General features: G+C 41.5%; 1 protein-coding gene across 1 annotated transcript; it reads left to right on the forward strand.

Moving 5' to 3' along the window:
• Positions 1–4,477: 4,477 nt before the first annotated feature.
• Positions 4,478–36,435, forward strand: BPNT2 (3'(2'), 5'-bisphosphate nucleotidase 2). Its single transcript, XM_079901556.1, has 5 exons — positions 4,478–5,094; positions 17,816–17,978; positions 19,060–19,155; positions 28,867–29,028; positions 30,548–36,435. The coding sequence occupies exons 1-5, from the start codon at positions 4,708–4,710 to the stop codon at positions 30,817–30,819; spliced, it is 1,080 nt and encodes a 359-aa protein (XP_079757682.1). The 5' UTR covers positions 4,478–4,707; the 3' UTR covers positions 30,820–36,435.
• Positions 36,436–72,089: the final 35,654 nt, after the last annotated feature.

A 72,089-nucleotide genomic window follows, 5' to 3' on the forward strand; every position in this document is an offset into this window, starting at 1 on the left:
CTCAGACTACCTACAGAAGAAAATATAATGTTGGACATTTTACGTTATGAACTGAGCCGATGCTTTGCCAGCACTGGATTTAATAAAGAACACACACAAAAATTAACAAATATTTGACTTCTCAATAGCTCCAAAGCTAATATTTATTTCAGCTTACTTGTATCCTTCTGAAACGGATGTTTTGAAAAGACAAAATGAATGTTGGGTCTTTAATGTATCTGCTAAATTCAATATTTGAAAAAAAATACTTTACACAATAGACAAAATTTTGTTAAAAATCCAGTTTCATAAATATTTACTGAGTTCATACATGCAAAGGTCTGAGTTAGGTCAACAGATATAAAGATATGTAAGATACCTACCTGGCTTCATGTTGATCATATGGATTATAATTTCAAAGGGTAGAAATTATATCCAGTTTTCTATTGTACATACCTACAACATTGCCTCTATTTTAAATAAGTTTTAACTATTATTGTTGCTAAGATCAGGGCTGCAGTAAGGGTTATAATGCTAACATATTACTTTATACGAAATGAAAAACTTACTCATTTAGTTGAGTATTTCTAAATCTTGGGGGAAATCAGTTTTAAGAATGGACATAAATCATGTTTCAGAAACTGACCATCCACAATCTTAACATATGCAAGACACTGTCCCAAGAATAGTATGATTTACCAAAGAGAGAACGTCAGTGGCAGAAGCAAACACCATATCACTGGATCTACTAAAAATCAGAATTATTGATTTTATAGGATTGAATCATTTAAGGGAAGAATATACAAATAATACTCTTTTTGGAAGTTTAATACTTAAACGTGAAGAAATGCCATCAGTTTGTTGTTTTGTTTTGCTTTCTCAGAAAAGTAGTAAAGCCACTGTTACCTAGGGTTCACCTGGCCTGAACTTTTAACTAATTTAATTGTCCCCATAAAATGCACTTTTATACAAAAAAAGAAAAATACAAGGAAACTAACTGGCAGAGACTTATCACAAACACGCTAAGTTTCTCCAAGGTAAGTGTGGGGGTCAGGAGGCATTCAGACAAACCAAAATATGCCCATCATTTAAGACGTTAATAACGTTTCATAAACGGGTCTGACTTATTTCACACACGATGCAGAGCAGAAGGTGAGGTGGTACTTGTAGGAAGAAGGTAGTAACAACACCCAGGCGTTCGGGAGAGCTCCTTGTCCGACGTCCTCAGGACTGTAGCAAGTCGGTTAACTGAGAAAACTCAAAGTGGGGAATTACAGAACAGATTAGACATTTTAGGCGCTTAGAAGATGTAAATATATCATCATTTGTCTATCTTTTAGTATAAGGCAGGGCTTTCTCTGCTAGCACTTGTTGCAGTGTCAACTACATGGGTGATGCATCGTCCACGGGATGACCAGATCGGTTTCTTTAAGTCCAGCAATCTGATTTCAGCATCAGTTTGAACTTCCATAATTCTTTTTCTTCACAATCAGTTTTTGCTCCGACACCTAATTTGATGGAAATTTTTGTTTTTGGTGACTCGCCTTAATCAAGATACTTAACGCTTTCAGCTTTATATTTATACTCATGTTTGATTCTCTTATATGATATTTAATTTACGTGTAATTATAATAATAACCACAATGGCAAAATGGGGTTGAAATAAACAAAACTAACTCTTATGGTATATATAAAGTTTTACTAGTGGGAGTGAAAGGGAGCAGGTGCCCCAAGAGCACATACCCTTACTAGGTGTGAGCACATAGAGAGGAGCATGTGTGAAGCCAGTTAAGTGGAAGGTGGTTAAAGAAGTTTCTGCTCTAAGTCAATGTTCGTTGCCATCAGCACTTACACAGAAGAAATATTAGTTAGTCCTCATATTTTTCGACTCCTAGAGAAAAGATTATTTTTGAAAGATCAGTTTGCCTCAGTTCACAAACCTATTATCTTACATTTACTTTCATATAATTTTCATTAGTATGTATGCAGTTTTTCAAGCTTCTAGCAACTTGTTACTGAAACCGCAAGTTTCTTTCAATCAAATTCCTATGAAGTTTCAACAGAGGAATGGATAAAGAAGATGTGGTACATATATATAATGGAATATTACTCAGCCATAAAAAAGAATGAAATAATGCCATTTGCAGCAACATGGATGGACCTAGAGATTGTCATACTAAGTAAGTCAGACAGAGAAAGACAAATATCATATACCGCTTACATGCGGCATGTAGAAAAAAAGGGTACAAATGAACTTATTTACAAAACCGAAATAGAATTCCAGATGTAGAAAATAAACTTATGGTTACCAGGGGGTAAGGGGGGCAGAGGGATAAATTGGAAGATTGGGATTGACATATACACACTACTATATATATAATAGATAATAAGGACCTACTGTATAGCACAGGGAACTCTACTCAATACTCTGTAATGACCTATATGGGAAAAGAATCTAAAAAAGAGTGGATATATGTATAACTGATTCACTTTGCTGTACAACAGAAACTAACACAACATTGTAGATCAACTATACTCCAATAAAAATGTTTTAAAAAATTCCTATGAAGGTTCTAAGACAATATCGCTGTCCCACGTGTAAATTGTTCTTCTTGCCATAAAGTTTCTCTTAAGGATTACATGCTGCCTTTTATCAATATCTATTAGCTATTATCAGTTGTTACCTGAATACTAAAGCACTTGGAACTACGATCTTTAAACTCACTTTCATTCTTTGCATGTGCCTTGTCATCTTCTCTCTCAAGTCTTAATGCCTTTCCTGCAGTATAAATGCCTCAGAGCTTTAAACATCTCTGTGTCTCACGAAGGCTTTGTATAGTGCCACAGTGAGCAGAGCCCAGTATTCCTTTCCACTATCCTTGGAATATACTATTGATTATTTTTACAAACCTCAGCCAGACTTTCCAATAACGCTTTTAATATTTTCATAACTACTATGCAACTCACATCTTTTGCTGATCTCATGGTGCAGTTTGAGGTGATTCGGTTGAGCTGAATGAAGCCTTCACTTCAACCCCGGTTTTTATATTTATCCCTGGATTTGGTAACCATAATTATCCTGTGTGACCTTCACTTTCAGATGTCTTTGGAAAGCAGCATTGCTTAATGGTGAACTTGCTCCCCAAAGCTGACAAAGACAGTGCCAGTTCCTTAAGATTTGGTGCCGTCAACACTCCAGGAACTGTTCCTACATTGATTTGTATTTGTACGTGACTTTGTGCTGTGATTATAAGCGAGGAAACCAAGCAATCAATAGTCTTTGTTTATTGTATCTGTATAACCACAAGCAAATTCTACGGGTGCTCTGAACTCAAAGGAAGTGGTAAGAGTCAGCTGTCTCTAACAACTTGCTCAGCAACGGATGTTCATAATCCATTCTGTATACCTAAAGTTTTTAAGGTCGTTAATATTAAAGCTCATTTAAAACCAATGACTTCTGGCTGTGAACAGTAAAACCGGCTGCATTTTAAGTTGATTTTGTGTAAATATTCTAACACTTAAAATGATACTGCTCACCTTAATATTCACTTTCAAGATGGAGGATAAACTTACTAACGATTATAATACTTATTAAAATTTAGTAAGCACTCATATTATTGCTAAAATCAGTGGCATAGTAGAAGGCAGTTACTTCTGTTAAATGCTTCTGCAAGTACATTTGAAGGGCCTACATTGACCCAGAGGTTACATACTCTAGATTGACGGGCCATCGTGAGACAACCTTTATATTGCAGGCCATTCCTCTGCCCCCTCAGCCTCTGGAAGGTACTGTATGGGTAAGGTGGATGTGGCAGTGAGGCAAGCCCGGAGTGTTTTCTCACATCGTGAAAGCCCAGAATCAAGGTAAGTTCTTCACCTGCCTACAGGATGGTTTATTCTGGGGGGGTAAGGTAAAGGGAAAAATCTATGCAGACAGGCAGATATAAATGCATAAACGTTTAGACTGGGGTGCCGAAAGAATAAAAAGCCAAGTAAAATTCCTCCCATCCCCGCCCAACTCCCGCTCCGCCTGGAAGAGCGCCGAGAGGCGATTTAAAGCTGCAGGCTCTGCCTACACAAGCGCCGACGGAAAAAAAGCATAGGTTTCTCTTAAAATGGATTGCAACGTCCTCCGTTCCTCAATAATCAGTGACGGGACGTCTAGACCGTCCCTATGGCTCTATTTCAGATATACGCTGTCGTTCAAAGAGAGATTTAATTTAAATTTCCACACGGCACTCAGCATCCTTCCGTGCCTGGGAAGTAGCTCCACCGTATCCCGGAGTGATCTGAAAACCCAAACACAGCCGTCCGACCGGAATCACTGAGGCGCCGCCGACCAACACGACCCGGAGCTACCGGCCGGCCGCCCCGCCTCCGGTCGCCCCGCCCAGGGGGTTGGGGCTGGCTCACCCCGCCCCTCACCAGCGCCCCGCCCCCTTGCGTAACCCGGATACACACCCACGCTCCCCTTTCACCTCACGGCAGTTGGCTAACGTGTAAGCCAGGCGCGCGGGCCGGCTGAGTAACTGGGAGCGCGCCGCCCCGGGAATCGGGCGTGCGGAAAGGCGGCGAGGGGATTCTTGGAGCGGCTCGGCCTTTCCCGGGAGCGAGCGATGGGGCGCGCGGGCGCCGGGGAGCGGGCGCCGGTGTAGTCCGCGCGCTGCCCGACCCGGGAGCGCGGGCAGGCCTGTGAGGGCTGCCGCCCCGAGGGCCCGGCCTCCCGCCATGGCCCCCATGGGCATCCGCCTGTCCCCGCTGGGGGTGGCCGTGTTCTGCCTGCTGGGGCTCGGCGTGCTCTACCACCTCTACTCGGGCTTCCTGGCCGGCCGCCTCAGCCTCTTCGGCCTGGGCGGCGAGCCGAGCGGTGGGGCGGCGGGGCCCGCGGCCTCGGCCGACGGGGGCACGGTGGATCTGCGCGAGATGCTGGCCGTGTCGGTGCTGGCGGCCGTGCGCGGCGGCGACGAAGTGCGGCGCGTCCGCGAGAGCAACGTCCTCCACGAGAAGTCCAAGGGGAAGACGCGCGAGGGGGCCGACGACAAGATGACCAGCGGGGACGTGCTGTCCAACCGCAAGATGTTCTACCTGCTCAAGACCGCCTTCCCCAACGTGCAGGTGGGCGTCGCGAGCCGGCGCTGGGGCGGGGGGCGGAGCGGGGGCCGGGGCGCGGGTCCCAGCGCGTCGACTCCTGCAGCAGCCCCAGGCGTTCCGGCTCTGGCTCCGATTTCGCAGATCCGGAGATGGAGACGCAAAGGTTTAGGTGCTCAAGGTCATAACAGAGAGTTCTTGGAAGAGCTGGGTGAGGTCGCGGGGCGTCCGACTCGGGGCGCGTGACCTTCTGGCCCCTCCCCAGGTGTGCGCGCCCGCTTGGCACCTGAGATCTGGAGCTTTGGCTTCTGGGTGGGCCCTGCTCTCCGAAGGCAGAGAAAGTTAACTTCGCTCCCTGCCGCAGGCTCTTCTGTCGAATGAAAGGGTTGGACTAGCACCCCCAAGGCCCTCTAGCCTCCTTTCATCTAATTGCTGGAAGGGTCGTGACTGTAAAATACATGTTTTCTGGCGGACCTGCTAGGAACCAGGTAGACGTCTTGCGGCAGAGCTCTGGGTGTGCAGGACATGTGTGGGCTGGTGCGCCCACGATTTACTTTAGCTGTGGTCTCATCAGGACCCTCTTACTGGCATATATTTGGGGGGCCCTTCAAGGAAGTGTTTCGAAGTATATTTCCCGGCAACTTCAGCCTTCTATCCCTTATTTACTCCAAAGAGGAAGGATTGAAGAACGTTTCTGGGGAAGGAATTGACATTTTCTTAGGGAAATCCAGACATTTTGGATTCGTTATTAATACTTTAAACTTCATCATTTCAGCGCTGTTGAATGAATAAAGCTTTTTAGAATGTATTACAATCCAGAGGAAGAGCTACCATAGTGTGGCGGTACTTTCTATGCTTTAGCTCACCTAACAGTAGATTTTGGCGATGGGGAAGAAAAATCGTTTCCAGTGGAATTTTATTGATTAGATAAACAGTGAAACGTAAACCCCAGCTTCTTTGGAAGGTATCTGACCTTTTACTGTTGTTCTTGTAAGACTTAGGAGTATTGTCATTGTAGAATTACATATCTTGTTTAACCCTCTCTCCAGTCTGTTATATTACTGCTTTTTCTTTTTTTGGTCTTTTTTTTTTACATTTTTTTTTTTTTTGTCTTTTTAAAAATTTTTTTGCAGTGGGAAGGAACTTTGGCTCTTGTATCAGAGCTGCTGGATACCTGATGTAATTGACATGATAGTTCTCAAACAAAACATAGAACACTTCAGGTTTTTCTTTTGCCCTACTGTGCTTTATCGTCACAAATAATACTTATCTTGTGTTGGCTTCTGGGTGTAAGATGTGCTTGTAAAATTTCTTTTTCACTTCTCCGAAGCACATGGTGTTCCCTAAGAGTTTGTGGAAAAAAACGGGAATTTCAGAGAAGTTGATATATACTAGTTATAAACAATAGTGATAGTAACCACTTATTGAGTGTATTTTAGGTGTCCAGATCCTGGCTACACAGGACTTGGCTTGATCCTCACAGCAACTTTAAGAAGTAAATTTGATTTTCCCACTTTCCACGTGGGAGACCTGAGACTCATGACACTCCTCTCCACAGCTTATATGAACTACCTTTAGGAGGCTACTTAAAACTTGTAGTATGATTTTCTGGGGAAAATTTAAAATTGTAGAAGCTTAAAGGCAATAATAGTGAAATATAGCAGAGAGTTGACTTTTTAAAAAATGCCAGTACAAAAATATTCTCAAATATTGGATGTGTATATCCATATGTACACGTGTGTTCAAATGTGAACTCCACCCCACTGCACGTCTATCAAAACTTCTGCCTTGGGTAACTTCCGCAGGATTCTGCATTTGTTTTCTCCCCTCTTAACAAACGCTGGGGGAGTAACTGCCACGGGTGATGAGCTGCATCTCGTTAAAACACAGAAACTAAACTTTTTACAGACGTTGAAGTCTGCTTTATGTAAAATAACTTTTTGTTTTCTTGTGACTGAATGTTTGCATGTACGTCTTTTGCGTGTCTTTTTGTGTTCGTGTTGGATGGTGATTAGTGGAATAGAGGAGGTTATGTTCACTTACACAATGTCACAGTAGGATGGTGTCATGATGAGCTGTCTCCTTTTGTCAGTAAGTTGTTAGACTAGAGGCCAGATGTTACTGCCATCTAGGTAGTGACTCAGCCCTACATTCTTTCCTGTCTCCTTCCCTTCCTCCAACACCTAGAAGTACAGTCTTAAATGTCTAGTTGTTTTTGAAGCTGCACCTGAAATTTTTTGGTGAGGATCTTAAGTCGAATCCCACTCAGTTTATGTCCCCATGGAAAATTAGCATTGAGAAACCACAGATCCTCTCTTCTTTTATCCTGGTGCCCTATGCAAATGGAGAGAGGTCCCTTTCTCCCATGACTTCCCTGTCTGGAGTCAGAGGCTTGAGCTCCCTCTCTTAATTGTTCACTCCTTAGTAAGAGGATATTGCAGGTGTCACTCCCTCTCAACTGGACAATTTTGCCCCCAGGGGACATTTGGCAATGTCTGGAGATTTTTGGTTGTCACAACTGGGGGCAGAATGCTATTGACATCTAGTAGGTAGAGGATAAACATCCCATAATGCACAGAACAGTCCCCCTTAATGAAGAATTATCTGGCCTAATTTCTCAATTGGTGCCGAGGTTGAGAAGCCCTGCTCTAAAGCAGTGCATGTTGGACTTCTCTGGTGTTCCAGTGGTTAAGACTCCCCTCTTCCGGCACTTCTACCGCAGGGAACCCAGCTTTGACCCCAGGTGGGGAACTACTATCCCACATGCTGCCCGGCGTGGCCAAAAATAAAAAAAGGTGCGTATGCTGTCCTAAGAAAACTCAAGTTTGGCCTAGGATCTCTGGATTCCCTTTTGCCTTCAGTCTTTCTCACGTTTGGGATCTTGGGAGAGTTCTCAGGGCAGCCTTTCTCCTCTTCCTAAACACATTGGCAATGCTTGATTTCATGGTGTGAAAATAATAGTAACTGCAGCCATTTGTGTGACACTGCCTCTCATTGTATGCTTGTGGATAATGGTGAAAGTGGAGGCTGGCGATAGTTCTCTGGAGTGGATTTGCACTACAGAACACATTTGGATTCATAGCTTTGCTTTAATGTACAGGGAACTCTCTTTTTAAGGGGCTCCTGTCCTCAATTGGTTAAAAGTTTTTGACAGTGATTTATTTGAAGATAAAGCATGATACTTCAAGCTGGTAGGAGTCTTGGGTCTGTGCCTTTCTTGACCTCAGGGATGAGAGACTCTTCTCTCTCAACAGGAGTACTCACTGGAAAAGTTTGAGAAGTGCTAATATAGTGCAAAGAACACTTGCCTTAACGTCTTGTCCTGTCACCAGGCTAGGTGATCCTGGCCAGTCATTTAACTTCTTTGGGCGACAGTTTCCTCTTCTATAAAATTGAGGTAACTAGTAATTTGATAATTAGTACAGACATAAGCATCACAGACAGAGAAAAACCAAGTTCAAAGGAGCAGGCGGTATAGAGGTGGTAGTATAGTAAATTCAAGTAGCCTGATGAACTTGAAACAGATGCACATGGAAGACTTACTGTGGAAGAAACTAGGAAGGTAGGCAGAGGCTAGATCCTATGCTAATCTCAAAGAAGTTTGAACCTGATCTTTAGTTTAATCCTAGAGTACTAAAAGAAGGCCAGACTTACCTGACTTTTCTTGAAGCCTACACGATGCCATACTTTGTTTGGGCTTTGGGCATTGAGAGGTGAGTGAGACCAGTTAGGAGACTGTTTAACTAGACTTTGGAGAGATGAGGACCCAAACTCAGGCAATGGGAAAGCTATACTCAGCTTGTTTTACTAGCCAACATTTATTTAGTCCTCGGTAAGTGGCAAGCCCCGAATTAAGCTTTTTCTTACCATTAGTAATTTACTCTTGACAACAACGTAGGAGGTTAAGTGCTATTACCTCCATTTTGCAGGTAAATAAATTGAGGCTTGGAGAGGCTAAATAATTTGCCAAGGGTTACACAGGTAGAAAATCATCTTAGGCTCACAGAGATTCACTTAATGGTCTGGGAATTATCTCAGGTCTGTATAATTTTGTATATAAGGCAGCATAGGAGTAGCAAATAAAGTGTACTCTTAACTACAGTTTTTTAAAGGTTGGAAGAGCTCATGGTGTAGATGCTTAGAGAATGGTTTGGAGGGGGTAGACCAGTTAGGAGGCTTTCTCAAGTGAGAGATGATGCATTTTGAATTGGGGGTCATGGTTGTAGAGAGGAGGATATATGTGGAAGGATATGAGAGAATTTCTAGGGATGTGTGTCAAAATGACTTCTGTTTCTGGCTTTCACAGTTGGCGTTTTGCTGGTGGTGAAGGGCAGTGGAGGATGACAAGTGCAAGAGGGCACATTATGAATATGCCGTCTTAGACTTGTTAAGTTAGAGGTGCCTTGGAAAGGTGCAAGGGGCCTTGTTAAAGTGGTAGTTGAATATATGGGTCTTAAGCTCTGAAGAGACATTTGCATTAGAAATATAAATTTGTGAGTCATCAATGTTGTAATATTAATTGAAACCAGTTTTGGACAGGGGTGCTTCGGGAGAGAATACAGTGTGAAAGGGAAGATCAGGGCCTAGGACCAAGAATAACGAAAACTGAAAATCATCATTTAGTAAGAATACTAGCAGCCAGCTTTTATGGAGTGCTTACTCTGTGTTAAGCACTGCGCTGTTTGTTTGTTTTGCCTATTGTATTTCATTGATTCACCCAAAGAACCCTATAGGAAGGTGTATGTATCACCCACTTTTAGCAATAAGGTAACTGCAGCTCAGAAAGATTAAGTGACTAGCCTAGGTAAGTCACATACCCAGTAAAATGAGGAGCTGGAATGTAACTCAGGCAATCTGGTGTAGAACACATACTCTTTATAATGGCTCTGTGTGCAGGTCATTGGTAAATTAGATGAGAGTTCTCTTGGTGTCTTGATGAGAAGGAAGCAAAATTTAAAAAGATGGGAAGTAAGGAAATGGAGACATTAAGTAAAGACAAGTCTTTCGAGAAATTGGGCTCTCAGGAACTTGGCTAGGGTGTTACGTGGGACTAAGAGAAGGTTCTGTGGATTTTTTGTTTCATATGTTTGTTTTTAAAGTGTGAGACACCAGAGCATGTTTATTTATAGGGGTATATTTGAGAGGTAATAGCTGGCAGTAAAAGGCTTCTATATGTAAAAGGAGAAGAGGACAGCTAGAGAGCTATATATATCCATTTAGAAAATAGTTACTGAATGCCTACTGAAAGCACAGTGTGAAGCATTATATCTAAAAACTTATTAGGATATAATGATTTAGGGAGAAATGCAGTAAATGCTACCTTCTTAAGGCACTAACCAAAAGTTTCCTTGACCCCAGAGTAACTGAACTGTCATATGAATGGCACTAATTGTATTTTAGGATCTTGATTTCTTATTCTTCAATTCCTTGGTGAGGACTGAGACAGATAGGCAGTAGTGATGAGAGTAGATTGAGTGGAAGGTCTTACAGGGAAGAAATGAAACTGCGTTGATGAAGAATAATGTTGTCAATCAAGAAGTATTTATGTAGCACCTACTGTGCCAGGCCCTGGTTTGGGCACTGGGGATAGAGCTATAGTAATGAAGGAAACTGGGTCCTTGAACTCACAGAACTTATGTTCGAGTGAGTCAAGATAGATAGTAAACATATAAACACATACGTCAGATACTAATGAGGGCTTTGAAGAGAATAAGATTTTGTGGGGAGAGGGGTGGGGTGGGGTGGGGCCCTGCTCTGGCCATGGTGGTCAGGGAAGGCCACTCTGGGGCCCTGTTTTGGGGCTGAGAACTGAATGACGAGAAGCAGGCAGACCATCATGCAGAGGTTTGGGGAGAGTGTAGATGAACCGAAGAGTACAGGTGCAAAGGCCCTGAGGCCAGAGGGTCAGACGAGGGCAAGTGAGTCTGGAGTGTAGTAAATAAGGGCGCAAATAGAGAAAGGTTACTGGAGCCAGATCATCCTGGACTTAACCTTGTAGGTGATGGTAAGGAGTCTGGATTTTATCTCAATGTAATGAGAAACCATTGGAAGGTTTTAAGCAGGGAGTGACATGATGTGATTTAGGAAGATGTCAGGTTGCTGGGTTGAGAAGTGAAGCTTCAGAAAGGCAGTAATTGATCTCTTTTATTCACTATTATATTCCCTTGCCCAAAGCAGTTTAGAATATGTAGTCATTAAATTGTTGTTGAATGAATGAATGAATCAGTGAATGCACGATTGGAGGCAGAGCAATCAAAGGCTATTTTTGGAATCCGAGTGAGAGACAGAGGGTGGTTCAAACTAGGATATATTTCTTGGTATACATAGTGACAGATATTTAGAATCGAGAGCTAGAACTTCCAGGGCTTACTGGCTGGTGGAATGTGGAAAATAATTGAGGAAGACTTACTGGTTTTGACTTTAACAACTGTTGGTAAGGCTGTCTACAATGGTGGGAGTGTTTATTAAATTTGTAGGTGTGACGTGCTAGTAGCAGGTAACAAATAGCTGTTGTGCAAAAACAGATCAGGTAATTGTGCTGATGTTCTTATTCTCTTACTCTGTTTCTCCCTTACCTGACTCTCAGTGAAAATCTCTTCAAATAAAGTTCTGTAACTTGTTAGCACATACTCAGTTGAAAGAATATGAAGAAGCTGATGAACTCCAAACAAAAATCTTAATCATTAAGGCACAGTGATAGGGCTTTCCTGGTGGTCCAGTGGTTAAGAATCCACCTTCCAAGGCATGGGACGCGGGTTCGATCCCTGGTCAGGGACTAAGATCCCACATGCCACAGGGAAACTAAGCCCACGCACTGCAGCTACCGAGCCTGCACGCCACAGCTAGAGAAGCCCGTGTGCTGCAACTACAGAGCCTGTGTGCTCTGGAGCCCGCACGCCACAACTAGAGAGAAACCCATGCATAGCAACAAAGAGCCCATGTGCCGCAATGAAAGATCCTGTGTGCCACAACTAAGACCCGACACAGCCAAAAATAAATTAATTAATTAAAAAAAAAAGGCACAGTCGTTGCTACTCAGACTTGGCACTACCGTTTTTGTAAAACTGGAGTGATCAAGACCCAGGAACTGCTTCTCTTTTCTTGGCGTCACATCCATTATTTGTTTTAAGTTTATTCTGGTTTTTGCATGTTCTTACTGCTGCATTCATTCACTGAGGTGGCCTAGCATTGTCATTAAGAGCATGGGCTCTCTACCCAAAATACTTTAGAGTGATATTTGCAAGATGGTAGTATAGGAATTCTCTATTGTCATTCCCTTATGGAACATTGATTTTGGCAGTCACCCACAGACAAGAGTTTCTTTGTGGGAGTCTGGGAGTCCAGCAGAGAAGTTTCAGCACATTACTGAGACAAAAAAATCCAAAAATAGATGCATCGAAGAGGGTAAAAGGAACATTTTCAGTTTTCTTACGTTGCCCCTCTGTCAAGGTAACACAGCTCAGTGCCAGGAGAGAGAGAGACCCCTTCAGCCTGTGATTTCACCCACAGGAGTGTGTGAGTGAGTGCCTGGCTTTTCTAGCCATGCAAGACACTGGCCAAAAGGCCTACTTTTTTTTCACCTCACCTAGATTACTGAGGTGATCTGCAAGTCTGAGGGGTTGGGAGAAACTGTGGGAGCACCTAAGTCAGGACGCAACTCATCAAACGGATGCTACTAACCTCTTTGCAAATGCCGTCAGGAAGCCTGCCCATGAGCCACTGGGGACTCCTTACCTGCAAACCCCCCCAAATGGCCTGTGAACACCCCCAACAATACATGCCTCACCTACACCACCCACCCGCTTTGGCCTGATTTTGGCACATGCTTCCACAGACCATGAGATTAAGCCTTTGCAGATGGCTAGTGAACAAATGCAGAAAGTCACCATGACTCTGGGATGGGGAAAAGGCTCACAGACTTGAGCATTTCAGGACACCACCCTAGAGAAAACAAATGAGAAGCTCTCGGCACTTGGCCTGGCTATAGGGGATTGAGATAAAGCAAACTATAACAAGGGATGAAGAAGGTCAATCTGTAATGATAAAAGGGTCATTTCATTAGGAGGATATAACAGTTGTAAATACCTGTGCACACAACATCGGAGCATCTGAATATATTAAGAAAATATAGATCTGAAGCTAGAAAGAGAGCAATGCACAATAGTAGGGACTTCAGTACCCCACTTTCAGTTACAGATCATCCAGACAGATCATCAAGAAAGAAATAATAGACTTGCGCCATAGATTGAATGGACCTATCATACATATACAGAACATTTCAGCAGCAGCAGAATCATACACGTTCTTCTCAAACTCACATAGGATATTCTCCAGGATAGATCACATATTAGGCCAGAAAACAAGTCTTAACAAATTGAAGAATATTGAAATCATATCAAGCATCTTTTGTGACCACAATGATGTAAAACTAGAAGTCAGTAACAGAAGGAAAGCTGGAAAATTTACGAATATGTGAAAACTAAACAACACTCAGAAAAAGTCAAAAGGGGAATGAAAAAAAATATCTTGAAGTAAACAAAAATGGAAGCACAACATACCAAAGCTTATGGGATGCAGCAAAAGCAGTTCCAAGGGGGAAATTTATACAAAAAAAGAAAAAAGCCTACATTAAGAAAAAAGAAAAATCTCAAATAACCTAACTCACACCTCAAGGAACTAGGAAAAGAAGAACAAACTAAGCCCAAAATTAGCAGCAGGAAGGAAATAATAAAGATCAGAGCAGAAATAAGAGACTAGAAAAGCAATAGAAAATATGAACCGAGATCTGGTTTTTTGAAAAGGTAAAATTGACAAACCTTTAGCAAGACTTAGATAAGAGAATACTCAAATACATAAAATCAGTAATGAAAGCATAGACATTACACCTGATACTGCAAAATACAAAGGATCATAACAGACTACTATGAACAGTTATATGCCAACAAATTGGATAACCTAGAAGAAATGGATGAATACCTTAAAACAAAAACCTACCAAGACTGAACTAGGAAAAAATAGAATATCTGAACAGATCTGTAATTAGTAAGATTAAATCATTAGTAAAAAGTCTCCCAACAAAGAAAATCCAAGGACCAGATGACTTCTTCAGTGAATTCAACCAAACATTTAATGAAGAATTAATTCCAGTCCTTCCCAAATTCTTCCAAAAAATTGAAGAAGTAGCAACACTCCCAGCATTACCCTGATACCAAAGTCATACAAAGACACTACAAGAAAAGAGCATTACAGGCCAACATCCCTGATGAATATACATGTAAAAATTCTCAACAAAATACTAGCAAACTGAATTCAACAGCACATTTGAAGGATTAAACAGCATGATCAAGTAGAATTTACCCCTGGGATATAAGGACAGTTTAACATATGCAAATCAATCAAGGTGATATACCACTTGAACAGAATGAAAGATAAAAATCGTATGATTCAACATACTTCCATGATAAAAACTCTCAACAAATTAAGTATAGGAGGACTATACCTCAACATAATAAAGGCCATATATGACAGGACCACAGCTAATGTACTCAGTGGTGAAAAGCTTTTAGTTTTCCCTCTAAGATCAGAAACAAGACAAAGATGCTCACTTTTACGACATCCATTCAACATAGTACTGCAAGTCCTGGCCAGAGCAATTAGGTAAGTAAAACAAATAAAATGCATCCAAATCAGAAAGGAAGAAGTAAAATTGTCTCTGCAGATGAGCCAATCTAACATATAGAACACCCTTAAGACTCCACCAAAATACTTTTGAAGTAATAAACAAATTCAGTAAAGTTGTAGGATACAAAATCAACATGCAAAAATCAGTTATATTTCTGTACACTAACAACAGTGAACTATCTGAAAGAGAAATTAAGAAAACAATCCCGTTTACAATAACATCAAAAACAATAAAATATGAATAAATTTAACCAAGGCAGTGAAAGACCTGTATACTGAAAACTGAAAGACATTGATGAAAGAAATTGAAGAAGATACAAATAAATGGAAAGAGATTGCTTGTTCTTGGATTGGGAAAATTAATATTGTTAAAATATCTGTACTCCCCAAAGCAGTCTTCAGATTCAGTGCAATCCTTATCAAAATTCCAATGGCATTTTTCAGAGAACTAGAACAAACAATCCTAAAATTCATACGGAACCACAAAAGACCTGAGTAGGCAAGCAAGAACAAAGCTGGAGGCATCACACTTTCTGATTTCAAATTATATTACAAAGCTATAGTAATCAAAACAATATGATAGTGGCATAAAACATACACATAGACCAATGGAATTTAATATAGAGTTCAGAAATAATCCAGTGCATATACGTCCAGCTAATCTTTGACAAGGTGCCAAGAACACACCATGGGGAAAAGATAGACTCTTCAATAAATGGTGCTGGGAATGCTGGTTATCCATATGCAAAAGAATGAAACTGAACCTTTATCTTACACCACGCAACAAAAATTAACTCAAAATACACTGAGGATTTAAGTGTGACACCTAAAACCTAAAATTCCTTAGCATGGTCTTAGCAATGATTTTTTTTGGAAAAGGCACCAAAAAGCATGGAAAACAAAAGCAAAGATAAACAAGTGGGACAACATCAAACTAAAAAGCTTTTTGCACAGGAAAGGAGACAGTCAAGTAAATGAAAAGGCAACCTATGGAATGGCAGAAAGTATTTGCAAACCATATATATGATAAGGGGTTAATGTCTAAAACATGTAAGGAAGTCACTCAGCTCAGTAGCAAAAAATAAATAATTCAATTAAAAAATGGGCAAAGGACCCAAATAGACATTTTGCCGAAGAAGACATGTAATTAGCCATCTGATACATGAAAAGGTGCTCAACGTCACTAATCATTAGGAAAATACAAATCAAAACCACAATGAGACATGAATTCACACCTGTTAGGATTGCTTTTATCAAATAGACAAGAGATAAGTGTTGGCAAGGATGTGGAGAAAAGGGAGCTCTTACCTTTCGTACTGTTGGTGGGAATGTAAATTGGTACAGCCATTATGGAAAACAGTGTGGAGGTTCTTCAAAAAAAATTTAAAATAGAACTGCTATATGATCCAGCAGTCTCATTTCTGGATATATATCTGAATGAAATGAAATCAGTATCTGGAGGAAATACCTGTACTCGCAAGTGCATTGTAACAATATTCGTCATAGTTAAGATATGGAAACAACGGATAGATACGTGTCCATCTATGCATGAATGAATAAAGAAAATGTGATGCACACACACACCTAAAGTGGAATACTATTCAACTTTCAAAAAGAAGGACGTCTTGCCATTTGGGACAACATAGATGAACCTGAAGGGAACTCTGCTAAGTGAAATAAACCAGACAGAGAAAGTAAAATATTGTATCACATTTATATGTAACCGCAATGAGAAGCGCACGCACCGCAGTGAAGAGTAGCCCCTGCTCGCCACAACTAGAGAAAGCCCGTGCACAGCAATGAAGACCCAACGCAGCCAAATTTAAATAAATAAATAAATTTATTTTTTAATAAAGCAACTTTCGGGCTTCCCTGGTGGTGCAGTGGTTGAGAGTCCTGCCTGCCGATGCAGGGGACACGGGTTCATGCCCCGGTCCGGGAAGTTTCCACATGCCGCGGAGCAGCTAGGCCCGTGAGCTATGGCCGCTGAGCCTGCGCATCCAGAGCCTGTGCTCCGCAACGGGAGAGGCCACGGCAGTCAGAGGCCCGCGTACCGCAAAAAAAAAAAAAAAAAAAAGCAACTTTCAATTATAACTAAGATGAATAAGTTCTGAGGATCTAATGTGCAGCAAGGTGACTGTGGTTTATATTACTGAATTATATACATGAAATTTGCTTCAAGAGTAGATCTTAAGTGTTTTCACCACAAAAGAAAAAAGTGAATACATGATGTGGTAGATACGTCAATTTACTTAATTGTGGTACTTACTCCACAATGTATGTGTATATCACCTCATCATGTTGTACACTTTAAATACATTCAGCTTTGTCAATTATACCTCAGTGAAGCTGGGGGAAAAAGCCAAAATATGTCAAGGAAAGTCACCCCACCATGATATTTATATATGTATATATATATATATATATATACACACACATACATATATATATATCTCATATATGTATCATGATATATCATATATATATTTTTTTCCTTTTCCCCAAAATGGATTGTTCTGTTTCCAAGAAGGGGTTAAAAAAAGTGTAGGGATTTTGATTGAAGTTGCTTTAAATCTGCAGTTTACAGATGGGAGAATTGACATCTTTATCATTGTTTTTAAGTCATATTGTTTTTAAGGCATAATTTTAAGTCTATTGTCACTTTTCTCTTTCTGACTCTTATAGTTACTTGTGTTCAGTGTTCCATAATATTGTCAGTCCATTTTCACATGTTTAGATCTGTTATTTTTCCTAAATATTATCAAGTTTTAAATAGCTTGTTTCCTTGATGTTTAGTTTCTTTTTATATTTCTCTATGTTTAGATTCTCTGTCCTGCTTACACAACAAGCTAATTTCGAATATTAGATTGGAAAGCACTGGAAGACAATGTCGCTGGAATTTCTTACATATTTTCATTTTTCATTGGCATTCCTTGAAATAAAAATATTTATCTACTTTCAATTTATGGGATTTTGTCTGAATTGTTTTTCTCTATTCTGTTTTTTCCAGGTAGTGATTTTTTTCTAACTTTAAAACTTTTCTAACTGTCAATTCTTTTTAATGCAGATAAATACTGAGGAACACGTGGACGCAGCTGATCAGGAGGTTATCTTATGGGATCGTAAGATTCCTGAGGACATCCTAACGGAAATAGCCACTCCTCAGGAAGTGCCAGCGGAGAGTGTTACTGTCTGGATTGACCCACTTGATGCTACACAGGAATATACGGGTAATTTTAAATTAAAGTTGATCTCAGACTTCATGTTGCCATTATGTATCGGAGAACCAGAACAAGGGCAGGTGGTGTATTCCTGGTGGTAAGTACTTTACCAGCCTGACACAACTTTTCCAATTAGATTTTAAGATGGAGAGCTGGATTAAAGCACTGTGGTGTGCATCTTCTGGAGTGGATCAATTATTCTCAACCTTTTTTTTCCCTCAGATCACTGTATTACGGCATCCTCCTCTCACTGTGTCACTGATTCTTTAGTGAAGGGAAGTTTCTAGCAGTCACAGCAACAAAATAGTTCCTATCGGACCCCAGTTTATTGAAGTGTTGATTTACATATTGATTTACTTATTGAGGTGCTCGTTATTGAGGTATTTATTTATATAGCCAGAATACAATATTCACTTGTGATTTTTGGAATTTAGGTTTTATTCCATATGCATCTGTTCTTGGAATTCAAGATAGTAAATCCTAGGCACCCAGGGAGCAAGTAAACAGCAAAACAGAATTACTTCTCCCACCTCCTATTGCTGTTCTTTTCACCTAGTCCTAGCTCCTGTTTCACTTCTGTGGATCTTCTCTCAGTCCCTATTTCTTACACAGAGATATATAATGTTCTGTGTTTGCTTTGTTCTCCTGGTGCGTAAAAGTTGATTGCTTGTATATCTGTTCTTCTAAACGGTACGTTCTCTGAATCTGGAGGCTTCTGCTTTTTCACCTTCGCAGTCTAGCGCTTAAGTACGGAACTTGGCCCAAAACAGACACTCAGTAGAGAACTATTTGGAGAACAGGGAGAAGACACTAGGTGTGTATATCTGATAGTAACTGAAACTATAAAACAATATTTTGCAGAAATAGTAGAAATATGGAATATTGAGGGGTTTGTTTGTAAAGAGTTTTTCCTAGAGTGCAATTGATTTGATGATATAATAATGATGATATTTAGTGAGCACATCCCTTGCACAGGGACTATTCTAAATGCTTTTTAAAATTCTAAATGCTTTAAAAATTGAATTTTTAAATTCAATCCTAAAATTATTTTAATAATAATTTTTATTATTGGATTTTTTTTTTCTTGTAGAGGATCTTCGAAAGTATGTTACTACTATGGTGTGTGTGGCTGTAAATGGTAAACCTGTGCTAGGAGTAATACACAAGCCATTTTCTGAATATACAGGTAAGAAATATGCTAGCGCTTCCAAGAGTTAACGTTATTAAACCATTTGTCTGTAGTATTTACTGTCCTGTTGGAATCTCAGCTGTGGCTCAGTAATCGTTCAAGTCAGTCCCCTACCCTACCTCACCCCCTCCCTGGATACAGTGAGGATTTTATTGTTGGTACTAATAATATATGACAAAGCAGAGCTTTCTAAACCTTGTTCAGAGAACAGAAACTGTGTTAAATGAAGATGAACGATTCTTAGTGTGTCGGGGAATACAACTGGGCATGGACTCCCCAGCAGCTGAGCTCCTCTCTGCTTCTATCATGCTGTTGCTGGGGATAAGGTCCAGGGCTCTTACACATTGGATTCTGTGTACATTCTGAGATCCACGTGAAGTGGACTTAGCCCAACCTGTTGTCATATCAGGAAATGAGCTTCATATTGCGGTGGTTAAGGGCAGTGCCAGTCTCAGCATTACAGTTGGGTCGTATCACTGTGAAAGTCTTAATAATCAGGCCAATCCCTCTGTAGGTCTGGACGCCCTTCCGAGCTCCTTTAGACCCTTGCTTCCCCACTTTCTTGATGTAGTAATGTTTGTTAGCTTCCTGCAGGTGACAGGTCAGATCCATGACAGTCGTGTTGGGAGGGGGAATATGGAAGGCCATGCCAAAGAGCTTGCCATTCAGCTCAGGAATGACCTTGCCCAAAGCCTTGTCAGAGCTAATGAATCCTGGGATGACATTTTGGGATCTTTGCCAGAGAGGCTAGTCATGGTCTTCCAGATATCAGTGATGGTGTGCACTCTGGGTTACAAGTCCACGATGACACCATGAATTTTCAGGGTGGTGAAGTGGAGGGAAACAATTAGTGGTATAAGCAGTATTGCTGACAGTCTGAAGGGAATCCTCATACTTTTAATTGGTAACTCCCGTCAAAAACTTGAGGCTAGGATTATGGCCCTTTTGACTCCAGTGTTCTCTAAGATGATGAAGTTCTTTTTTTTTTTTTTGCGGTACACGGGCCTCTCACTGTTGTGGCCTCTCCCGTTGCGGAGCACAGGCTCCGGACACGCAGGCTCAGTGGCCATGGCTCACGGGCCCAGCTGCTCCACAGCATGTGGGATCTTCCCGGACCAGGGCACGAACCCATGTCCCCTGCATCGGCAGGCGGACTCTCAACCACTGCGCCACCAGGGAAGCCCGATGATGAAGTTCTTGATGGGGACAGTATCTACTTTGCCAGTATTGAAAGCAGCCCTGATGACCAGTTATAGTAGGCTGAATAATGTCTCCTTCAAATTCACATCTATCCCTGTATTAGTTTTCTAGAGCTGCCATAAACAGTGTGTCTTTAAACAGCAGATATATAGTCTGTCACAGGTTTGGAGGCTAGAAGTCCAAAATCAAGGTGTGGGCAGAGCCATGCTCTCTGAAACCTACAGGGAAAAATCCTTCCATATCTTTCTCTTAGCTTCTGGTAGTTTGCTAGCAATCCCCGGGGTTTCTTGGTATAAATCCAGTCTCTGCCTCTGTCATCGGTGTGTGTTGTGTCTCCCTGCGTGTCTGTGTCTGTGTGTCTTTTCTTATAAAGACACAGTCATGGTAGATTAAGAGCCTACCCTACTCCAGCATGACTTCATCTTAACTAATTACATCTGCTAGTAACTTATGATCCTGTTTTCAAATAGAGGCAGGTTCTGATGTGCTGGGGGTCAGGACTTCAGCATATCTTTCGGGGGAAAACAGTTCAACTCATAACAACCCAGAACTTCAGAATGTGACCTTTCTTGGAAATAAGGTCCTGGCAGATGTAATTAAGGTAGATATCAGCATGAGCTCATCCTGCATTAGGGTGGGCCCTTAAGCCAATGCGAGCATCCTTAGAAGAAACAGAGAGCACGCAGACATACCAGGGGTAAGACGATGTGTTAGGAGGCAGGGCCTGGAGTGATGCGTGCAAGCCGGGGGACACCAAAGACTGCTGGCAGCCACAAGAAGCTAGGAGAGAGGCGCAGAACAGACTCTCCCTTCGAGCTTCCAGAAGGAACAAACCCTGCCACCTTCGGGATTTTGGACTTGCTGGCCTCCAGACTGTGAGAAAATAAATTTCTCTCATTGTAAGCCACCAAGTTTGTGGTAATGTGTTATGGCAGCCCTAGGAAACTAACACAGTGGGCATCCGTATAGTTTTATCGTTTACTCCAGCCTCATCCATCGTGTCTCGTTGGTGTGGCTGACACTGCATAAAAATGCTGTCTGTCAAGTGGAGAGAAATAGAGACAAAGTTAATTTTTTATTACTCTAGATTATTTGCTTTGCACAATAACCTTGTACTCGAATTCTAGCTGCTCTGAGATAGGCTAAACATATATGTGAGGATTGGCTCTGCATTTCAAAACGAAATCTGCTTTGTGTATCTGACCTTTTAACTCCTTTTCATAATTCAGGTCGTTTTTTTCAGTTGACAGTTTGATGAGCTACAGCAGCTTCATGCCATCACTGTGGTAGCGCCTTAAGATTAATTACATAATTGCTTAATGGTTTATGGATTGCCTTCACATATTTCATTTCATCCTTACCAAGTTAGTTATTATACAGGTTAGACTTCTAGCTGAAGCTGTGTAATAATCTGCACCAAAATACAGGAGATTGAACAAAACAGTTTATTTCTCTCTTCTCCAGCAGCCTGTATGTCAGCAGACCATGGCAGCTCCCTGGTACCAAATTCTCACACAAATTCTCTTGCTGTTTTGCTGTACTAAAGTTAGTTGCCCTCATCTGCATGACTGAGGATGGCTTACTGCTTCATCCACTTTGCAGCAGTGGAGAGGGCTAGAAGGCAGACGCGGAAGATGTTTCCCACTAAGGGTTGGACCTGTAAGTTGTACACATCACTTCAGCTCACATCCATTGACCAAAACATAGCTGGAATCCAGCCACAAGGGAGGTGAAGAAATGTAGTCTTTATTTTCAGTGGCTATCCAAGCTGAAATTCAGGGGCTCTGTCCCTCAGGGAACACAGGGAGAGTGGATATTGGCGTGTAATGTAGCAGTACTGCTACACTTTGTCCAGCTCCTGAGGGAGGGACACGGTTACTACTAGCATCGCACTTACAGGTGAGAAAATGAGACTCAGAAATTTGATATGTTCCTCAAGATCATCCAGCTAAAGCAGAGGAGTCCACCCCAGGAATTCCATGCAAATGGTGTATCACACCGCTTTCGGAATAATAACTCCATGAGTCCTCACGTGTGTGGTGTTTACAAGTTTATGTTCTCGCATTTGAACCTTTCGATAACTCTGGGGGACAAAGAAAAATGTTGTCTTTCTTGTAGATGAGAAAAGGACCTTAGGCAGCTCTCATCGAGAAAACCATACAGTAAAATGTTACTGTAAGAGCCATCCACTCCTTATTAGTATCTTACATTTGTTTAGTATTTTCACAGTTAGTGAAGTGTATTGACATAAATTCATTTCAGTCTCAAAGTAACTCTGGAAAGAATATAAAATAGGAAGTAGGTGACTTTCTTTTAATAAAAAAGAGAAAACAGGCACATAAAGGTTGTGTACAGGGCTTAAGTCTTTGAGATCCTCTCATTCTTCTGACAGCGTCCCTCATGCCTGTTTCTGTCAGTTAGGACTGCCTTTAGCTGCGTATAAAATAAATCGTCTTTGCAGTGGTTAGACAAGTAAGGGCTTTATTTTTCTCACCTAATTAAGACGGCCCAGGGTAGGAGTGATTCGGTGGCTTCTGATCCTCTTAAATGCCTGACTCCTCTTTCTGCTCTTTCTTCTTAGAAGGTGGCATTTTGTTTGCTTGCTCACAAAAATGGGCGATTCCGGTTACCATGGCTCTATTCTAGGCAGGAAGAAAGGGCAAAGAAGAGGGACAAAAGATCTATCTTAGATATTCTATTTGGAAAGACTGACTTTGAAGCCCTCCGCTTCATCTCATTGGCCAAATGTCACGTGGCGTGCTTAGCTGCCAACAGAGCCTGCTGCCCAAAGAGAATTAGAAGTGGGATAGAGAAAATGCAGAGAAAGTTGATATCAGAGAGGCCGATAGGTCCTGGGCTCCACATCTGTTCGTGTTAGGAGGGAGAATGGCGATAATAAAACCTCCATTTTTAAAAACCTTTATTCCATCAGAATATGCGATATACCCCCTCATAGGCTTAGGAACATAAGGTGCTTCTAGTCAGCAAACATTCCAAAAGAATCAATACGCCCTTAATTAGGTGTGGGTTGACCTTCCATTCCTGGATCGAAGGTTTGTTTGGCTTGTGCCCTCTTTGGGACTATTGTTTTCACATCCAGACTGTATATTGATGTTGGCAGAGTACAAACTGTCAAGTATTGTGTATTTACCAGAATTTAGCTACACTTGACCATAATGGGAGCTAGATATTATTGTTGCTGGCAACAGTTAGAACAAAGCTGATCAAAATTCTTCTCAGACTTAATTAGAATTAATTCACTGAGTGAAATACTTAAAGCAAGAGATACTAGAATAGTACGTATTTTAATGAAGTAATATCAAGTAGGTGTAGTGTATCCACTCAGTGGAAATTTGTAGCTATAAAAATAAGTGATAATGTCTGAAGTATGTGTAGAAAAGTACCAACCACTTTCTATTTCCTACTGAACTTTTTGTTAGCATGTCTTATAGACTAAACATATTCTGTTGGCTGCTGTTTTAGCTTATCACTGCTGCCTTATCATCAACATCAATCGCTTATATTTATTTAAGCACCTACTGTATTTTTTTAAAGGGCTTGAAATAATTTTGTCCATATAAATGTTATGACTGAATGTCTTGAGTTTATGTGATCTGAAATATATATTTTTAATATTAAATTAGTAATTCTTATCTAAAATTACTCTTGTACTATCTACTGAGATATAGTCTTATTCTCTTACACAATACTGACCTCTAGAGATACAGCATTGTAAATTCACTTCTTAATAAAACTTTTTGATCATCTCTAAAAAGAATTTAGAGGATTTTTTTGCTTCTCATTTCTTATTTTACTTTTATTACGAATAATTCAAAAACCCAATTATAATGAATTTTCATGTACTCCATCCAGATTTAACAGTTGATAACATTTTTATATATTTGCTTTTATTCATTTATTTATTTATTTGCCTATGTACTTTAGAGAAAATTACAAGGATCATGACATTTTACCCCTATATATTTCAATATGCATGTCTAAAAAGAACATGTTTCTAAACAAGAACAGTACTATTAATATAATAATAAAATTAAGAAATATTCCATAATTGACCCAGTAGTCACATTTCCCCCAGCTGTTCCTAAATTGGATTTTACAACCTGTTACATCAGACCAAAATCCAGTCAAGGACAAGCATTTCTTTTGGTTGTTAGGTTGCTATGTTAAATTCTTCTAATCTAGATCCTAGAACAGCCCCCAGTCCCCTGTATCTCCAGACATTGACTTGTTGAGATCAGGCCCCTTGTCATAGAATGTCCTGCCTTTTGGATTCTTCTCATTATTTTCCCAGGCTGTTGTTTAACTTGTTTATTTTTCATCTTCTTTTTCTTATAAAGTGTAACAGATCTGGAGGCTTGATTGGATTAAGGTTAAATATTTTTCTCAAGAACACATTTTAGGTACTCTTCATGTACTTCCTACTGCATCACATAATGTTACATATGTGTCATCTCACTATTAATGATGTTAATAAGATGGTTAAGGTGTCATGACCAGACTTCTCAGTTATAAAATTATGGTGATTCTCTTGGTATCAGCAGGTAATCTAGAGAGAGATTTTGGCATCATTTGAAATCAGGATTCCATTAAACCTTCCATATAATAGTTTTAAGATCTATTTAAGATGTAAAATGGGATTTTCAATTCTGTTGTTTTTTTCTACGTATGTCAGCTGAAGTTCTGTAGAGAAAGTTCTCCATCAACTTGGGGTTATTTATTTACTGTAAAACATGGTTTCTACTCAAAGACACTGTACTCTTTTCCTTTACCAATTTTTCAAGTTAGGGTTAGGGTAAAAACCACCTCCCGTGCAAACAGATGTTATTCTGGGGCAAGAGTAGGCATTCTCTCTCTCTCTTTAATATCCGTATCTCCTGGATTTTTATATATTCAATGTGACTCAAACTACAGTTATTATTTTTTAAGTTTAATTTGTTCTTCTGTTGTTGCATTTTTTAGTAACACTTTAATATATACTTTTCTCTTTAAATAACCACTATATAGTCATCTTCTTCAGGTATTACCTATTGGTTCTTTCCTAGCAGCAGCAATTAAATTAGCTTAGTTTAGCCTTCTTGACCAACTATCCCCATGTTAGTCAATCATATTTTTTTGATGTTTATCTTTCTACTCCACTATTCAAATCTTCAGATTTAAATGGTGTCCTTCAACTCTCAGTAATCAACTATGAGGTAACATTTCTACACCTTTTTCCTATCTTTGTCTTTCTCTTAAATCCACAGTTACACTTATTCAGTGCTTACCAGCAGTACTTCCGCTGAGAGTTCCTCAGTCATCCTTTGGTTGGATAAAGCCTGTCCTCTAATAGATTACTTTAGAAGAGCTAGCTCATGAATGCCAAATTACCTGAGTTCTTACATGGGAAAAGCTTTTTCTATAGCGTTGACACTTGGAAAGACCACTTGGCTAGTTATAAAATATATGTATTTTAAAACTGTATTTGTTTCCTAGGGAAGTTATAACAAATTACCACAGACTGGGTGGCTTAAAACAATAGAACTATATTCTCACATTTCTGGAGGCCAGAAGTCTGATCTCAAGTGGTTGACAGTGTCACACTCAAGAGAAGACTCCTTCCTTGCCTCTTCCAGCTTCTGGTGGCTCCAGGCATTCCTTGGTCTGCCTTGGTTTGTAGACACTTCCCTCCAATTCATGTCTCCTTCTTCACATTCTCTTTGTCTCTGTATTTCTGCATTTCCTCTTCTTATAAGGATACCAGTCATTAAATTTAGGGTCCACTCTAATCCATTATGACCTCAGCTTTACATCTGCAAAGACCCTATTTCCAAATGAGGTCACATTCTGACAGCTCAGGGTAGACCTGAACTTTGGTAGGACGTTATTCAACCCACTATACACTGTTTTTTCTTGGTTAAATGGTATAAACTCTTGAACTGGTGTGACATCTGTGTAGGCATGTGTTGAATCTTGACAAAAAGGCTTATAACCTGATTTTCTATTCTTTGTAAGTAGCTTGGTCTTTTTGCCTGGAATGCCAAAGAACATTATCTTTAGAGTCTCATAAAAGAACTATGACTTATCTCAGATTCAGAGTTGGCATTCTGGCATTCATGAGACATTCCATATTATGTCTCAATGTGGACATTTAGGTTCTCTTTATTTCAAGGACATTTTCTTGAGTCATAATTTTAAAGATTAGTTCTGTTTCATCTTGTTTTTCTGTTTCATGGACTCCTAATGTATGTATGCTGACTCTTCTTTCATTGGCTTCCATATGGATCACTTTTACTCTGGTCCCTTTTATGTGTTTACTTGTCTCATTTATTTTTTGTTTTTCTTATTGCTTTCTATGCTTTTGGGCATTTCTGTTGTCCCTTGTGTATCCTGTGATTTAGTACTAAGCCTTTAATGATTTTGTCCTTTTGTTTGTTTGTTTGTTTTTGCGGTACGAGGGCCTCTCACTGTCGTGGCCTCTCCCGTTGCGGAGCACAGGCTCCGGACGCGCAGGCCCAGCGGCCATGGCTCACGGGCCCAGCCGCTCCGTGGCACGTGGGATCCTCCCAGACTGGGGCACGAACCCATGTCCCCTGCATTGGCAGGCAGACTCTCAACCACTGCGCCACCAGGGAAGCCCTGTCCTTTTTTTTTTTCTTCAGTTTATTTCCTGTTTTATATGAGTTCCCATTTCATATCTTCCTATTGTTTATTTACCTCTTCTGATTTGTTCTTTTTTATTTGTTCCATAGCATTCTTTTTATTTTTTTGTTGCTTGTTTATTTTTAACTGTGTTGCAATGTTGCATTATAGTCTTAACTCTGCTTTGTAGAAATTTTCAAGTAGCCTGAAATGTTTTAGTCGTCATTCCTTATGTTTTTTTCTTTTTCAATAGACATTGCAGTTCTATATTTCTTATTTCTATTTGATCCAGTTTCTGTGGAATTGGGGGAGGGGTGGTAGCAGGACAGAGGTTTGGGTAATTCTTGATTTACGAGCTTTCTTTAATGTTAGTGTGAGGAAGGCATTGTCTTTATTAGTAGGCCTCTTTTTTTGTTGTTTTCACATTTTTTCTTTCTTGTTTGACCCTTTCTTGTTTCAATAGGGCCCTTACCTTCAACCCCGTCCTTCTTTTTAGTCCTCTTTGCCGTCTTCCAAATTGGCTCTCTTAGAGAAACGTCCTAACAGATGTTGTTCTTCATCCAGTATGCTCTTGAGACTTCACCCTTGTTTCCGTGTCTTCTCCGAGCCTCCTTTACCCACTGCTTTGTTGCCAAGTCTCAGGCCTCCTTTCAGTAGTGCTCATTTTAGATGGGACCTTTCCTTCTGGGGAGGGATTCTGGCTATTGCTGTCTGAGTTTGCCACCACTTCCATGAAGCTCCTGCCATATTCCCTATACAGGGTCAGCTGCGGTACTTACTCTGCTGATCTTTGGTATTTACTCCCCTTCTTTCTGATAAATCTGTGTTTATAGCTATCCTCTGTCTCCTACTTATTCTTTAGGTATTAGTTAACTCTGTTTTTGTTCTCTTTGTTGCTGTGTGTGGTTTTGGAAAGACGTGGGAGAAGAATCTGAGAGACTGCTGTCAGCTTGGGGAACTCAGAGACCTAGACTCTGTTCATTTTTAAAATTTTTTTCTGCAGCCAGGAGTAAGTGGTAACGTAGCTGCCTACATTGCTAGCTGTGGTGGACTATATTTTATCTCACAGTGAGTGACTACTAGAATAGTAATCTCATTGAGATATTTATGAGGAAGTTTGTTTTCTTGTATAGTTTGGTAGTCAGTAAAGAAAACTTCAAAACCAAGAAGAACATTTCAAGCCATCTCTGCAATCTCCTCACCTTAAAAATTTCTGGTCTACTTTGAAATCTAGTGCGTTTTCTTTTTATACTCTCTGGTGTAGCAGGTATGTAAACCTAACTCTCCTACCTCTTTGACTGTTTTATATTTATAAAGCTCATTAGGAAATTGAGCCAATATACAAATAGTTGAAACCATGAATATATCAGACGAAAAGGTAGTATAGAAGAAAAGTCGTTTTTAAATTTTGAATTATGTCGTAGGTTGCCGCAGGTTGTGTTGCCCAGGAATCAGACTTTGGGGTGGAGATTAGAGTGCAGGATGTTTACTAGAGAGTGCTCTCGGGATCAGATTTGTGGAAGGGAGGGAGGGAGGGAGGAGAAGTTGAGTTGCAGCATGGTCCCAGTGAAGACTCAGCAGCTGCCCTACAGGGAGCTCTGGAGCCCGGGCTTTCTTAAGCCGAGGAGTTGATAGTCACTGTTTCTGGTTGGGCAGGATTGCGTAGCCTCTTTTAGTTTTGTTTTAATATGTGACTATTGTAAAAAAAATAAACATATTACTCTTGTACTCAGAAAATGAAAGCTTCCTGTTTTGGAAAAAAGTATGAGTAATTCTTTGGAAGAAGTTTTTTTTCAGTCACTCTTGGTACTTTGAGTTCTGGTTTTAAAAGCTTCAATGCCATTACTGGCTGTTCCATTTTCTTTCCAGCTTGGGCGATGGTAGACCATGGGTCAAATGTGAAAGCCCGCGCTTCTTACAACGAGAAGACCCCGAGGATCGTTGTGTCTCGCTCACATTCAGGAATGGTCAAGCAGGTTGCTCTTCAGACTTTCGGAAACCAGACCACAATCATCCCGGCGGGTGGTGCTGGTATGTTCCTGCTCCCCTGCGGTGCCTGTGCAGTGTTCCCTGTGGGGCCAAGGCCATGTCAGGAGGCACACTTGGTTGTCCCATCCTTGGGAAGAAAGTGAGAATGGACAGTGGGCTTTCAAGACAGGCATGGTCTCCTACTTGGTGATCTCGAGAGTGGGATTCAGTCATACGTGCCTCCTTGGTAGAGACAGTCTCACAATAGAAACAGTCTCACAATGGTGATTTCTGTTCCTCGAATACTACAAAAGCATATTTCTGACATTGATGGTGGTTATATATATGATCTGATGGTGAAATAATTGTGCTATTAGTTTAACTGTAAGAATAGCAAGGAGAGGAAGAAAGATCCAGCACATCACAACGCTTTATTTAGCAGCAGGGTGCCAGGAATCATCAGAAGTGTTACTAGAATGGCCAACCCCTTGGTCACTGTTAACGCCCCTGAACTCCTCAGCTTTCGTGTCTGGGAGGAGCCACAGAGTCTAGTGCCCATCCAGCTTAATGCAGATCCTGTATTGTTGCATTCCCTATGTTCTAGCTCAGGGTCAGCTGACTTTTTCTGAAAGGCCCAATAGTAAATATTAGGCTTTGTGAGTCACATGATCTCTTTTGCATACTATTATTTGATTTTTTTTTAACCGTGCTTTAAAAATACCAAAAAACAAAAAACAAAAAAAAACCATCTATAGCTTGAGGGCTGCACAAAAGCAGGCCGTGGCCCAGACTTAGCTCCTGGGCCATTTGCCCACCTTGTTTTGAGTGTTGTTTAATATGGCAGAAGTGTTGTAATTCAAACAAATAGCAAATTATAGTCGGAAACATTTGTGTTTGAAAACCTTTTCAGCAGAGTAATAAAGGGAAAAGTAGTGCTTTTAACCTTTAAGCCTAATAGTTTTCGTTTACTGCTGACCTATACGTGTCTTTCTTAACATGGCTTTATTGTTTTCTTACAGACTCTCAGTTTGGTTAGGAAAGGTGATATCCAAAATGCCCAGTAGGAATGGGATAAACTAGATTTTAGACCCAGTTTCTTCTGGGTTTGTTTTATTTTTTTTTTAAATTCTGCCTCATTACAAAAAAGACTTAAGATAGTAGCATTATTTTGTGCTTTCTTCTTTCAAATCCAGCCTTCCTGGAGACTCAAGGGAAACCTGTGGGTGTTTAGCTTTAGTTTAGTAGTCCATGGGAGACGATTCATGTTGAAGGTATCACCCTGTAGCAGACAAGCACAAAGTGAATTTAAATTTAAAATATTATAGGCATATATTTGTTTGTATTTGAGAACAGCTTAATAAATTACTTTGCAGTATTTTTTTTGGCTCATTTGGGTTTAATGTCTGCGCTATTACTTAAAAAAAAAAACTTTTTAAAAATAAGTTTAGACTTAGCAGTGGCAAAGATAGTACAGAGATCTCCTGCACACCCTGTGCTGTTATTTTAACAATGTACTCAAAGCAGTAAGCTCCTTTCTTCAAATCTTCCAGACAATAACCTAAGTTCTGTGTTTATCTTGTAGGTTATAAAGTTTTAGCACTCTTGGATGTGCCTGATAAGAGTCAAGAAAAAGCTGATCTATATATCCATGTGACATACATCAAAAAGTGGGATATATGTGCTGGCAACGCCATCTTAAAAGCCCTCGGGGGGCATATGACTACCCTGAGCGGGGAAGAAATCAGTTACACGGGCTCCGACGGCATTGAAGGAGGGCTCCTCGCCAGCATCAGAATGAACCACCAAGCTCTGGTCAGAAAACTCCCCAGTCTAGAGAAGACAGGACATAAATAAGACACGCTGGTCACAGGTCACCGCTCCTCCAGAGCTGAATGGTCAGCCTGGAACGCTGGAGGCTTCAAAGCGTTGGTGGAGACTGCATGGTTAAGGCCATCCCGAACTTTTTAAAGTATTTATGAAGCATCAGAGACTTATTTTCCCTGTAATAGGATGCAAGATCAGGGAGAATGGGTTGCTTCCTGTCTCAAGTATCGTCTTTATTTTTGAGACTATTTTCGTACAGTTGTCATACACAAGGCGCATATATATATATTTGTGAATTAAAATCTATAGTCGAGTCTACATTGTTATGAGTCACCATTTTCACACAATATCATGAATCTTCACTGTTAGTACTTTCATATAGAATTGGGCTGAAGAAAGGATTGATTTTGTGTAGATGTTTAATATTACTTTACAATTATATCTCATTGAAAATAAAATAATTGGGGGTTTTTACCCCTAGTTCAGATGGAAAGCACAAGAAGCTACAAATTCATTAATATGCAACAAATTCTCTATCACTTACTGAATATATTTCTTATGGATTAAAATAGAAAAAGCTTAAATTGTTTTTTTTCTTTGAAATTTTAATAACAGGTTCACCAGCTAGTAGCGAGTATAGATATATGATGGTTGCGTTGTAACTGTAATTTCTGTGTGTGTGTGTTTTGTTTTGTTTTTATAAAGAAAAGTGTGTTTGTACCTATGGGTTCAACATTTCTGCCATCTTGCTGGTAGTTTTCATTTGCCCTGTGGACGGTGCATGGTTCCATCCTTTCCCTCTTGACCAGCATTTAGTCTTTAACTTGTAAGGTTTGGATTAAGGTTTCAGGGTTAGCATTAGAATTTGGTATATTTTCTCATTAGGGATAAAATATGCTGTATAAGGCATTATAAAAATATAAATGATCCTCTTATTAACTGAAAGTTATTTGACACTATGTGAATTGAGCTAGCTTTTATTATTTTCAAAAGCCTTGTTATAGTACTTTTTAAAAAATTTGCCAGGTTTGTGTATAGAGATTCTCTCATTATCAAGAATAAGTTAAGGTTGCTTTTGCCGTGGTTAGTTTTACCATTAATAAATGGATCTAACCTAACCAAACTAAGTATTAACTTTTGAGATAATTTGTATCTTCCCTTCAGATTAAAAAAATGAAGATTGGAGTTACTTTTTGTTGAATTTTTTTCCTATTCAAGTGTGCAGAATCTGGTTGGAAGAAAGGTTGTGACATATTCACTGTGTCACTGTAATTTGAACCTTGCTTTGTAGGATATCTTCCATTGGGATGTCTGATTTCTCTCAATGTGATAGCTGGAAATTTCAGGTAAACAGTAGCATTATTTCACGTGACTTTGCTATGGTTTTATTCCATAACACTGGTAAGGAGAGGCATTTCTTGTGGTTTCATGGTTTCTTTTCTTTATATCTTTCTTCCTTCCTCTCTCTCTCTTTCTCTCTCGCTTTCTTTTTCTTTTTAGATTTTTTAACCCTAAATCAACTTTCCATTTATTTTCCTATCTTGGAGGTAAAGTTGACCAAAAGATGGGCATCCTCACCTGGTGGAATGTGCTCACAACATTAGGTTTGCAAATTACACTGTCCAAGGTCCTTATTCCTCACTGGGGAATTGGACCTAGTGTGATACACACATTACTACCCAGTCTCTAGCAACTGGTCACCAATCTGGTAGGGTAATGGGCCTTGATAGGTAGGGTTTTGATCATGAAAATTCATTCAAAGTTTTGGTAGTTGGAACACTTGATATTTAAACAGGACTTAGGAATTCTGAGCAGAATATTAGAGACTGCATCTTTTTTTGCAACGAGATGAGGAAATCCTTTTTCTCAGGAGGGATGGCAAAGGCATATGCTGTTTCCAGAGTCCTGTAGTACAAACATTTGTTTTCATTGTAATGTGTCAAACTTAGGGAAAAGGGACTAGCATATTAGGAAATGGGACTAGTTCATATTAGCAAGCATGGTGCTTTGGTTTTATTTTTAATTTTGTTAAACCACATGTAGATAATGACTTTGTGAAGGGCTTTGTTGTGTGCAAAAATTAAGATATTGGCCGACAGTTAAATGCATCATGTTTGTGATTTGTTGGGTATAGTATAGTACTAATGATTTTTAAGTGCTTTTATAAAAATTTCATTTTAAAACATTTTGTTTCTTAAAGTCAGTATACATTATAGAACTAATGTAAGTACAAAGAACAGTATTTATATTTATTTATGTAAGACATTATTGTGCCAGGACATACCAGTAAAACACCTTCATGAATAAGTGAGACAGATAATATCTCCCAAGAATGACATAAATACAGTTATTTCTAAAATGTTTACTTTTAGTGATCCTCACCTCCCCAGTTCCTTGTCTCCCTTTCCCTCATCTTGACATTGATAACCTCAGGATCCATCAACTGTCCCCTTCCTCAGCCCCTCTTTGTCTCTACCTTGTTCCCTATCACCCTAGCCTGTTGATTAATGTTCTCCTTTTATTTCTGTTTCTCTTTCTTCACCAGTATACTCTTCCCCAGCACTTAATCCCCGAATTGTCTCATAGACCTACATCTCCACGATTGGTTGCTGAAATCTTAGGGCAGAACGGAGACTCTAGTAAAGTTCCGATGGAGAGTCGTCCTGGCAGAGTCCTAGCTGAAAATTACTTTTCAAAGACTCCTCAAAAAGTAAAGGAAAATCACCTTCAAAACCACAAAGTAACTGTCAAGTATAACCCAAGTCCTCTGTCTTTACAGAGCGTTTCTTCTGACCCATCCTTCAAAGAATGAAAATGCAGAAAATACAAGAGTTGGCTGTGCTCTGCCTGCTGGAGAGAACTTGCTTTCTCTATGAGTTTTCATATTGTATCCCTATTTCAGTTGAGAGTATCAGAGCCTACAAATGGGTCATGTTTGTCTTTGTTATTCAATTGTCCCCTTTCCCCAATTTTAGAGTTTTTCTTTGATTCTAAATATTGAATTGTTTATGGCTGTATAATGAAGTAACAAGCGTCTTGGTCTGTGTGTTTTAAGTAGTAATTGTGCAAATTCTTCCTGTTTTCTGGGTGCTTCCTTTGAATATTGTGCAAATTGAGTCAGAGGCAGTGGGAGGGGCAGTGACTAAGAAAAGACTAGGGAAGAAGGAAGCCCAGGGGAAGGGTAGCCAAGGGAGGATGCCAAGCAGGCATCTGCCCTGTCTCAGATGTTTAATTCAGAAGTTGGATTTTACTCGGGCTTGGAAGGTGACAGCTGTCTCTCCTAGCTTAAACATAAGTAAAGAAAGCTGGAGTGCCACCCCCTGTTCCTCAGAAAAGGAAATATCCAGCTTGCCTCTCCTTGATAACAGCTTGAAAATGGCCTTCTGGAGACAAGCTCTGGCAGGTTTAAAACAGGGACTGTTTGGAATCTAGTTGCAACTACTTCTCCTGGCTGTGTGGTGGCTGCTTGTGGACAGAAGCAGTGATTTTTCAGTTTAGATCTTGGTTGAATTTAAGGCTTATTTAATTATTTTCAGCATATGCCTACAAAAGTCTGCCTTGTAACTGTTGTGTAAAATAAACCTATGGTTTCATTTTTATCCTAAAAACAAGTTGTGCCTTAACAACAGGGCATTGTATGTTAATAAGGGAAAACAAAATTCTTTTTAATAGATGGGGAAAACAGGAACTTTTGCCATTAAAATTTAAGTTCTTTTTATGTTTTTAATGTTAGAGTTGGGGAAAATTCATTAAAGTTAAATAAAATTAATATAAAATTATTTTTGCATATACAACTAAAGTGCATTTTTATAAGAACTGGCATCTTGATGTATATAGGTCTGAAATGATACTTCATCCTTTGATTTTTAATTTGAATTAATAAGACCATGATAGATATTTTTTTTTAATTTTACCCTTAAACTATTTCAGTGTGCTATTATATCTGTTCTAGTACTCTGAGTCACTTTGGTTCTAACAACTATTTATGGTACCATGTCAAGAATTTCTTAATGTTAAAAAATACTGTATGTCTGTGACATAAACCAGAATGGTTCGTAGATCGGGGAGGGTTCGGATTAGCATTTAGTAAGAGGGCAAGAAGAACTGAACTTTGTACTTCAAAAGGAGGTTTTGGTTTTATGAGGTGCTGGTCATAATAAGTTGTTTATTTTTATTTCGTCAAAGCCTGGCAGGTGTTTGCATTCCAATTTACCATTGATAAAGGCTTACAGGGAAGCTTCTTTTTTAAAAATTATTTTTTAAAATGAGTGATGAATTAATTCTGTGGGAAAATGAGATTTATAAATATTAGTTTTCCTTTAAGATAAAATAATATAACCCAAACTTTCAGAAGTTAAGGATGATGAATAATATTACAACTTGTTGTGTATTGTGTTTGTAAGGGTTCCCTAAAGTATTAAAATTCAGGTAATTTGTGTAAATTGCAAAAGCAGAAACTGTGATGTTTGATTAGTAGTATGTTGCATTAGAATTCTTTTTGAGATGTATGTTATACATATAGTAAACTAATATTCAGACTTGTTCATCCTGTATTTTTTTAAAATAGGAGATACAGCACCCCAAGTCATCTTTAGATCAGTCTACAAAGAGTTCATCTGTCTCCCCAAATTATCTCTTCTAAGCCCTCTTCGTCATCTATGTTCAGTTAAGTTTGAAATGTTTATAGACTTTAATTTGTGTGTAAAATATGGACTTCAGTTTCCATCATGCCCTTGCATCCACCCTTGGCAGTAGCCAAAACTATCTTTATAGTCTAACGGGAGAGACTGTGCTCTGCCATGATGAACTGTGGTGCTGCCAGTGGGTTTTTTTCCTCTTTTGATGGTTTTACTTAAGCTGCTAAATGGATATACACAAGCAGTTGAGTTTACACTAACACTATGAAACGGTATTTCCCGTCTATGTCCCTGCCTCTTCAAACTTGGATGTGGTGGGCTTTTTTTTTTAATCATTTTCACTTCCTAGTCAATCTCTTATAATGGGCTAATGATGACAGGGATTAAAATAAAACTAAATACCTTTGAATACCCCTTCCCCTCTCACACACTGAAAGCTGTGGAGGAACTAGACCATTTCCGGTTGCCAAGACATGCTTAGACACCAGAGTTGTCTTTGCTTGGCATGCTATCCCCTGCCTCACCCACACCACCTAATTTAAGAGGGTCCCGACTTAAGCCTCCTTCCAGGTTTCTGAGCAGGCTTTTTGGCTTCTCACCCGTAGCCCTCACTTCTACACGTGCTGTTGTAAACTTCTTAAGGACAGGGATGACGTCTTGGTGATTTCTGTACTTCCACCTCAGCCTCGGCAGCTACCCCAGTGTCTGGAACATATTAGGTGCTCAATGTCTGTTGAACTAAATGGAATAAAGGGTTTCTACTAGCGTCAGCGTTTCTCGTGCCTCAGTTGTGTAAGCTGGTTGTTTGTTTTCCTCTGCAAATATTTATGTTTTATCACCCACACACCCTAAATTATTTTTTAAAGTTTTGTTTTCTTTCCTTCAGATACTACCCCATGGCCAAATAGCTCTAGAAAATGTGGTTGCCTCCGATGACATGATCATCCCAAACCCTGCCCCTGGATATACTTTGCCAAACTGAACTTTGAGTTTCCTGAATAAATTGGTCGTGTCTGAAAGACGGTGTGCTGCATCTACTTTTTTTCCTTTTCTAAAAAAATTTTTGCTGTGATGAAATATACACAACAAATTTACCGTTTCAACCATTTTTAAGTGTAAAATTGGGTGGCATTTACATTCACAGTGTTGTGCAAATATCACCACTATCCATTTGAAGAACCTGTTCAGCCCAAACAGAAACCCTGTGCCCTTTGGACAGTCACTCCCCATTCCCCACTCCTGGTACCAACTATACTGCTGTCTGTCTCTGAATGCTTCTGCTTTTTTTTTTTTTTTTTTAAACAGCTTTATTGGAGTGTGATTGCTTTACAATGATGTGTTAGTTACTGCTTTATAACAAAGTGAATCAGATATACATATATCCCCATATCCCCTCCCTCTTGTGTCTCCCTCCCACCCTCCCAATCCTACCCCTCTAGGTGGTCACAGAGCACTGAGCTGATCTCCCTGTGCTATGCGGCTGCTTCCCACTAGCTATTTTACGTTTGGTAGTGTATATATGTCCATGCCACTCTCTCAGTTCGTCCCAGCTTACCCTTCCCCCTCCCCATATCCTCAAGTCCATTCTCTAAATCTGCATCTTTATTCCTTTCCTGCCCCTATGTTCTTCAGAACCTTTTTTTTTTTTTTTAGATTCCATATATATGTGTTAGCATACGGTATTTGCTTTTCTCATTCTGACTTACTTCACTTTGTGTGACAGACTCTATGTCCATCCACCTCACTACAAATAACTCAATTTCGTTTCTTTTTATGGCTGAGTGATATTCCATTGTATATATGTGCCACATCTTCTTTATCCATTCCTCTATCGATGGACGACACTTAGGTTGCTTCCATGTCCTGGCAATTGTAAATAGTGCTGCAATGAACATTGTGTTACATGACTTTTTGAATTATGGTTTTCTCAGGGTATATGCCCAGTAGTGGGATTGCTGGGTTGTATTTTAGTTTTTTAAGGAACCTCCATACTGTTCTCTGATAGTGGTTGTATCAATCTACATTCCCACCAACAGTGCAACAGGGTTCCCTTTTCTCCACACCCTCTCCAGCATTTATTGTTTGTAGATTTTTTGAAGATGGCCATTCTGACTGGTGTGAGGTGATAACTGACTGCAGTTTTGATTTGCATTTCTCTAATGATTAATGATGTTGAGCATTCTTTCATGTGTTTGTTGGCAGTCTGTATATCTTCTCTGGAGAAATGTCTATTTAGGTCTTCTGCCCATTTTTGGATTGGGTTGTTTGTTATTTTGATATTGAGCTGCATGAGCTGCTTGTAAATTTTGGAGATTAATCCTTTGTCAGTTGCTTCATTTGCAAATATTTTCTCCCATTCTGAGGGTTGTCTTTTTGTCTTGTTTATGGTTTCCTTTGCTGTGCAAAAGCTTTGAAGTTTCATTAGGTCCCATTTGTTTATTTTGGTTTTTATTTCCATTTCTCCAGGAGGTGGGTCAAAAAGGATCTTGCTGCGATGTCATAGAGTGGTCTGCCTATGTTTTCCTCTAAGAGTTTTATAGCGTCTGGCCTTACATTTAGGTCTTTAATCCATTTTGAGTTAATTTTTGTGTATGGTGTTATGGAGTGTTCTAATTTCATTCTTTTACATGTAGCTGTCCAGTTTTCCCAGCAGCACTTATTGAAGAGACTGTCTTTTCTCCATTGTATATTCTTGCCTCCTTTATCAAAAATAAAGTGACCATATGTGCATGGGTTTATCTCTGGGCTTTCTATCCTGTTCCATTGATCTATATTTCTGTTTTTGTGCCAGTACCATACTGTCTTGATTACTGTAGCTTTGTAGTATAGTCTGAAGTCCAGGAGCCTGATTCCTCCAGCTCCGTGTTTCTTTCTTAGGATTACTTTGGCTATTTGGGGTCTTTTGTGTTTCCACACAAATTGTGAAATTTTTTGTTCTAGTTCTGTGAAAAATGCCATTGGTGGTTTAATAAGGATTGCACTGAATCTGTAGATTGCTTTGGGTACTATAGCCATTTTCATAATTTTGATTCTTCCAATCCAAGAACATGGTATATCTCTCCATCTGTTTGTATCATCTTTAATTTCTTTCATCAGTGTCATAGTTTTCTACATACAGGTCTGTTGTCTCCTTACGTAGGTTTATTCCTTGGTATTTTATTCTTTTTGCTGCAATGGTAAATGGGAGTGTTTCCTTAATTTCTCTTTCAGATTTTTCATCATTATTGTATAGGAATGCAAGAGACCTCTGCATTAATTTTTTATGCTGCTACTTTACCAAATTCATTGATTAGCTCTGGTATAGTTTTTCTCCCAGTGTATTTCTTTTGTTGGAGCATTTAATTCATTTACATTTAATGTAGTTATCAATATGTATGTTCCTATTACCATTTTCTTAATTGTTTTGGGTTTGTTATTGTAGGTCTTTTCCTTCTCTTGTGTTTCCTGCCTAGAGAAGTTCCTTTAGGATTTCTTATAAAGCTGGCTTGGTGGTGCTGAATTCTCTTAGCTTTTGCTTGTCTGTAAAGGTTTTAATTTCTCCATCGAATCTGAATGAGATCCTTGCTGGGTAGAGTAATCTTGGTTGTAGGTTTTTCCCTTTCATCACTTTAAATATGTCCTGCCCCTCCTTTCTGGCTTGCAGAGTTTCTGCTGAAAGATCAGCTGTTAACCTTATTGGGATTCCCTTGTATGTCATTTGTTGTTATTCCCTTGCTGCTTTTAATATTTTTTCTTTGTATTTAATTTTTGATAGTTTGATTAATGTGTCTTGGCATGTTTCTCCTTGGATTTATCCTGTATGGGACTCTCTATGCATCCTGGACTTGATTGACTGTTTCCTTTCCCATATTAGGGAAGTTTTCAACTATAATCTCTTTAAATACTTTCTCAGTCTCTTTCTTTTTCTCTTCTTCTTCTGGGACCCCTATAATTCAAATGTTGGTGCATTTAATATTGTCCCAGAAGTCTCTGAGGCTGTCCTCAATTCTTTTCATTCTTTTTTCTTTATTCTGCTCTGTGGTAGTTATTTCCACTATTTTATCTTCCAGGTCACTTATCCATTCTTCTGCCTCAGTTATTCTGCTACTGATTCCTTACAGAGAATTTTTAATTTCATTTATTGTGTTGTTCGTCATTGTTTGTTTGCTCTTTAGTTCTTCTTGGTCCTTGTTAAACGTTTCTTGTATCTTCTCCATTCTATTTCCAAGATTAAGATCATCTTTACTATCATTACTCTGAATTCTTTTTCAGGTAGACTGCCTATTTCCTCTTCATTTGTTTGGTCTGGTGGGTTTTTATCTTGCTCCTTCATCTGCTGTGTGTTTCTCTGTCTTCTCCTTTTGCTTAACTTTCTGTGTTTGGGGTCTCCTTTTCACAGGCTGCAGGTTTGTAGTTCCCGTTGTTTTTGATGTGTGCCCCCAGTGGGTAAGGTTGGTTCAGTGGGTTGTGTAGGCTTCCTCGTGGAGAGGACTGGTGCCTGTGTTCTGGTGGATGAGGCTGGATCTTGTCTTTCTGGTGGGCAGGACCACGTCCGGTGGTGTGTTTTGGGGTGTCTGTGAGCGTATTATGATTTTAGAGAGCCTCTCTGCTAATGGGTGGTGTTGTGTTCCTGTCTTGCTAGTTGTTCGGTATAGGGTGTCCAGCACTGTAGCTTGCTGGTCATTGAGTGGAGCTGGGTCTTAGCATTGAGATGGAGATCTCTGGGAGAGCTTTCGCCATTTGATATTACATGGAGCCGGGAGGTCTCTGGTGGACCAATGTCCTAAACTCAGCTCTCCCACCTCAGAGGTGCAGGCCTGACATCTGGCCAGAGCACCGAGACCCTGTCAGCCACACGGCTCTTGAAGGAAAATCACGAAGGTTGCTTTGGAGGCTTTTGAAGAGGGGAGCACAGGATGAAACCTAAACAACCCCACAGAAGCGCCCTTACGACATTTTGCCGGAGTGGCCTCTGGACCTTGCGTTCCGGGAGGCCCCGAGGCCACAGCAGAAATGAGAGTGCAGGCCTGTCTAAGCAGGCCCCAGGGCGGCCCAGAACAAACTCATTCTAGTTCCTCCTTCCACTTGCTTCCCTCTCCTACACGCCAGCCTAACAGATGCCAGCTTCAGCTGGACCACAACCAACTGGAAATGGTTCAAGAAGCCCCCCTGAATGCTTCTGTTCTAGAACTCTTTAATTTTATGGGACTCTGTCTTCTCTCTCACCATTTACACAAAAATCATCTGTTTGAGAATAGGTGTACATAACAAACATACCTCTAGAAAAACTATCAATTGAATATTCGATTGTTTTAAGTAAGATGGAGGGAGGCTAGAAAAAGAGAGAAAGAAGAAGAGAACAAAATTGTAGAAAAGTAGTAATAGGAAAAGTATGATGAGAAAGGTACTCAGGGTGTTTGTTTTCCTCAAACCTTGTAGATGATAAAAAGATGTTTTCCACCACCTTTGAGATGTTTTCATTTTTAATCTGGTTTCTTCTGAGTATGAATAAAGCAGGCTTCAGGAGCACAGGCCCTTTCATTCTATCCCTGGCAAACTGCTTGACTGTCCTTACTGACAGCTGCTTTTTGTTCCCTTATTTTAATTTTTTCAGCTACACTTTTAAAATATAATTCTACACTTGAAAAATGCTTTTTTTTCTGAAAAGCATGATTTTTCTGAAATTTTGCTTGTTAAATTTCCTGAGGATTTCTTGAAAAAGTATTTGTCAGATTTGCAGATTAGCGTTTCCCGTTTGACAAAGCTGAGTGTACAAATGGCAGAGTCAGGGGGATGTCTGGGCTTGCTCTCGATCTGGTGAGCCCTGTCCCAGCTATGAATTTCTAGGTGGTAGATGTTCTGGAATTCTCTACCACTCCTTCCACACCCACATGGGCTCTCTAGGCTACAATTATATATACGAGGCAGAAAATACCTGTTTGAATACTAACAGAAGCAGATGGCTTCTGGACACTTAGAATTCGGAGATCCATGATTTTACATTGTCTGAGACCTTTGCTGTATTGGTTCATATTAGATATTCCATAAATATACCTTAATAATTGCATTTCTTATTATAAGTAGTTGGCTCAGGCAAGGGCAGTGAAGCAGGGTGTACTTTGTTTATCTAGCACCACCCCTCTTTTTGCGGGGGGCGTGTTAAATCACTGGAGAGATGAAATTTAAATCCCTGGCAACTACTTCAAATCCAAGACATCTAGCCAAAAAATACCAGGAATTTTCACAGTGGCTAGTAACCTTCATAGTACATTTTCATTTCATGGAATGTTATGGATCGCCTCTGGTATTTTTGTTGCTGTACCTGTTGCCAAACTGAGGTTCAACTGCTTGCCACTCAAAAGCCAGTATTTCAAGAGGCAAATGTCAGTAAAAAGGAAAGTCACTTTAATCAGAAAAGCTGGCAATCTCGGGAGAAGGCGGACTTGTGTTCTGAGACCAACTCCGAAGGTTCTACTCAGCCATGAGAATTTTTAAAGGGAAAAATGGGGGGAAGAATCTCAGTGAATCACTGAGGCAGGAGGTTGGATTCTGCATCATTCTCCACGGCCTGCAGACTGGCTGACCCTCTTTAGATGTTATCTTGTCCGTGTGATCTGCCTGCAGGATTGCTAAGGGAGCCGCTGGGGGTAGAGAGCTAGTCATTTTTTACCTGCTTCATTCTTCATTCTTACTTCTTTTTAGCTAGGAAAATAATCAACAGGTTAGGCAAGGTATGGTGTAGCGTTCAGGAAAGCGTAAATCGGCATTAGTTTCAATTCTTAGTGATCTCATTCCTATAAGTAGGTTTTTAAGGTTAGAGGGGGCAGAAATGGGAAAACAAGAAAGGGACAGAAGAGCTGCTTTCGTGCCTATCATATATCCTGACATGAAAAAGAGATGTTCTGTTCCTGGAAAAGCAGCGTAAAGAAGTAGCACCATCTCCTGTCACCCTCTTCTCCTCCCAAAGTAGGAGAGAGACCTTAGAGTCAAGCATGCTGCATTGGAAGGGGCTTTGTCATGGATTCTATGAAAACAAGTGGTACCTGAGAAAGTCAAGATCAAGGAAGGCAAGGTGATGAAAAGAGATCAAAGAGCACAGCAGATATTCAGCCGTCGTTTGAGGAAGGTAAGTTGGATGCATCACGTACAAAGGCAGGGAATCAGGTTGTGTCCGGGAAGAGGGTTAGATAGCTTAGATTGTACGGCATCTTTACATTTGTTGTTTCAACCTCACTGGAAGCCCGGAAGGGGAAGGCAGATATTCCCGTTTACAGGTGGTCTTCCTTAGGTGGCCAACATCTACCTCCCAAACTGCCTGTCAGGATTGAAGTCTACGTGGGTGATCTGCTCTTGCTAGAAAATGTCTTTTTCCCCTTTGGGTTTCAGCGACCGCATTTTCTTCCGGTTTCCCTTCTGCCTCCTTGCATACTTTTCATTTCTTTCCTGGGTCCTCTGCTGCTAGCCGTCGCTTCAACATTTACTTCCAGAAGTTCCATTCTTGAGCTTTCATTCATCATACTCAGCGTATTCTCCCAGGGCCATTTTCCACTATTACCTATGTGGCAATGACCCCTAATTCGTATCTCCCAGTTTGAATTTCTTCAAGACTCTGGACCCATATTTCAAAATGCCTATCTTTAACTGAAATTCATCATGTTCAAACCTATATGTAGTACGTTTTTTTCCTCTGACTGTTTTAAGATGTCCTCTCTATCATGGAATTGCATTCCTTTGATGGTGATGTACCTTGGTGTGGTCTTTCTGTTTATCCTGTTTGAGGTATAATGACCTTTTAAATATGTGATTGGATACTTTTGAAAAACGTATGCTCATTATGTCTTCAAATAATATTCAGCCCTCCCATCTCTCCTCCTGAGATTGCAGTTACTTTTATGTTAGATTGTTTAATATTGCCCAGGGACCATGGAGATTCTGTTCATATTTTTTCTTTTTTTGGCCACACCATGCAGCATGTGGGATTTTAGTTCCCCAGCCAGTGATTGAACATGTGCCCCCTGCAGTGGAAGCACGGAGTCTTAACTACTGGACTTAACTACTGGAAAGTCTCTGTTCATTACTTCTTCAGTCTTCTTCCCATTGGGCTTCAATTTCCACAGTTTTTATTGTCACATCTCCCACTTCTATTGCCTTTGCAATTATACACTTGCAAGAGCTATTACTCTTGAAGTAGCTAATCTATTATTAAGTCTATCCAGGGAATTTTTTATTCTGAGTGATTTTTAGCTCTAAAGTTTCCCATTGGTTATTTTTTATACTTTCCATCTGTCTCCTCATTTTATTCATGTTTTATTTTTGAACATATTTATAATGTCTGTTTTAAAGTCTTATCTGATAATTCCAACAACACTGTCATTTCTGGGTCTTTTCCATTGGTTTATATTTTCTTCTAATTATAAGTATTATTTTCGTCATTCTTTGCATGTTTCAGTACCTTTTGATTTCAAGAAAATAAATATCTTGAGCAATGAAAGAATTTTTTCAACACAATTTTAAATTAGCGTAAGAGCGTATGCATTTTCTGGAAGACATAATATTTACTCTAATTTATTTTTAGTTATCTTGTTGAATATCAATATTTTATCATTTGGTTGTTGAAAAAATCAGAAAATTTTGAGACAATAAAGCATGGTCTACAGCTATAGTAGTCTCTTCATTGTCTTTTTTCTTTTAACACTATGACTGATCAAGAGAGTTATAATGAATTAAAATTGATGATTATTCTTTTGAGAATTGCTATGTACTTTTGAGATTATGCATATGTAGTCTAATCAAAATTTCAGGATTACTATGATGCACATGATTTAAACTGTGTAGTAGTCACTGCAGCGTAGAAATTTTATATCCTAGTCTTTTGTTTCCTGAAGGTGAACCTCCCCTCTCTTTATAATTTGCATGAATTTGAGTGGTATATTGAATTTAAAAGCTATTTATATGGTAATAAGCAGAATAACAGTTAAGTTTGTGCCTGAGCTCCATTACTTGTGAAGGCAATAAAAAGTGTTTTCAGCCAGAAAAGAATAAATTTATTTTTGCCCAGAAAGAGCACCAGTTTTCATCTTCAATTCACTCAGAGACAATGTTTAATAACTCCAGCAGTTTGTTGAGTATCGAAATCCTGAAAAAAAATCTCCAAGCAAGTCAAGAAGGTTGAAGGTCTACTTCTTGAGAGAAAAGTCTCGGGCTTCAATGGAGAAAGAGATTAGTAAAGGCTGGAATGCACTGGATGCAAGAGAAGATGGTTAAGACAGCAAATAACTAACATAAGGGCTTCCCTGGTGGCACAGTGGTTGAGAGTCCGCCTGCCGATGCAGGGGACACGGGTTCGTGCCCCGGTCCGGGAAGATCCCACATGCCGCAGAGCGGCTGGGCCCGTGAGCCATGGCCGCTGAGCCTGCACATCTGGAGCCTGTGCTCCGCAACGGGAGAGGCCACAACAGTGACGGGCCGGCGTACCGGGAAAAAAAAAAAAAAAAAAAACTAACATAAAAGTCAACAAAAAAATTTAAGACTTTGTGACTTCCAGGCAGCAAGACAAAAAGTAGCCGACGCCAACCACTTGCTACACAGCACAGTGTGCCAGGGCCTTTCCCTTCTGGGAGGGAAACTGCTTCCTGTCCCTCCCCTTGTGAGCACTGGATCTGTTCTCAAATGCTCACACGAGGTGCGTGATCTAGCTGTAGATATGCAGCAATAACTAGGAGTGATTCAGTTTGGGACTGCTTGAAAATAACAACTCTCGGAAGACTACTTCCTACCCTATGAAACGAGAACTCCACAAGCTTTAGGTAATGTATGTTCATCATGGACAACAGCCATAAGTGCTGTTTGGAGGGGCTCTAATTGTAAGTTATTATCCCATCTCTCAAAGAACTGTTAAAACAGCAACAACACTTTGTGGCAGGTACAGCAGCCCAGAGAGATTTTTCTTCTTTGGGGAGGCAGTGTGGTGCAGTGGTGAGCCCAGGCCCAGGAATCAGCTGACCTCATTCACATCTAGTTGAGTGCCCTTGGACAAATGACTTATCCTCTATGTGCCTCCGTTTTCTTACCTGCAAAATGAGAATAATGATAATATTTCCCCATAAGGCTAATCACAAGAAATGAAGTCCCTGATTAAGATTAGCTACTTCAGATTAGCTGTTAGCTTAGCTAATCAATTAGCTATTAAGATTTCACTTTCTGAACCTGTGATCTTCTGTTTCTCTTGGAGGGTTCTCTTTGTGACCTTCCCTTCTTTAGAATCCGTGTTCAGCGTCATATTGTCACAGAAGGGGAGGTTTTGTTTCCTTGCCTTTTGGAGAGCAAAGATCCTTTCTCACTGGGTACAAGCTGGCTGCCCACTTGGAAGAGATATAGATGCTCTTATGCTTTCTGTACAGGGGGATTAAACACCCTTCCTGTCTTCTGAAGCCCCAGGTTTATTTAATCATTTCACACAGATCATCATAGAAGCCACACACATTTGAGAAAAGCACTGAGCGATTAATAATTATACAAAATCCTAATCTATATACCTAATTGAAGAGGTTGTCAGGAATTGTTTGTAGGTAGAATTACCTGTGTCCCTGTTTGCTCAGAACAATCCTTGTTAATGCCTGTTGTCTGGGCATCTCATTCAGTCAAGTATTTGTCCCAGGATTTTATTTTTTATACGTATGTATAAAAAATATGTACATATGTATATAGTATCTATATATATGTATATGCTTATGTATGTCTATATATCAGTATATATAAAATAAGAAATTTGGTTTTATATATACTTAGAAATAAAAATTTAAAAACAAATAAAAAAAAATAAAATAAGGAACTTGTGATAGGGATTTGACCTTACGTAGTTGTGAGAGTTGGTTAAACAGTCTCTCTGAAGTCTTTGTGCTGACGCCGAGTAACGGGGTCCAGTCCTATCCAAGTCACAGCCTCAAAATCTGAAAACTCACAAGAGCATCCTTAGCATAAACCTTTATTTAAAAACACCAGAGGCAAAAGGAGGATTGGAGGCAGCCGTTAAGGAAGAAGAGTGGAATGTTTTCCGAGGCTGCAGCGGGAGGGGTTCAGCAGAGGTGTAACTAGTTTGGGAGACAGTTGATCACGGGCGGTTCTCTAAGGGGGACGGGATTGTTCTCCTGGATGGATGGCTACCGTTCCAGCAATTTGGGTTTTATCTGGTGAGGACCAGCTGTGGGGCAAGGACATGCAGGGGCTGCCTGAAAACCTCTCAGTCCTTGTCTCCCCTGAAAAGACACCCGCTCACTGAGGGCGAGGATGCATCTCCTCTTGTTTGTGTTTGAGTGACCAACGCGGTGCCTGACGCAGAAGTGGGGCTCTGTGAAGGTGTGTTGCCCTAAAATAACCTGAAGAGAGACAAGGAGGGTGCTGGAGAACAGAGGAAACAATTAAAAAGGAAGGTCACCAAGAAGCAGGAGTGTCTGTAGTAGGATGAGACAGACTTGACTTCAGAAAGGAGAAGACGTCCTTCTTTTCTCTGCGACAGGGCAGCAGAGAAGAATTCACGTCAGAATAAAAGTATCTAGTGTAAAGCATAAAGAATACTTCCTTGGCATTTCTATTTCTTTTTTTTTTTTTTTTTGCTGTATGCAGGCCTCTCACTGTTGTGGCCTCTCCCGTTGCGGAGCACAGGCTCCGGACGCGCAGGCTCAGCGGCCATGGCTCACGGGCCCAGCCGCTCCGCGGCACGTGGGATCCTCCCGGACCAGGGCACGAACCCGCATCCCCTGCATCGGCAGGCGGACTCTCAACCACTGCGCCACCAGGGAAGCCCCATTTCTATTTCTTGTGGAAGTGGGTGTAGGGTGAAAGAGTTTAGCGACGACCGTAACGATGCTATTTGAAAAGCTGGGGAGAAGGGTGTCTTTGGGAGGATATAGCAGAGACCACCTGCAGAAGCCCTGATTTTTGTTTGGGAAAGTCATGCTAAAGGAGATTTTTCCTATGTATATTCCTATCCTGTAAGGAGCTGTTGGTACCTGACGTGCCAAATTATGGCTCGCTGTCATAATGTGCAAGGCCGTCATCACAGAGGTCAGAGAATATCAATAATATTGGTACAACCATTATGGAGAACAGTATGGAGGTTCCTTAAAAAACTAAATACAGAGCTACCACATGATCCAGCAATCCCACTCCTGGGCATATATCTGGATAAAACCATAATTCAAAAAGATACATGCACCCCAGTGTTCATCGCAGCACTATTTACAATAGTCAGGATTGGAAGCAACCTAAAAGTCCATTGACAGATGAATGGATAAAGAAGATGTGGTACATATATACAATGGAATAATAGTCATAAAAAGTAACAAAATTGGGTCATTTGTAGAGACATGGATGGATCTAGAGACTGTCATACAGAGTGAAGTAAGTCAGAAAGAGTAAAACAAATATCATATGATATTGCTAATATGTGGAATCTAAAAAAATGGTACAACTGAACTTATTTATAAAACAGAAATAGAGCCACAGATGTAGAAACAAACTTATGGTTACAGGAGGGAAAATGGGGGAGGGATAAATTGGGAGATTGAAACTGACATATACACACTACTATATATAAAATAGATAACTAATAAGGACCTACTGTATAGCACAGGGAACTCTACTCAATACTCTGTAATGACCTATATGGGAATAGAATCTAAAGGAGTGGATATACGTGTACGTATAACTGATTCATTTTACTGTACACCTGAAACTAACAACATTGTAAATCAACTATATTCCAATTAAAAAAAAAAAGCCACACATTTCCCTGTAAAAAAAATAATAATATGGAAAAGTTGGCTTAGAATTTGCAATGAAGAATCAATGTACAAAAATGTAAACATTTGTAACTGAGCTCCACTTAGGACATCTTTTTCTGGTTGACGGAGAAAATAGTTCAACTTGTGAGAAACTGAATCTACAAATGAATAGTGGTCAGATCACGCTTAAAAATAGAAACTGTGACCCACAACCTGCAGCAACTGGACCAGGAGTCAACCCTTCATCTACAGTCAACAGCCCAGGACACCAGTGTCTATGAGTCAGACTTGCAGGACGCCAGACCCTTATCTCTAGTGACAATCAGGAAACTAGAAAATAACTTGCAACGATCAGCCCAAAATGTCCAGGACTTTAATAACGGACAGCTTCCCTAATGTTTGTGCCCTCTTCCAACTTAGAACGAGCCAGAGAAAGTCAAATATACACCGCTAACCCATGACTAGAAGACCCAGCTTCTAGTCAGCCTGCCTACAGCTTCCCCAGGCCGACAGCCTCCAATCAGGGCACCCCTGCCTGGAGCCTTCCCCTTTTCACTCTAAAACTTACGTGCTGCTCTGCCTGACTTTGAGTCGCTGCCCCAACACAAGTGATGGCGGCCAGAAGAAACAGCGTTTGCTTTGCTTTTTTCATTTGCTTTGTCTTCTCTTATTTCCCTACTTGCCAACACAACACAGTACTGTCACTTCTGATACAGGACTGGGGCAGGTTAGGGTCCACACACCGTCACGCTCAAGACATCTCCCCTTCTCTTGTGCCTCTGGCTGTTTGCTGAGGTGGTCCAGGTTCCCAGAAGTTTCCCTTACTGTCTGGGCATTGGAGATGGGCATCTGGTCTGAGAAGCATCCTCTGCCACACTCTGGTCTCTGCTGAGGCACCTCGTGCCATGGTCTTTGGGTGATGGCCTTTGTTCTTGCTGCGTCTGTGCCTGAAGTGGCCTGATCTCCCCCCACGACCCCCACCGGTGGACTCTGGCTGTCAGAGTCTACATGCTCTGCACTCCCCTGTTCTGACCGTGTCTTTGGGTTCACCAGCCTTCTGAGTACTTCTGTGTCCCTGTGGAGGCTTGCGGGACTCTCAGCATCTTTCCCCTCACCTTGCTGGTGTGCAAGGGACTCTGGGAGGCTGTGCTTGGGCCCATTCATCTATGCAGATATCTGTTTTGATCCCTTACTGCCCAGAGCTCTGGATCACTTCCTCCGTCCCTCTGCCATGAACACGTCCTCTGTTTATGGCTTCACCTTCATGGTAGAAGCAGAAACTCTTGTTCCAAGTTTTGTTTTGTTTTGCTTGGTGTTTTTTTGTTGTTGTTCGTTTTTCGTTTGTCGCCAACAGGACATTGATAAGTGGCTTAGACTCTGCGAAGCTCCCACGTGGCTCCAGCCTGGAGACCAGCGGTGTGAAGCAGGCAGTACGGGCTGCATAGTTAATAGAGAATGACGATGAAACACCCAGTTTGCAGGGTCAGCAGTGGCAAAGCTCGGAAAGGTAACGTTTGATGTAACGTGAGATTCTCTGCCCTTCCTGAGATTCCAGGAGCTCTCTGTTCTCCTCTGATCATTTCTTTTTAGGTTGAAGCTAGCTAAGCTGCGTTCATTTATTCACAGCTAAGGACCCTATCAGATACTTCTGCAACCGTTGTTAATCTGTCATTCAGGACCCCGTGGCCCCAACACATGGGCCAGATCAGACATGAACTGCTAAGGGGCACATCCTGAGAAGGAAGACACCTTGGGCAAAGCATGTAAGTTCAAGGAGAAACAGTTCCATGATGGTAAGAGGTGACCCAAGCACAATTCTGTTGGACTGGAGCAAGTAATGACAGTCGACAACCAGAGCCCATTTGGAGAACGTGTGTGCTTTCCTCAGAGCCTCAGGAATATCCCTTGGGTTTTTTTACAGACACACAGGGTGGGGCTGCAGCTGTGCTATCTGAGTATGAAAGTACAGGATGGAGCTCCCTGATCTGAAGCCCTTGAGGAGTTTCAGGCCCCGGGAGCCACCATGTTGAGTATTGCTTTGTGCCCGGCACTATTCTGAGTACCAGGCATTATCCATCTCATGTAATCTTCTCTGCAGCCTTCAGAAGTACACCCTCACTGTATAGATATGAACATGGAGGCTTAGCGATGTTAAGGTCAAAGTCACATAACTGGTAAGTTTGGAACCATGACACAGAAATGGAGGAAAAGGGAGGGTGGCAGAGATATCAAAGCTCCTGCTTTGAAAAAAATCCCATGTTGCATTTTTTCAGCTAAGAATGTCTCTTTTCATTACAAAGAGGAACATGTCAATGAAATAAAGGCTCTAATAGGGCTGCAAAGCAGACCCCGCCGCTCATCTGAAAGGAAGGTGATGTAGGAGAGAACGGGACTTTGCTCCGTTAGTCAGTGGCCAGAACATGTTATTTCCTGAAAAGCTGTTTTTCCTTCCAGTCTTAGGGACTAGTGATCACCCAGCTGTGTCCACCTCTGTTCATGAACAACTCCCAAAGCCAACCCTCATCCTTGGTAGCCTGTAGCAATGTTGCTGAGTGAGACTGGATGGGTTTTTTGGTGTTTCTTTGAAATCTTAACATCTTTTTTTGGAGTATAATTGCTTTACAAGGGTGTGTTAGTTTCTGCTGTATAACAAAGTGAATCAGCTATACATAAACATGTATCCCCATATCCCCTCCCTCTTGTGTCTCCCTCCCACCCTCCCTATCCCACCCCTCTAGGTGGTCACAAAGCACCGAGCTGATCTCCCTGTGCTATGCGGCTGCTTCCCACTAGCTATCTATTTTACACTTGGTAGTGTATATATGCCCATGCTACTCTCTCACTTCGTCCCATCTTCCCCTTCCCCTTCCCCATGTCCTCAAGTCCATTCTCTACGTCTACATCTTTAGTGCTGCCCCTAGGTTCGTCAGAACCATCTTTTTCTTGATTCCGTATATATGTGCTAGCATACGGTATTTGTTTTTCTCTTTCTGACTTAACTTCACTCTGTATGACAGACTCTAGGTCCATCCACCTCACTACAGATAATTCAGTTTCGTTTCCTTTTATGGCTGGGTAGTATTCCGTTGTATATATGTGACTGGATGCGTTTCAGGGCACCTGCAGTATTCTTTGATTTTGCTGCTGCCCTGCAAGTTCTCTTATCCCCTCAGATGTCAGCCTATCCTCATCCAGGGCCACGTAGAAAGAGGAGGTGGGGATCTGTCTGTGGCAAGCGCTTCTCTGGCCTCATAAGTTTGCTGTTTTAGGGCAGTGGTTGCCAAGCAGGGCACCAGGATTGGCTGGGAACTTAGGTTTGCATCAGAAGCAGTGGTGCTGGAGTGGTCCGGCAATCCGTGTTTCATGCTGATGCCCGCTCACACCTGAGAAGCGTCGGTTTGGAGTCCAGGTTAAATATAAACCCAAGGTCATCTTCTTTTCTCTTTCATATGACAGCTTCATTGAGCTACTATTTACATGCCGTACAGAATGCCCATTTAGAGCACAGAACGCAGTGGATTCTAGTATATCCACACAGCCGTGCAACCACCAATACCATCGCCTCTAAAACATTACCATCACCCCCAAAAGAAGCCCTCTAGTGGCTCCTCCCCCATTTGCCCTTCAACCCCCAGCTCTCTCAGCTCGAGGCAATGGCACTGATTTTTTAATCTCTGTAGATTTGCCTATGCTGAACATTTCATATAAATGAGATCACACAATTTGCAGTCTTTTGTGATTAGCTTTTTTTCACTTAGCGTAATGTTTTCAAGATCTATCCATGCTGTAGGTGTATCGGTCATTCATTCCTTCTTATGACTGAATAATACTCCATTGTATGCATATGCCACATTTTCATCACCCATCCCTCAGCTGATGCATATTTGGGTTTTAATTTGGTTTTATATTAAAACTCTGTAGTGTAATCTCTTCCTCTCCTCATGGAAAAATATCTACATGTGACGCTTTTGTATGTACACACATCAGTATTCTGAATTAATATTTCAGTACCGAGTGGACCGCAAGTATTTAGGAAGGTTCTAACTGCACAGCTTTCTCCCCTGACGGATTTAGAGTCTGTAAGGCTATTCTTAGCACTACTATCACTGCCACCAAAACAGAAATGAATTGAATGTGTGGGATTTAATCTGATGCTTGTTTTCTGAGTTTCCGCTGTGGCCATCAGCGGGGGTAGCCCCATGGGTGCTGGGGGCTGGTGTCCAGCTGGTACTCAGCTCTGGGTCCTGAGCCAGTCTCACGTAGGGAGAGCTTGCATGTCACCTTTCCGGGCCTTGGGATTCCTGATCTTTCACGACACACTGGAAGTTCTTCAGACATTGTGACCCCAAATGTTTGACTCAAATAGTGCAGTAAGATCATGCCCGACTCCCCTGTTCAGTAGCGTGTCAACAAGGGGATTTGAAGACTCTGGGCAGGAGACGTATGTGCCTTACAGGTGGACAGGGAGTTCTGAACTAAGACATCTATACACCTGAAGGGGATGCCAGATGTCAGGGAGAAAATATTCAGAGGACTTTCCTCTCTCAGCAATGCATGGCTGCCATATGAAACTGATACGAAGTCAGGTGACTAGTCTCTCCACAGGTGGACATTATCCACAAAAAAGGCCACAAATGTATCTCTCCAACTGAAAAAAATATTAATTCCTAAGCAACAGATAATAAAGGATACCTCCAAGAATTTATCGGTTATGGACGTGAAACTCAACGTAATATGTTTTTGCATTTTGGAGATTTATGTTTTTAGAGACAGCTGATACGGAAGTCAAATACGTTAAATAAGCAAATTCATCACTGGGTTTTTTAAAAAATAAATTTATTTATTTATTTTAGGCTGCGTCGGGTCTTCGTTGCTGCACATGGGCTTTCTCTAGTTTCGGAGCACGGGCTCTAGGCACATGGGCTTCAGTAGTTGTGGCACGTGGGATTAGTAGTTGTGGCGCACGGGCTTAGTTGCTCTGCGGCATGTGGGATCTTCCCGGACCAGGGCTCGAACCCGTGTCCCCTGCATTGGTAGGTGTATTCTTAACCACTGCGCCATTCCTCTTACTTTTTTTTTTTTTTAATTTTTGAATTTTATTTAATTTATTTTTTTAAACAGCAGGTTCTTATTAGTTATTCATTTTATACATATTAGTGTATATATGTCAATCCCAATCTCCGATTCATCCCACCACCACCCTTCATAACTGGAATTTTTAAAATGCTTTTTATTTGTTCATATAAATAAATAATAGAGAACTCTATTCTACATCCTCATTTAAAAATTGGGATGTAGACCATTATTTTTATTTTTATTTTTTTTTGCGGTGCGCGGGCCTCTCACTGTTGTGGCCTCTCCCGTTGCGAAGCACAGGCTCCGGACGCGCAGGCTCAGCGGCCATGGCTCACGGACCCAGCCGCTCCGCAGCATGTGGGATCTTCCCGGACTGGGGCACGAACCTGTGTCCCCTGCATCGGCAGGCGGACCCTCAACCACTGCGCCACCAGGGAAGCCCTAGACCATTATTTTTAAAAAGACTTCTAGAATTTGAGTATTTTGAAAGCACAGAACCATTTTTAAAAGTCTCAGCTGCTTAAATAACGGCAAGGACTATTTTCTTCCTCCCTTTTAAGTATTTTGGGTGGCTCTTATCAAGAATATCATTTCAGAGTTTGCAAAGTGCTTCAACATGGATTCACGTTTTCCTGAAAGAGGGGTGATCCTGTGACCTCGCGACATTTCAGAGGTCACATCTGATTTTTTATTTTTTGCCACTTGCACAAATATGAATTTGTCTTTCTGGAACAGTGTGAAGCTTGAAGCAAATGGAGAGGAAACATGATTCACAGTGAATTCACTGGTGGAGTCCAGTACGTCACATGGCCTCCGTCTACTCTCTAGAACTTCTGGGCCTTCCTCCCAGCCAGTGCTGTTTGCCCTCCAATCATGCCTTGGGGATTAACATGAGAACATCACGAAACAATGGATCACATCTTGTTGAACAGAGAGCAGAGTGATTTCTTTCCCAAACCAGATTTCCGATTGTGAAACAAGATTTCCGCAGCTCTGACGGGAGATCTTCCCAGATATGTCCTGGGTCACGTCTTATTTCACAGTAGGAAGGCGAACAGCTTACATTCGAAAGTTTTTCTGTTTTCAGTGAATTCAGTTCTCTAGCTGGATTAAGATCTTTGGTTACATCCAATCTCCAACTGGCAGAGGACCAGACCTAATTTTTCAAAGAGAACATTGTCATGGAAAATGTTTTCAATAGTGGATATAGTTTTTCCCAAAGCTGCTCTTGGTAGGTAAGCAGTGGCGTGCCATGGGACAGGAGGACAAAGGATCTTTCTCCAATACACTTTTTATTCTCTGGGGAAGAGATAAAACATTCTTCAAACAGTTGTTTTGGACCGCAAGCCAAATAGTCTTGGAAACCTCAGAGGATTAAATACATCAACAAGAGGAAACACTGAAATTGGGAAGGTCTGTCAGACAGCAAAAGGATACCGCACTAAGAGCAAGAGGTGAATTTCCAGTAGTGACAGGTCACCGTCAGCCCCGGACTCCTGGAGAGTGGCAGGTGGATGTACTAAACCAGTGGTCTGTGTTTCATGCAAAAGTTCAAGAATAGTTGACCATCGAGGCAAGTCAGAGACAGGAGTTAGGAATCTCCAGAGAGAAGGGTGACGAGTATGAAAGTTCGCCCCCAGAACTCGGGGACAGCAGTGCCTGCAGTTGAATACCCCTCCACTTATTAGCTGCGTGATTTGAGGCAAGGTACCAAACATGGGGTTGTCGTGAGGATGAAATGAGATAAAATATGGGAGGATCTTAGAACAGTCACATGGCCCCTAAGGATCTTCTCTCTGAGCCCCTGTTTATGTTTGTCTGATCTGAAGGCTTTTACTCCGTGCTGTATTTATTAGACAGGACTCGCTTGCTTTCTAGAGACAGAAATTAACTCAAATCCACCTAAACAGAAAATAATTCATTGGTTCAAGGGTCCAAGAAAGAAGGTTAGGGCTGAGAAGGTCGGCTGTTGAAATGATGTGGTCATCTCTCTCTCTCTCTCTCAATCCCTCCCTCTCCCCTTCACCCCCTCTTCCTCTCTGCTGCTGTGCTATTTCCTTCTCTCCTTTGATAGACCTTCTTTCTCCACAAAATGGGGAGCCCAGACCCACATTCTTCCAGCAGTGCCCACATGCATGGAACAATCTTCCACACTCACCTTACAGAAAGTCCTGGAAAGAAATGTGATTGCTTTGGTTGGGTCATATGTCCTCACCTGTCCCAAACTCTCCTGTCCAAGGCGCAAGGCAGCATCTGTGAAGAAAAGAAGCAAGGAGGTTGGGCAGAGGAAACCATAGCTACTAAAATCCAGTCGATAAGGACTTCCCTGGAGGTCCAGTGGTTAAGACTCTGCACTTCCACTGCAGGGGGTCTGGGTTCGATCCCTGGTCGGGGAACTAAGATCGACCAAAAAAAAAAAAAAATCCAATCAACAAGATTTATCTGCAAGAATGGGGTGAGGGGACCCATCCCAGGTCAGTGCCCGGCGGTCAAGGGCGCTGACAACTGTCTTGTTCTCGGGTTTCTCACTGTTCTGTCCTGATCGGGGGCCGGGGTCTCAACAAGATGGAGCTTGGCAACCACAGGCACCTCCTCCATTGCCTCAAGCCCAGCCGGCCACTCTTCCCCGCACCTTGCTCTTCTGGGGAGTGTTGGGTCGGGAAGGGGCAGGTGGGCCACAGACTGGACTGCACCCTGTTTTGATGCTTAAAACTCATATCCCTATCTAGTTCCCTGATCCTCCTTCTTCTGTAGACTTCCAGGAGTCCAGGCTAAAGCCATCACTACTCTGGTAGTGTGAGGGGCAGATGGCCTGCTCCCTACTGGGAGTCCTTGGTATTTGAAAAGCTTCTGTGGACTTCCCTGGTGGCCTGGGAAGAGTCTGCCCGCCAATGCAGGGGACACGGATTCGAGCCCTGGTCCGGGAAGATCCCACATGCCGCAGAGCAACTAAGCCTGTGCGCCGCAACTACTGAGCCTGTGCTCTAGAGCTCGCTAGCCACAACTACTGAGCCCACAAGCCACAACTACTGAGCCCGTGTGCCACAACTACTGAAACCTGCGCGCCTAGAGCCCGTGCTGCACAACAAGAGAAGCCACTGCAATGAGAAGCCCGCACACTGCAACAAAGAGTAGCCCCTGCTCGCTGCAACTAGAGAAAGCCCACGCACAGCAACAAAGACCCCAAAACAGCCAAAAATAAAAATAAATAAATTTTAAAAATAAAAAGCTTCTGTGCTTTCAGAGTACTAACATTTAGAAATGATTTTTTTAAAAAATGGTCTAATCCTAAGAATTCTCTATGATAATGAGCAAGTAAAAAAGTGTTTTAAAAAACCTGGTGACAAATTTGTTTATTTAACATCCTTGACTTCTGCATCAGCTATTTTTAGGATTATAAAATTGTTTCACATCTAGGACCAAAAATTCCAGGGAGGTTCCCCTTATCCTCTGTTGCTTGGAAATGAGTATCTTGTTCAGTTTCTTGGCCGCAGTCATCATAGGCCAACCTGAACCCACAGCCCTGGCTGGTCTGAGTCTTTGCCCTGTCTTCTCTGGGTAAAGTGAGTAAAATTACACCTACATTAGCTGGCTTTGGCTACTGTAACAAAGTACCACAGACTGGGTGTCTTCATAACAGAAATGCACTGTCTCCCAGTTCTGGAGCAGAGTTCCAAAACCAATGTGTCATCAGGGTTGCTTTCTCCCGAGGGCTGTGAAAAGGACTCTATTCTATGGTTCTCCCTAGTTTCGGGTGTTTTCTGGCAAACTTGGGCTTTCCTTGGCTTGTAGTACATCACTGATCTCTGCCTTTATCTCCAAATGGTGTTCTCTGTGTGTGTGTCCAGATTTCCCCCTTTATAAGGACATCAGTCATATTGGATTAGGGGTCCACCCTTCACCACTCTGACCTCATCATAGCTAATTACACCTGTTATTTCCAAACAAGGTCATATTATGAGAGACTGCGGGTTAGGACATAGAAATTTGGGGGAAAGACAACGTGACTCAATAATACACCTAGGAAGAGATAGAATAAAGAGATGAAATGGACTAGAGATGAAAGAAGTACTTTTAAATCCATGATAGTAGCATTTTCAGTGCAACTAAAGCATTTTTAAACTTTTGTAATACTTAATGAGTGTTTTGTTTGCTTTTTAAGGAATTACAATTATTTAAGAGCGTCTGACGCGTTTGACTTTTGAAAAGGCTATGTTTTCAATTAGTGTTTAAATGCTCTGAGATGGCCTATTTATTAAATGAATGGACTTTGCTGTATTTTTTGTGGGTAAGTCATACTAGCATATTTAGATGAATATCAATTAATTTAAAATGAGAGATTGAATATTAGAAAAATAGTAGTGAGTGTTCCTCCTTACGAAAGCCCGATGTGAACGCATCTGTGGCCAGGAAGCCACAGCAAACACTCAGGTCTGCAGGGTCCTTCAACTCTCAGATGTTCCTGCCTCTTCCTCCAACTTGTTAGGAAAGACAAGCGCTGCCCCGTGGAATTCCGTGTCCTGGGCTGAGCCCAGCAGGAGCTGAGTCTGTTTTCACATCTTTGAACTGCAGGACCTTTTGTGCAAATAGTATCTTACCATGTAAACTCAATCTATAAAACAGATTAAAGCCAACATCCTTCCCTGTCATGGGGAAGTTTTCCTTTGAATGTTATCCTTGTACTTCTTGCCTCAGAACCACCCAGAAATCACAGTTTAAGAGGTAGATTCGGGGACCTGCAGTAGACTCCCCGATTCAGAAGTTTAGCCTCGGGGCCCATCAATCCACGTTCGCACACTCCTAAGGGTAGTTCGCATACACACTGAAGTTTAAGCGTTGCTTCGTCAGCTTAACCTATGTCCTGGCACACATTTCTCTGCCTCTACCGTTGTCGAGTATCCCGCTTATCAATGCACGAAGGCCTCAGCACAGGGCCTGGCGACTCAAAGTGTCACTGGGTTTGTCACCGTCAGAATTTCCATTGTTGTTGTTACCACGGCGGCTGTTCTTAATGGTGATGCCTCCAGGTTGCCCTGCGGGGTGCACCTCAGTGACCACCACTAAGTGACAAAGCCCTGCTTCTACTCCCCGGGAAGTCACCACATTTTCCCTCGGAAACCGACGCAAGCCGCCACCTGCCGTTGGGGTCCCTGCCTCCGGCGCTTCTAGTCTGGGGCTCACGTCGTCCCCAGGGTTGCCCCCTCTGACCACCACACCTCCCTCCCAGTTGGCGGGTCTTGGTCATTTCAGTTGTACTGGCCCCGTGGGTCTCAAACATTAACGTGCATGAACTCCCCCGGGATGCTGTTAAAATGCAACCCCTGGCGCCGTAGAGTCCGGGGTGCGGCTGAGACACAGCGCTTCCCAGAAGCTCCCAGGGGACTCCTGGTGCAGGAAACACGCTCAGAGGAGCGAGCTTCTAGAAGAGGGTGTATCTCTGTGTGGTTCTCCCGGGGTCCCCGCCGTAAGTGCTGTTTCGGCCACAGCGCTTGTACCTCAGGTTAGAGCATCCACGAGACCCTGTCACCCATCCTCGGCCTCGGGGGCTCCAGACAAAGACTTCCCAGGGAGGTGACACTGTCCCTACGCCCAGGATCTTATCTAAACTTCAATTTTCTGCAGGCTGCGTACATCATTTTCTGATGAATAGGAACTTCACTTTATTCACATAGATATTATTATTGTAATTATATCTCTTGTTGCTTCCCTCGTCACTGTTGCATGAACTAAAAAGCAACCTTAAATAATATTCTCTATTTCTACAGTTGTAGAAGTCTTTTGAAATTTAGAAGAAGGCTTTTGAAATTTAGAAGAAGGCTTTTGAAAATGTAGAACTAAAAAAAAATTCTATAAGCATATTATAAAATAGCTGTTGGCTTTTTGACTCTAGCCTTTTGTTCGTAAAAGAAAATCAAGATATGGGTAATTAAAAAAAAAAAAAAGCCTCTTCGCAGTGCTTGCCTTTTCCTCCTTTTGTTTTGGCTATAAATCTGGTTTCTTTGGGGTGAAATACCGAACTTCGCCACACGGGGGCAGCAGAGCACCGCTGTCTGTGCTCAACTAGAAAAGCGCTGCTTTCAGTTTGGAGGTGAATTTCAAAACCTTGAAGTTAGAATTGAAAATAACAGAATGTAATAAACCTCCGCTGCTGGTTGAAATTCCGCGGGTATAACCTTCTAACTTAAAAGTTCATTTGAAGAATCCTGTTTTGAGTAAGCTCTATTGTTAAAGGAAACTGCTCTTTTCCTCTGGTCCTACAAGCCTTGCAGGAGTGGGTAGTTAAGAGGGTGGAGATGATACAGCACCAGCGGGGCGCTGATTAACTGAACTCCAGTCCAGGACAGCACGATGACCACGGCTTCTAGCAGAATATAGAGTAGGCAGGGGAAGAAAAAAGACAAGAAGCCTTTGAGGGAAGAATGCTGTATCCAAAGAGCTAAAGCAGAAGACTGTCTTATAGAATCACTCTACAAAGAAAAACGTTATCCTGAAGAATCATTTTGGAGACCATTCAGGTCATTTGAGCCTGTACCTGGAACACCAGCTGTGCCAGAAGGTGACAGGGTTTATTTTTGTTTTTTACTTGGTGTTTGAGCCTGTACCTGGAACACCAGCTGTGCCAGAAGGTGACAGGGTTTATTTTTGGTTTTTACTTGGTGTTGTGAGGTTAGCCTTGAAGGCAGGTTGCTCGGGACATGCTTCTATTTTGTCTCCGTGCAAACTGACAAAATCTTATTCATCTGTGTTCTCCTGTGGAAAATGAGGCAAAAGTGTGATGATCTGAAATTCTGTAAGACACACACACAGGCAGGGTCCGTATTCTGTCCTTCAGCTGTGTGGCCTCACGTCACACGGAAATGGCTAAATGCTAAAGGACGACATGAGTTCTTCCTGCATCTCATTCCTCTCCTTCTTTAGGCTGGAAGGTTGGACAGGAGGAGGATTTTTCCAGCAGATGCTATAGTCCCTGAGTTGCTGTGATGATGCCCTGTGCGCTGAGGGGTATGTCAACTCAGGTGGGACTCACCGCACCGCCTGACATGGCCTCAGGATATGGGGCTGGGCAAGGCACCCTCAGCCCTGCAACAAGGGTGAAAGCACAGACCCAGCCCACAAGAGCAATCGCAGAGACAGAGTCAGGAGGTGCTATGCCGCCCGAGGGCCCTGCGGCATGCGGTTGTCGGCAGGTGAATCCGTGAATGCCTCGTTTCCTTCCCGGGGTCGTTAGTCCAGCCCTGACTCAGCTTCTGAGCTCTGGACCCATAAATGCCACTGCCGACCTGGGACGCCGCGAAGGCGCTGCTTCCAGGTTAATGCTGTGGCCTTGAGCGCAAGGCCGTGCGCCCGACGCACCGTGAGGCCAAACAAAATGAAACATCAGAGTTTGGAGCAGGGGAATGTTTATTGCAGGGCCACGCAAGGGTAGCTCATGCCCAGAAAACCCCGAGCTCCCTGCAGGGTTTCCTTAAAGCGCTTTCAAACGCCGGGTGAAGGAGGAGGGGTCACAGGGTATGCAATCGGTCCGTGCACAGTCCTCTGATTGGCTGATGGTGAGGTCACAGGGGTCCACATTATCAGTCCTTAGGCTCCTGGAGGCCTGGGGGCTGTGTGCTCGGTCCTCAAGAGTTACCTCTTCCGTTTGCTGGGGGGTTCACATCTGAACCCTGAAGTCAAGGCTGTGACAGCACAACTAAGACTTACAGGAGGTCCTCGCAACCGTGGGACCGGGAGGGGTCCCCAGGGAAGCGCTCAGGGTGGGGGTAGGAGGCTGAGAGCCCAACCTTTGGGGTGAACCGTGTAAGGTGGACCGGGAAACAAAACAGGCAAAAGCAAAACGATAACAACAGAGACGAAACGAGGTCAGAGGAAGGAGAGAAATCGGAGGTATTGGTGCCGTGAGATCCAAGAATGGAGGGGGAAAGACCAATGGTGTCCAACGCGGTAGAAAGATCAGGTAGGATAGCGGCCAAGAGGGAACCGGGGTGGCGTCCGTGCCCACCTGGAGCTCCAGGTGAGGAGGGAGCCTGCTTTCAGCTCTGCCTCTGTCTCTGGTGTTTGTTGGCTCGAGGCAGCCATCTCCCCGGGTCTTACTTTTCTCCCCCGTGAGGGGAGACATCGTGTTAGTTTCCCAGGGCTGCTGAAACAAAGGACCACGAACTGTGTGACTTAAACCAGCACACGTATTCTCCCATGGCTCTGGAAGCCGGAAGTCCGAAATGAAGGTGTCGTCAGGTCCACGGTCCCTCGGACGCTCCAGAGGAGAAGCTGTTCTTTGCCTCTTCCACCTTCTGGCGGCGGCTGGCTTTCCTTGGCTTGTGTCTCAACCACTGCAGTCTCTGCTTTGTGGTCCCATCACTGCCTCCTCCTGTGTCCGTGAAAACTTCCTCTGCCTCCCTCTTGTCAGGACCTTGTCACTAAATTTGGGGACCACTGTGATGATCCAGGATAGACCCCTCTCAAAATCCTTAATCACATATTTGGGACCCCAGAGGGTCATAGTCACTCTTTTACCATATCCAGGGGATATTCAGTTTCTGGGGACCAGGGCATGGAGGGAGTTTTTGAGGTGCAACCTTCTACCCACTACCAATGGACTGATGGACACTCAGACCACATAATCCCCTCAGTCCCTTCCGGTGGTGACATTTAATGAATCGCCAAAAGACTGACAACATGGGAAACTCTACTATTATTTAACACAAGTTCAAAATAGTTGACAGAATAAACAAGTATTATTTTCAACAACTAGAATAGCTTACCTCTGGGTTGCATTCATTTTTTTAAAAACCTCTCACATGCCGTCCTGTGGTTGGCGTGTCTCTGATCCCCACACAAGGGGAGTCCTTTGGTGAGCTGTGTACTTTTTCACCTACTCACCTGATACCCATTTTCTCTCCATGACCTCAACTGCAAATTGTTTGCAGAGTGAAGTTTGGCCACCATCAGTGTGATAAGGGGAAAAAATTGATTTTGGACACTTAAGAATTTTCAATTTCAATTCAAAATATTCAATTCCTTTGAAATCCACGACGTGCACCCTGTGAAGATGCTGGCGTGTGGGTGGATAGGGAGAACTCTGTGTAAGTGAATGCGTTAATAAGTGGGTCATTTATGGGGATATTTAGTGTTCAGGAGCAAACTTTGCATATAAAGTGGTTTTCTAAATTCCCTAAAATAGTTTCAAGCTTTAAGCATTACCCTTGCTTACATTTTTAGATGGCTTTGTAAGTTCTTATTTCACGGAAAGTACGAAGGTACAGCCCTGTGAGCTAGAGTTATTTCAAATTCTGATTTAGAGGATTCTCAGAAATAAATGGGGCTTCTCCCATACTTAAGAGAAACTAGGTTGCATTTTTATTTGGATTTTGGGCCAAACCAGGCGGGATACTTTCTGTCTCTCCGTCAACTACCTCTTCCCTACTTTGAGTGCATTGAGAACGTTTGCTCTTCTCTTTAACCCTCATCTGGTCTAGTCTGCTTTCCCTTTGGCTAATATTGTGTATTTCTCAAGGGAAAGAGATGAGAAGGGAAAACTCCAAACATGCTAAGAGTTTCCAAGCACCTTGAAGCACACACACCACAGTTCCTAAGTGTTTGTTTACGAGATGCGAGAACAGGACAAACTTTCCACCAGCACTTTTGACAATTTTCCAACTCATCTCTATTTTAGAAACTGGACATTTCTATCCACTGTGTTCCCAATATGTGGGATCTTTTCCCTACTCTTTAAAGAATGAACAAGGCAAAACTTTAGAGTCTCAAAACCCCTCCAAGGCTAAGAAGTAGGTTGACATCTTTTAACGCTGAACACTAGCTAAAACAAAAAAACAGAAAACAAAAATACCACCAAATAAAACACACACACAAACCTGCATCACTTTTTCAATTCACTTGAGGACACCAACTATGACACTTATTAGCTGCTCAAGAAATTTTCTTTTTTTAGTATTTATTTATTTATTTATTTTGGCTGCACTAGGTCTTAGTTGCAGCACTCGGGCTTCTTAGTTGTGGCATGTGAACTCTCAGTTGCAGCATGTGGGATCTATTTTCCCCAACCAGGGATTGAACCCAGGCCCCCTGCATTGGGAGCTCGGATTCTTACCCACTGGACCACCAGGGAAGTCCCTGCTCAAGAAATATCTTGAATGAGGAAATACAGGAAATAGTTGAGGCTTGCTGTGTGGTTTTGATGAGATAGAAAGGCCACCAAAACCTGCCTTCCTAAGGAAAGAGCTTTCTTATCTGATACAGTCAGGTATGATTTCATGGGCTGAAAACCTATCAGGGCAAACATAAAACTTGTGTTGCCCTTTTGTGTCTGAACTTAATCTAACCCAGAAGCTTCCATTTCTTGGACGGCAAATACTTGCCACTTCGACATAACTCAGTCACTTCTGGTTTAAACTGGGCGTCTCCTGGATAAATACCCAGTAAGTCCAAAGTCTCCCTCGCCACTTCCCCACCCTTTCGTGGGGGACCCAGGGTTAAGGGAGGACCCCTGGCCTCTGGCCTGTCCAGCCCCCCTGGGGAAGGTCGCTGGTCTCTGTCTGGGCTCTGCCGCATGCCTGGCTCACACTGTGTGCCGACTTTCCCTGGCTGTGCCATGCCCCGTGCCTGGACCCTGCCTGGGACTCCCAGATCTGTGGCTTCTGCTTCAGGGACTTGGCTTGCATACAAATATCTCTTGGATGAGTTTCTAACTGTCAGCTTCCAGCCACCTTCCCCACTGCCTCAGGCTGGTGGGAAGCATTTAGAACAACCCCTCACGCCTCATCCTTCATCCCTGGGAGCCCAGGGAAACCCAGGAAGTGTGGGCAGCTCTCTGGGGCTCTACCTCCCCTCCCAAACCTCTCCCCTCTCCATGGCTCCCTCCTAAAGGTCGCCTTCAGAGTGGTTACCGGCTGTGGAAGGTGAGCATGGGAAGGACGACTGTGCGTGGCCCAGACCTTGGCAGTCTCTGGTCTTGGGTGAGCTTATGAGTCCCCACAGCTTTGGGCTTTCCGTGGGGTGGTCCTCAGGCTCCCGATGTGAGCTCAACCTGCCCCTGGCTTCAATTCAGGGTTCACCTCTCAGGGCTTGGCTTCTCTCTGTCGTGTCCAGTATAGCTGTGTTTGAACAAAGACCCTATACAGTTCTATACGGTCTGAAAAGGGGCCATGAATGCTGGACACAGAGTAGAGATTATCTATAAACACTGCCCCATCCTCTATTTTAGACTGATTGGTTGTCAGGACCATAAAGGTATCCCATTTCCCTTTTCTCCCCCACCAAGAGCAGGGTATGCGGGTCTCAGATCCTAAAGACCTAGTGAGGAAGGATGTGTTGAAAGGCTCTGGTACACAGAGGTGCTCAGTGATGTTAATTTCCTTCTTCATAGTGACAGAAATGGCGGGTATTAACAGCTGAGTAGACAAAACTTTCTTTTTCAAATAGAGTCACAGATGTAGAGAACAAACTTACGGTTACCAAGGGGGAAAGGGGGGTGGGATGAATTGTGAGATTGGGATTGACGTATATACACTGCTATGTATAAAACAGATAACTAAGGAGAACCTACTGTAGAGCCCAGGGAAATCTACTCAATGCTCTGTGGTGACCTAAATGAGAAGGAAATCTGAAAAAGAGGGGATGTATGTATACGTATAAGTGATCCACTTTGCTGCACAGCAGAAACTAACACCACACTGTAAAGCAACTATACTCCAATAAAAATTAATAATAAAAAAAGAACCTGACAAGGAAAAAACAATAAAACTTTCTTTTTCAAAGCTGGAGAGCTGCCTCCACCCTCAACCCCCCGAAAATAAATTATGTAGGCTGACCGTATTCTTCCATGTGCTCCAGTTTTTTTTAATGTTTCAAAATTTCATTAATAATATTTTTAGATATGGGATTGATAAAAAAATTAAATAACCCTCCCTAACTCAATTTCTTCCATGTTCATGGATTTGTCATTTTAACTTTCCTCTCTCTAAAAGAATGATCAGTTCTTCAAGCCCTTAAAAGTCAGGCTCTAACGATTCTCATTAAAATACGATACACGTGACGCAGTGTTCTTAAAAATACAGATTCAAATCACATTGATTCTCATTAAAATGTGATACATACAAAACAGTGTTCTTAAAAAAATAGACTCAAACCCCATTCACCCAGCAATTAGAGTTGGAGAAAAAAGAGAAGACACAAGTGTAATTTGCCACGTATGAATATAAGACTAGTTCTCATTGAAGACAAACGGACTTTACCGCTTCTTTATTCAAGAAGCCAGTAGTATAATTGGGATCAGAACGCCAGTTGTTCAGAAATGACTAAAAGACCTCTTCTTAATGGGCTGGAGCTACATTTTTTAAATGTTTAATTGATGTTCAGTGGCAATATTTGTGCTGCATATTTTCTGAGCACACACTCTAACTTTAAATTCTCTAAATTTAATTCTCTAAATTCACTGACTTTAAATTCCCAAGTTTCTCATGGTAGTAAATCTGCTGCATTAAGCTAGGCTTAACCCCCTGTAAGAACTCAAGATACCCTTTATGGTTTCTGTTGGTTCTTTAAAGCAATGGATGAAGTTGCCAAATTATTTCATGTGACAAGAAGATCGGTCTGACACGCTTACCCCTCCTGAACCGGAGATGGCTCTCCTAAGAGTGATAAAAATGTTTCCAGGGCTTCCCTGGTGGCGCAGTGGTTGAGAGTCCGCCTGCCGATGCAGGGGACACGGGTTCGTGACCCGGTCCGGGAAGATCCCGCATGCCGCGGAGCGGCTGGGCCCGTGAGCCATGGCCGCTGAGCCTGCGCGTCCAGAGCCTGTGCTCCGCAATGGGAGAGGCCACAACAGTGAGAGGCCCGCGTACTGCAAAAAAAAAAAAAAAAAAGTTTCCAGCCTCTCAGGACTATTGTTAGGATACGATGACTGAGGACATGGAACCATTAGGCATAGTACTGGGCACACAGCAGACCTGAATACAAAGCTAGATTTGAACTGAGTGGCTGAAAAAGGATGGGACATCCCCCCAGCCAACAGCCAAGTCACCAGGCACCCCAAGACCCACTCAGTAAGGTCACAAAACCACCTGAAAATGAAAAGTTGCCATGGCTGGATTTTGGCGATGTGAGGTAAAAGATCAATTTCAAGTAATTTAATCAGGTGAGAATATATGTCAATAATTACTTGCAATTTGTTTAAAATTTTCCTTAAAGAAAACAAGTACTTGGAGCATGTATGAAAATGAGTGAAAACAAACAAACCAGCAAACAAAAGAAACAATTACATTTCCAATAGTTGGGAAAATATCAAATAAACATATATGGATAAATTTAACAGAAAACTTAAATGATATTTATGAAAAAAGCAACGGATTCTTATTAACAAACATAAAAGAGAAAATCTGAATGAATGAAAAAGATATTACTTTCCTGAACGTGAAAACTTAATATTGTAAAAACATTACTCTGAATACATTTTTAGGTCAATATATTTGACGCAAATTAGATTAAGTTCTAAAAAGTTGGTTGGAATATAAAAATGATTACGAGGTGAGTCTGAAAAAAAGACCACACAATTTTAAAAAAAAAGAAGAAAATAGGGCAGGGGGTCATTTTCCTTTCACTCATATGAAAACATTATGAAATATAAAATAATAAAGCAGTAGGACAGATCTATGAATTCAAATAGATGTTGAGTCAAACATAAATAGAATTTAGGAAATGATAAACTGGCTTTTCAAATTAGTGGAGTAAAAATTCAATAAATAATGTTGGAATACTGGTAACACACTCGGAAAAAGTTATTGGAGATCTGTATTTTCCAATATAAACTAACTTTTAAAAAATATTTATGTATACTAAATGTGCAAATACATAGTGCTAGAGAATATATAAAAGTTTAAAAATAAACAAATACAAACAAAGATGTAAATTGAAAAATTCTTCTATATGAAAAAGCACCATAAACAAAATTGCTGCTTGAGTGACAAATTAGAAAAAAGTATTCGTAACACAGAGGACAGATAAAAAGATAATATCCCAGATAAACTGGAAGAACTTCTATTATCAGGTAAAAGAGAGAAAAAGGATAAATAATATTTTGTACAGTGGACAGATACAGCTACAGATAAAACAAAGACAATGGTATAGGTCCATTTTTGTCAAAGCTTCAAAGAACGGATAATCCATTTCTGAAATAAAATATTTTATAGAGAAATGGGGAGGAACCACAGCCGAGTTAATGATGAGGTTAGTATAAGCTTCATACCCAAACCAGAAGATGAGAGCATAAGAAAAGGTTTGTATAAGACAATTTCATTTACAAATATAGATGCTAGATCTTACATCAGACACTCATGACTCAACTCCTTTAACGATGGTACATTTATATGTTATCCGTCTAAACCTTATAATTTATAAGTATATAAACACCTGCAACTGTGGTATTAGTATCAAAAGCACTTGGGTCCAAGAACATGACCCCCTTCAGGCGAAAGGAAGAAATTTGTATCTCAGATTGGAGGTAAACAAGGGCTTGACTTTACGGGGAACGTATTGTAGCTTGAAAACCAAAAAGACTGGAGTAAGTACTCTGAATTCTTGAGATTTGATAGAGCTGGGTGGTAGATTAAAGGTGTTCTATATTAGTCTTCATGCTTTATTTGTGTAACTGAGCAGGACCCCATGGGGCCTTCCCAGGGACAGGCCTTCCCCATACCCCCTGCTTTAGCTCCTCTCTGAAGTACCTGCATAATAGTATTTGATGCACACTTCCTGAGTTGTTTTGCAGATGTGAAAACCCCCCACCAAGATGTTAACTACTCGAGGACCCTGAGTACATAGCCCCAGGCCTCCTGGAGCCTAAGGACTTATCAGTTAACCTCTAGGACACAACCCTGTGGCCTCACAGTCAGCCAATCAGAGAATTGTGCGCAAGCTGATCACGTACCTTGTGACTCCCCTCACCTGGCCTTTAGGAATGCTTTGCGGAAACCCTTCAGGGAGCTCTAGGTTTTCAGGGCATCAGCCTCTGGACAGGCATGAGTCTCGCATGCCCTGCAATAAACCTTTCTCTGATCCAAACTCTGACGTTTCAGCTTGTCTGGCTCACTGCGCAGGGTGCGCACGAACCTGCCTTAACATTTGAAGTATTTCATGATAAGAAGAATATGAAAAGCTCTTCACATCAAAGAGGAAAAGAAAAATACTCCCAGCTGAAAAATGTTCAAATGATACGCAAACAAGTTCACAAAAGAAAAAAACAAATGATGAGTAGCGTGTTAAATAACTCAGCCTTACCTGTAAAGTATGTTGCTGTTCATTATTCATAAGAGTGTGAGAAGGCAGACCAACCCACGGAATGTCAATATCAATGTAATTTTATAAAAAGATCTTGTGAAGATTTAACCATACTTATTAAAAGACTTAATATCTTGTATGTCTCTGGTCTTGAAATTCCACACAGAGGAATGTACATTCATGGAATAAAAAAATAGTGTCCATATAAAATTAAGTGTAAGTCTCCTTTCAAAGCACTATTTTTAACAGTGAAGGACTGAAAACATTCTGAGTATAGCACAATAATGAAATGGATAACTAAGCTATTAAAAATGTTACAGAAGGATACTTAATGACATGGGAACATGTGTGTGGCATATTGTCAAAAAATAAAGAAGTTAAAAATATTATGTGCATTACGATCGAAATTTTATTATACACACAGAAAAATATATGACCTTACACACACACACACACACACACACACACACACAGCAAAGAAAAACCATGACTGGAAATCTCTAAAACAAAATGTAAACAGTGATTTTCTCTGGGAGGTGTGATTACTGTTAGTTCCATTTTCATAGTTTAACTTGCTTGAGCTATAGAAAATTTCTACTGAAAAAGCTGGCTTTTTTTTTAAATTAATTTTTATTGGAGTACAGTTGATTTGCAATGCTGTGTTTCTGCTGTACAGCAAAGTGAATCAGTTATACATATAAATATATCCACTCTTTTTCAGATTCTATTCTATTTAGGTCATTACAGGGTATTGAGTAGAGTTCCCTGTGCTATACAGTAGGTTCTTTCTATCTTATATGTAGTAGTGTGTATAGGTCAATCCCAATCTCCCAATTTATCCCTCCCCCCCTTTCCCGTTTGCTAACCATAAGGGCTTTTTTTTTTATAAAATAAGAAAAGCTCAAGTTTAACAAAAAGAGGAACACCTTTTATTACAAAGGTCATCTCTAGATCCTTAGATTGTTGAATCATCATTGCACGTTATCTGTGTTTTCTTACGTGAGAGCACATTATTCCTCCTTTACCCTAGCCTTTCCTTGTCTTGTATTAGAGGGATAATGTGATTAGTTGCTTGTCTCATTAAGTCTGGTTTAGTGATCAAGGCATTTCTTGAGACAAGGCAGATGTTTCTGATTAATTTACTCTGCATGATTAGACTAAAACTCTGAAATGGAAATATTCATCCAGGTTGAAATTAGCTTTGCGAGTTTGTCATGCTAAATGGTTGTAAAGCTTAGAATTACACTGAGCTAAGTAGATTTACCTGAATTGACTACTGCTGTTTGGTTATTGCTTTTACTGTTCTGAAGTTAAAATTGTCATCTTTTGACATAAAATATGATACCCTTTATATACACTTTCCTTTTGTTCATTTTAAGTTCAACTGAATAAACATCTATTAATGTTCTCCTTCATATACCGCCCAAGGAGTACCAGAGAGGGCACGGAGTCAAGGTGGAATGGCTACCTGCTAGTGCTTTGTGCCCAGGTGGTGCACTCAGATGCACGTATATTGGGAGACGGGGGTGGTCTTCTAGGGAGAAAGAGTCGTCTGAAAAAAGAATGCAGATGAGAAACGGAATATTGCCTGCTACATCAGTAAACAAAGGATGTCACAGTCATCAGCCATTGCAGTCACCTCCGTTGGTGAGCTGTTGAGCCTCAGGGAACTCAGGAAGGAAACAAAGAATACCTGCCATGTAGCAGCCATCAGACTGCAGCCACTCCCTAGGTGAGCCCTGCGGAAACTCAGGATGAGAAAACACAGGACACTGGCCCCAGAGAGCTGAGGTGCATGTCAAAGGAACGATTTCCGTGAGCCCAGACTCTTGCATCTTCCCATACAGAGAAAAGCGCTAAATTTCTTAACTTGAGATATCTGGTTTTCTTTTATTAACGGTTGTCTTTTGTTCCTACTACCTGCGCTTTGTCGCAAAACTCCTATATATCTTAGCTCCTCCCTCACCTCCTCAGAGCAGTTTTCTCAGGGATACTTGAGTTGCTACCTCCTGGGCTTGAAGTCCTAAATATTCCCACCGGAAGAAAACACAGCTTCTAGGTTGTGAATGTATTTTTTTAAGCGACAGACCTCATCTTCAGATTCTCCTTCCGCTTTACAGCAGATCCAATTTGTGTCCAAGTTTTGCTGACCGTGCTCGTGCCACTCGAGGAACATCTGCTTCGTCTCCACTTGGCCACTACCCTGGCCTCGACCTTCCGTAAATCTTGCTGGTACAAACACATTAGCCTCCCAACCAGTCTCTGCTGTCTCTTGTCTTTCCCTTCCCTATTCTAATAGCTACATTTCTTTCTAAAACATTCCCTTGGCTAAAGTATATGATTGGTGGACCAGGCATTCTTCCTCATGCTGGGAATAGAGCAGTGAATAAGGTAATGGGCTCCCTGATGTGCTGGGACTGACCACCTAGTACTTTATCTTATTTTTATTTTTTGGCTTGCGAGATCTTAGCTCCCCGACCAGGGATTGAACCCATGCCCTCGGCAATGAAAGCACGGAGTCCTAACCACTGGACCGCCAGGGAATTCCCCATTTATTTTAAAATCAGAAGAAAAACAACTTTTAGGTCAAAGACAGTGTTTTATATTTGTCTTTACACCAATGAAGTTTTAAAATATAATGTTTAAGTATACTTTTATGGGGGAAGGGACCACAGAGGCAAAAGTGCCCAGGGCTCATAAAAGCCATGATACAGCCTTGGGACAGAGCTTGAGGGCTGCTTTAGAGTAGAGATCGGGGACCATCTCCCGAGGGGATGCCTTGAATTTGAGGAGACAGAAAGCTAGAGAACGGAAGAGTGGAATAGAATAAGGATAGAAGTAGAAGAAATAGAGTCCAGCAAGCCCTGTCTGAGAGCAGTCATCCCATCCGGTGGTTTGCAGGTCCCTGGTACCCTTCAGCAATAGACAATAGCAGAGTATCAAGAATGAGACGGCAACGGTTTTGGAGGGGATGGAAGGAAAGACTAGGAGACTTCCTTAAAACTACAATGTTGGGTAAAGATTGATGGGATAATCACTGGAGGAGGAAACCGGGTTGAATATCTCCTGTGTTAGAGTTCCTTCACATTAACTTCTTTTGTGCGCCACAATTTCCACATCTCTAAACGTTGTTAACGTTGTCAGGGGAAAAATTTGTGGAACTGAACCAATAATTGAATTCTGTCCAAATGGTACTTCAGTCTTCATTGTGCTCTATAGAGCCAAAGCCCACACCTGCTAACGTTGGAGAGAAGGCTAGTGAGCTAATAAAGTCTAATGAAATGACTTTGCAAACTGTTCCCTTCTCTCTTTGGACTTTTCCAGTCGTCAAGATGAGTTAATGTGACAGTTCCTATCTCATGTCACATTTGCCTAAATAATTTCCCTCTTCTTATCCTTCCCATGATATTATTTAGACTCTAGTGAAGGAGATTATTAGACATCTAGCTCCTGACTCACTGTCACTGCAGTCAGTCTCATTAATCTTCGAGAACGTTTTCATTTACCAAAAGAGTCTGTGACTCACGTAGACACACAG

The sequence above is a fragment of the Stenella coeruleoalba genome, assembly GCF_951394435.1.
Source record: "Stenella coeruleoalba genome assembly, chromosome: 17".
Taxonomy (NCBI): Eukaryota; Metazoa; Chordata; class Mammalia; order Artiodactyla; family Delphinidae; genus Stenella; species Stenella coeruleoalba.

Bases quoted from the DNA above. Each gene is read 5' to 3' on its own strand.
- BPNT2 (XM_079901556.1), top strand. From the start codon at position 4,708: ATGGCCCCCATGGGCATCCGCCTGTCCCCGCTGGGGGTGGCCGTGTTC. The intron at 5,095-17,815 runs GTGGGCGTCGCG...TTTTTAATGCAG, and splicing joins CCGCCTTCCCCAACGTGCAG to ATAAATACTGAGGAACACGT. The intron at 29,029-30,547 runs GTATGTTCCTGC...TTTATCTTGTAG, and splicing joins CATCCCGGCGGGTGGTGCTG to GTTATAAAGTTTTAGCACTC.